Here is a 52,288-nt window from a genome sequence, read left to right on the forward strand (position 1 = left end):
AAATCTCATAGTACAGTATCAAAATTTAAATAAATGAATACTTGAGATTAAAAGTTATACATTTAAGTGTAAAAGAATAATTAAATAGTAAATATAATATTAAAAAGAAATGAAAATAATCAAGTGTTTTATAAATAGTTTATTCAATAAAATGAAATTGAGATTTATATATTCTAAAAGACAATAAAACTGAACTTAAAATATAATATAAGAAAAATTAAAGAAAATGATAAATAAAATTGAGGCATATATGAAAAGCACCTGAGACAAATATGCTCAATCCTCTTATCTAACTTAAAAATTAAATATTATTAATATATTCGAATTGAAACAAATTTAAATAATACTCATTGAGCAAAATATATTTGTCATCTTTATTCTTAATTCTTAATATACAAGTTATTAGTAAGTATCAATATCATTAAAATAATATATATATATATATATATATATATATATATATATTTATACTGGTAAGAAGTAAAAAGTCTGGACACGAAGATACAGTAGGATTGATTATAACTTTTCTATATTAGTTTTATTTGGTTTAATTTATTCTCTCGTTTTGATTGAAAGTATATCATTCTAAGAGATTGTTTAATTCTCAAATGTCTTGTATTTTTTGTTTCATTTGTTGTATACTTAATTTGTTGTCACTTATTTTAATATATTACTAGTTAAAGAGTTCTGCACTTGTGTGTATTAATTTTATAATTCAAAATCTATATTTTAGACAAATGTAAACTATTGAGATATTTATTAACCATCATTATTATTATTAATATCTAATATTATTCATGAGTAATAATGGTTACATTTATAAATGAAAAAAAAAACTGATAAATTAACTATTTTAAAAAGTTCAATATTACTTAATTTAATACATATAATCAATCATATTTATTAGAAAAAAAATGTAGTGAGATGTCCGAAGCAAAATATATTGGTATATACATATATTAACTTCATATACCATTATATAGTTATTAATTTTTTTAAAAATAGATATGAATAAAGTATAAAAATACACATAAAAGTTCTAAATTCCTTTTTCGTATAGAACTTTATAAGGAGTTGTCGAACTATAACAATAACTATTTTGTACATGAATCACTGGTGCATTTTGGTCTTTTTATGGTATCTTATATTTCTCAATTCTTTTGTAAAAGATGTATTTGCAGTGACATTTTTGTAATCTTTTAAACTTTTATGTCTTGGTTCTAAATATTATCGAGGCAGAAAACATTTTATGTCTCGGTTACAATACACCTGAGACATATATTTTTCCAAAATTTTTATGTGATTGAATGAGTTTTTGCCAATAATTAAGAATATGTACTTTGATTAGAAGTGAAAACTTTAACTAAAATTAATCAAGAATGTACTTTTGTTAATTAGCTTTTTGCTTGATTTATAGGTAAAAGAATGGACATGATCAAGGATATAAATATTTAATTGAGAATGTACTTTGGTTAATGGTGAGAACGACAACAAATTAATTGAGAATTTACATTGATTAATTTGCAAATCTACAATAATAATCAATTGAGCAATAATCTTTAGATAATCAATGATGAATTTATTATGAAAAGGCATTAGAATCAATATATTTTTCTTTATCATTATTTTTTTATATCTTATTGAAATAATTATTAAATTTATGTATGTTAGAGTAATTATTAAGTCTAAAATAGGGAGTGGTGTGTGGGGAACTACTTCCAGCTGTACTTATGAGTCTAGTGCACTATATGAGTTGTACCTAGGTATTTAGGTTAGTCTTTTGATCTATCATCTTCCATTGTATCGGTTTTTATCATTATAATTAGAAAGTTATGAGAGGGATCTATTAAGACCCTCCAATTGTGTATTATCCTTTTATTTTCACATGGTATCAGAGCAGGTGGTTTAAGTTTCTCTCGGTCCTGTTTGTGTTGCTCGCCAGCAGTCAGTGGCCGGCGGCGGCTGCCGGAGTCAAGTCTTTCAAAGACTTATGTCTGAAGTATCTTAATGTGCATCTCACTCTGGTTTTTGTTTGGTCTTGTCTACCGACACTTGTTGTCACCGTTCGTGGCTATCCACCGCCATCCGCCATTGTGTGTTACTGTTTACAGTCGTCCACTGCCGTTAAACACTATCCAAAGCTACCAACTGCCATTGTTCATTAAATCGTCGCCGTCTGCCACTATTTCACCGTCGTCCGCCACTATTCACTATCGACCGCCGACCACTGGATTTGGAGTGCCTCTCCGAGCGACAGCCCCCCGGTGTCGGAACCAAACACTCGTCCACGCGTCGCATCTTCTCCACTGCGAACAGGCGCGTGCAGTCCATGCGCCACCTTCTACTGCTCGGAACGTCGGTGAAGTCCAAAAGCCACCCTTGTGAAAGTCCCTCTAGGGTTTTTGGTTTTCCTTTACTGTTGTAGCATTTCCTCACTGTTTACCAAAGTTAACGGTTGAAGGTTGCTCACGGCGTGAAGGGGAGTCTGTTTATGGTCATTATGTCTTCACGAAGTTGCTTTTGCTGCTATGTATATGTTGTTTGTCTTGTCAGCCATGTCGTTCCATACATGTATTGTCTATTTGCCATTGTCCATGCTCGATGGTAATCTTCTAGTCTGTTGCAATTTGTAGCAATCAACCACTGTGTAACATCTCTATTGGAAATTACTTGATTAAAATAAATCAATAAAATAAATAAGAATAGATAAATTCAAATGTTGTACTTTATTATTCCCAAAACACGGGAAAATTTAAAACATTATTAGTCGTGCCATAATTTAAATAACGATTAGTAGTAATTTTATTACAAGTTCCAAAATCCGACAAGACAATGAAAATCATAAGAAAAAACCCTAGCTCAAAATCCCCAAGCTAGCCATCTCTCCACCTCAGGTGTTAGCAGCATCACCTATATCATCAACTGCTCCCGTGTAAAGAATTACAAGATCATCGCCAAACACAAACAGAAAGGGTGAGCTCAAAAGAATATAAGAAACATATTAATTAAATAATATAAATACACCCAATTATATTCTCATATCTGGACCATGGTCACATACTTAATACCCCCAGAGATTTTCAACCTCCAATTTAACAACAAAGTTAGCCATGGACTCAGGATTTCTGATGCTCACACGAACCTACCCGCTCGTAGTCCTACTCTACGGACCTGCCCGTCCGTAGTCCAACACATGTGATCCACTAGCTACGTACCTCCCCGCACGTAGCATCTCTCAATTGTGAGCACGGATCATACGAACCTACCTCGCTCGTATCCCCACAAGAGAGTAAATATGTATGAACCTCCCCGCTCATACCATCACATGTTAATCGCCATCCATGAATCTACCCGCTCATGGCTCAGCATCTCCTAAGGCCTGTCTCGCTTAGGCTAAGCTTTCTCGCCTGAGCGAGCATGCTAACCTGGTTTATCTGTGAAGTCTCGCTTAGGCGAGTCTCTCCTCGCCTGGGCGACATCATCCTTCGTCTAACACCAAAAACTCTCGCCTAGGCGGCGAGTTAAGCACAACACAAAGTTAAGCACGAGGTCTCGCTTAAGCGAGAACCTCTCGCCTGGGCGAAAAGCCTTGTTGCCCAAACATCAACATCCTCGCCTACGCGAGGTGCCCCAAACAAGGTCTCACACCCCTCGATTTCTCGCTTAGGCGAGAGGTACTCGCCTAAGCGAGATAACAGGTCGCCCAAAAACCTGGCACTCCGCCTAAGCGAGTAGCTCGAGCATAACCACAAACCATGGTAAGATAATATGTTTAAAAAAGAAAATACTTATAAATAGTTCAAAAAAATCAATGTAAGCAATCATTCACAAACAATTTCTTTTAAATATTCACAATCATCTAGACCAACTATAAATACTACATTTGAATATTTTCTTGCATCGAATTAAACCTAGAGATTTTGCACCTATCATATGGATCCTAGTAGATTTTGGTATGTGATATCAGGGCTCTACCCAACCCCTCTCATATAACAAGGGTAACTCACCATGAAATGCTAAAAAGGTTCTCTTTCAAACCAATTTTCATCATAAAAACCTCCATCAACTCTCACTACCTAAATATTTTCCTTTATGTGAGTTAAAGTACTAAGTAAAGTTTTGATAATCTCTTATTTGAATCCCAATTCAATACACCCTAACACAACATGATGAAGTACTTTCCTTCTTTAAAAATAATTCCAATTTCATCACAACAGTCATCTATATATCAAAACACTTCCAATTTCATACATTTAATATATTAACTCTTCTCAAAATTAATAAAACATCTTATTTGAAAACCTTTTTCTCATTGAGCGACATCATGAGTATTGGGAGAAATTCCTCCAAAAAATTTGCCAAGTGAGTGTCTCACTCGCCCTATGAATAAGACCATTGGGAGTAATTTTTAGAAATTTGCACGAGTGATAGAGGTCGTACCCCACCAAATTAAAACAGTTAAATGCAGTATGCGAAAGTTGAACCAAATCGTCTCCCAACGACCAATATTTTCGTCCAAAGCTTCAATTTTCATATGAACACAACACTATAACACAAATGGGGGTTGACAGATTCAGTATGTTAATCAACAGATTAAATTAAACGCGACAGTGATTAAAAACGTATCGATATCCTTGATTCAAACACAATTTCACTTATCATATGCCGCCAAATTAACACCTCTGCCTTCTCTCAATCCATTAGATAAGAACTCACTAAGCAAAAGTTACAATCCAGCTTCATTATGCAATTAAGCAATGTACACATCCTTAAATTCGTGACAGTCAAGCTACATACATTAAGCATGAACATAACTTAACCCAAACATATGCAATTACTCTGTAAATTAAGCACAAACAGATTCACCACACGCATTCCCCAAATTCAGAACAAAGAGACATGGCAGATTTCACAAAACAAGCACAACCTCAAAGCTTCATTGCATTTTTCATCAAGGAGTCAATACATGAATTTTGCTAGACATGGAAATGGAACAATTAAGCACTTCAAATCTGAAATCAACAAAACAGAACATCAAAAACCCTAACCTACGAATTGTTGAACGCAAATCAAGAGCAAAAGAGATATTTTAAAGCTTAAATGGAATGAAAAACGCTGTTGTGATATATAAATCCGAAAACCCCATCAATGGGTGATGTTACAAGTCAATAAAATCCACAAAATGAGATGCTCAATCTACCAAATGCATTCAAAACGTAAATCCCACATTGGGTGTTGTCAAATGTGCATACAAATGGCAAAAACTAGTGCAAAAACATAAAAAATGAGTGGAGCACCTCCATGGACACCCACCAAAGCTGGAGAGAGCGAAAATGGAGGTTGGAAAAGAGTGGAGAAGAAGGAGTGCGGTTGGTGCATGCCAAGAGACCTAATTTTCGTGGTCTTGTCAACTCTGCCACCATTATTTATAAAATTGCCACTCTGGCACTCATAATTATAAAAATGTCACTACTGGGCTTCAAATGTGGCCCAATCACTTAGATGACATGGAAATGACGTGAAAATGATGTGGAAATGATGTGGCAACTCTCTTCAACTGAATATTAATGTCCAAGCTCAAAAATTTCTTCACCCAAATACCTAAAAATAATTAAAAACGAAAATTTGGCCAAATAATGTGAAATTAACCCAAATTCAGAACAGTGGCCCAATAAAGCCCAACAGATGAAAACACACTAAAGATAAACAATTAAGCACTGAACAAATATCAAATGGGTACACAAAGGCTAGTGGAATGGAGGAAAATGATGACTCATCAACGAGTAAGGCACACATACTTCTTTAACTTTCAAATAAAATGCTATCGCTCAGCAAGAGATTCACTGACCTAACAAATGGAGCTTCCCCCTACAAAATTGAGTTCGTGTTGTTTAACAAGTAAATCACTCGCCCATCGTGTATGCATAATTCGTAGTTCATACATATTTGTGAATAAATTCAACCGACCCCAACAAGTGTTTTTCTTTCCTCATACAAGCCAAAACAAGTTATATCAGTTCAAAATATACCAATCAAAATCACTTGATCCAAATTTACAAATCCTTGAAACAAACCCCACCAAACCCCAAATACACGTGTATCGTTTTTACCTAAATCATCAAATTAACCTTTTCATTAATTTACATTATCAAACAAGCAAAATCACATCATTCATTAGATTCAATCACTCTCAATCGAAAATTCGACAACAATCTTCAACAATACAATATATTTTAAATATTTCATTCCCTTACCTGACTATGAGCTAAAATACTACTACTACTACTACTAATAATAATAATAATAATAATAATAATAATAATAATAATGGTAACAAGAAGAGAACCTGTCAGGGTGGGTATGCCTACACAATTCAACAGAGTCAACAACAGAGCATGCCTGGAAAATGAAACATGCAAATTGCAATACATGTATTCGATAGAGTAAAAAAGTGAATACAACAAGCAAAGTACTTATTCTCTCAAGATAGTTGAATCAGGATACCAAGTGTGAAATGAAAAGCCTAGTTTTTGAATCACAAATTGAACCATATTGTGAATATTAAGATTCATGATAAATAATAAAAATAGCACACGTATACATGCACGAATGTGTGTGTATAAAACCACAAATGCAACAAAGAAAAGCACAAACCCATAACCAATAACTTAAACATAACTATATAGCATCATTCTAACAAAAAGAAACACAAGAAATGAAGAAAAAAAAACATGCATATTAACATACCCTAAACAAAATAAAAAATAACAAACAAAGGAGGAGTTGTAAAATCTCCCATGACACCACTTAATCATCTACACCTGAGTTTTAAAACAAGGCAATATAAATTTTGAAAGCATCCAATTCACAGCACCAAGCTTCCAAATCTTCCAAATTGGTGGGAGTTTATCAACCACCATGTCAGTTATTCTCAGTAGAATAACTTATAGTGTCAGAAATCTCATCCATTGCTCGCATCACTTCAGCAGCTGGCTGTTTCCTACAAATGTAACTGATGAGTTCTCCAGACCTAGCAATCCACAAAAATAAAAATCAACCATGTGGTCATGGGACCATTTAGTAGCAAGTGCAACTGTTTGACACTTTGGTTGCTAACAAACAAAACAAATGTGCATTTATCATTACAACCAGATAGAAATGTGTGCAACAATTGACCGTTACAGCCAATTATCAACAATTTCACAAACGGCAATGCATAATGAGAGAATTTGTTTCAATAAACTCCCTCGGGTCTAATCTAGGAAAGGTTGTTTTTCTATTCATTTGTCATTTTTAAAAGTCAGGACAGCATTAATTACTCTTTTGACAACAATTACATCCTTCCTCTTCACCTAATTTTTATCTAATTTACATATATAATCAAAAAACAAACATTCCAATTCTTGGTTTATACAACAAAACCTTAAACCACATATACAAAAGAACGAAATGAGAATATCTGAATTTTATAGCAGTAGCAATAGTAATTGAGTGTAGACTATTTTACATTTTGTAGGTTATATAATGAAACAAATGCTCGTTTATCAAGTACATGTGCGACAATTGGCCAGTACAATGAATTATGAACAATTTAACACACTTTCGTGCATAATAAGAGAAAATACATATCAAACTTAGCACAATACAAACGTTGAAACACACGCATGCCTGCATTAGTATCAATTTAAACAGTAGCAAATATATTAATTGAGTGAGGAATATGATTCGATGAGATATATACCTTTGAATGGCTTCGTCGACGAAGGATTGAAAGCCTTTGTCGGTCTTCAAATGAGGGAAGCCATAGAGACCGGTAGAAGCAGAAAACGCACGAACAGGGACGGAGAGAGCACTCCGTTTTTTCGAATGGAAAATCAACGAAGTGCCTCTGCTCACCACTCTCCACATCGCACCGTTCATGCTGCTAGCTCACTGAACTCGTTCAAAACGCTGCGCACGCACCTGCTTAAATATGTTGACTGTAACCCACCCACTGAGCCCAAAACATCCGACCCGGACCTGGACCGAAAGTATGCAAAACAAAAAAACTAAAAGGATAAGAATAAGCAAAATGATTATTTGAGAAAGAAAATTTGACAAACTTTTTTTACAATTTTTTTACGAAGTGACGTGACTTTTATTAATTAAATTTTCTAGGGAAAAAAATATTGCACGTGTGAGAGACAAATGTGAAGGAAATTGAAATGGTGTGGTGCACATGACGATGGTTCATAAAATCATAAGAAGTTCTCACGCCTGATTCAAAATCTTGCTGCTTTACCAAAATCACATTCTCGGTGCAGATCAAAATTTTTCAATCCCACCTGCACAAAAGCCTTTGGTCTCCACCGATGGTTCACGAAATTGCAGTAGAACCAACCCTTCATCGATAGAGAACACGAAATCCCTTTCTCACGACTGATTCAAAACCCTCTGACAGTACTTTACCAAAACCACTTCATCGCTGCAAATTCAAAATCCTTTGTCTCACCTCCACGAAAGTCGTTGATCACACTCAATCCTTCCTCCCACGGTGCTTCACCAAATCGCAGTAGAACCAATCCCAATGTGGTTGATGGAAAACCCTTCGTCATTCGTTGGAAGTGGAAAGCATTAAAGTTGGAGGTTAGCTTTTTCGATTCAAAAGCATTTTGGGGTTTAGGGTTTCGATTGAGAAAAAAAAAAGCAATTTCTTATTCACAAAAAAAAATATATTTGCATGAAAAAACTACGTATAAAGGATACGAATATGTCCAATGCCACGCAACCTATGGCATCCAAAAGCCATGCCATATTATCTCTGATGCTTTCCCATTCGGTGGTTCTTACAAGAATATTGCACACATGACAAAATAGCAGAGGAGTTAGAATATTGCTTAATTTCCTTTTCTCTATATATTAATTCAAATTTATTTGATGGCAGGACCAAAAGAAAATTGTGAAACAACTTGATGATGAAATAAAGGTACTTGAGTATTCTATCGGTTGCTTCTAGGCCTTATGCAACAAGTATATTAAATGTGAATACTTGGTCAATCTGTCCTGATTTCTTAATTTATTTGGTCTTTTGCTTTTTTTCCAAATGTGTGGCACTTTGTTAAATAATAATAGAGGAATGTTAGCAACACTCTTTTAAACATTGTTGTAATATATTGTGCTACTATGTTTTTTTTCCTCTGAAGTGCGCATGGTGGAATGCTACTGCAGAGATTTCTCCAAAGTCATGGCTTCAAAGATGGTGCACACTTGATGCCAGTTTCAATTGAAGGTTTAGTTTTTCTCTTGTATGGGTTTTGATCGAGAATGAAGTGAGATTATTATTCGCCATATATGGTGACACTCTTCCTCTTATCTTTGAGAGGCTCTTGAAGGATCTATCTAGTGTCGCTTGTTAGCATATGAAGTACAACAATAGTTGATATCTCAAAGCAGTGAGATGACCATATTATCTTGGATAGTGAAACAATATAATGTGGCGTGTGTTGATATAAAACACATTTTACGAATTAAATTTTGTATGGTAATCATGTGGAAAATTATATGTAAATATGTGTTATTAGCAAAATTGGTTTATTTTACTAACCATGGTAGCATAAAAATGCTTATTGGCAATAATTTTGTTAGTCGAATTAATTATTCCATTTTCTTGCACCATTAACCATGGCAAGTGACACACTAATGCATGTGTTTTTTTCATAAATTTGGTTCTGCATTTGCTGCCATATTTGAAAGTTGTCTAAAATCATATGTCTGGGTTGTTGATGTTGTTACAAGTAGAATTTTGGTTCATTCATCATCACTTGAGAAGAATTTGAGTTGGTGTGCACATTTCTTCCTTATGTCGCAATGGTTAAGCGAAAGCTGCCAAACTAGGCTGAAAACAAGATAAGTTTGAATTTCTCACAAAATTTTTGTCAACATATTTTTGAATTCAAAATAATTTTTTATTTTATTAAATGTTTCTTTATAGATTCAGGTTTGTGATTTTGTTAAAATACAATATATTGTTCACGTGGACTGTGTACTAAGAGATATACATTGTTCAAAGGTAGAAGGTACACCTTTCAAATGGTGTTTGCAAATGGATAGGCCTCTGAATATCTCAAAATTGTTGTTGATGGAAATGCTAAGGAGATGGGTTCCAGAATTTAAAGGTTTTTGTGTAATGCAAAACCTAGTCCCACTTAGGTGTGTTGATGTTTGCATGTACTTAGGATTGAGTGTAGTAGGTGATGAAGTTCAATTTGATGACGAAATATATGGGGAACTTGGATCATTGTTTGATGGTGAGGCCGTAACAATTAAAACTATAACTAAGAAGATCAAATCCATGGTAAGTAGCGATGAGGTGGATGATGTGGATGGTGTTTGTCGGTTATATATATATATATATATATATATATATTGATGTGTTTTGTTGTTTTATTTTTCCCTACTACCTCTAGTAGAATAAGAGCATTACCTTTCAAATTGTTGGATAACATTGCATCACTAAGCAACTATAATTGGGGTGGTGTCGTTTACACTTTCCTTATTGATGCCATAAGTCTGTCATATAGGGTTTATGTGCAACAACAAAATAAGCATGCCATTAGCATAGTTGGAGGAGTTTTGATTTTGCAACTTTGGGCTGTGGAACATCTTTCCTTATGTGCTGTTGAATGGGTTTGTTGTTTCTCCAGAATTTTGGAATGGCCAACATTGACCATAAGGACAGGGAACATTGAGTTTGCATTTCAAAATAATTAGGTTTTTAATGTCCATCTTCAATTATAGTGGTTTACAATGTTGTTAAATATTTTGTCATTAGCTTTAATCATACTTGAGTAATGTATTCATTTGTAGATTGTTTGGGAATGGTCTATAACCAAAGAACACAAAAGAAATGTTATTTTGAGGATTGCGTTGAATCTCCGTGAAGGAGGAGTGATGGATGAAGAAGTTGATGACGTTCAATCCAACCCAAAATCTCCCATTTATGCAAAACAAAAATTGAAAATTAATAACAGACGCATTGATGACTTGGAGGCAAAACTTAAAAAATTGCGTGAAGATTTGAATAAATGCGAAAAACCTCAGCCTTCCCCTTGTAAAGTTAGTCTAGATGAAGTCGAAGACAACCATTGTGAACCGAATCCTGAGAAAATGCGTGACTTAGCAATTGTTCCATGCAATGAATCAGAAAAGGTTTCACTGGATGTGGATAGGAAGTTGGCACGAAGTCACTGTTGCATAATAAGTGGGAGATGAATTTATATCCTTGGTTGCATCTTCGTGCATTGAATGACCTAGCTGGGTGGATGGGACATCAATACTTATTACAATGCAACAGTACGCGTTTGGGTGATATGAAAACGTGATCAATAAGTAAGCATTAAGGTAAATTGGTAATTTTGTCCATAGTAATTTAAATTGATATAAATAGGGTTGCACTTCATTAAATTTTTAAGTGAAGAAAACATATCTGACTTGAGAAACCTTTCACCATAAAAGAGGTAAGAATTTCTTACTTCAATTCTCGCAATGGCGTTGTTCGTATAATTTTCCAAACAAAAATCATTTTTTTATTGTCTTCTTTTACATAAATTTCCATTAACATAATGACTTTTTTTCATTCAAATGCAGGTGCGCAAATGGAACCGTGGGAGGGATTGGATATTGATGACTCAAACATGGAAACAATTTTCAAAAAGTGCAACTCAAATATCAATCTTATTCCTGGTCCAGCTGGTAATGTGCAAGCAGTTTTATTAAACAGGGAATCAGATGAAGCCAAAAACACATAAGAATTTGTGAAGGAAATAGTTGATGCAACATACGAACGTGACTTCAACTCCAACCCATGGAAATGAGCGAAAATGTTTATCAAGTGTCATGGTATAAACATCATACAGTTTTGTTTTACATTATAATTTAGAAGAAATTATTTATTAAAATCCAATGCAGGTTTGGTCGGTGATGGTGACATGAAATTCCCAAGCAAACTAGATGCCAAACTACATACCCAAAAGTCGTTGGATGAGGATATGTTAGCTTTTATGGCATGCATTGTCAAGGACTGCAAGCACAACGGATTGGGTGATATGAAAATCACCATCAAGGTAAGTGGTAATGCGTTTGTACTCAAAACGCAAAAGTATATCAAATGAAAATATACAAGTACTTTAATTTTTATGTAGGATCAATCTGGAACCGCCAAGGCCAGTGTCCATAAGAAAGTTGTACAAGATGAAAATTTTGGTCCAAACATTGATATTGGCTCAGTGATGCTGTTACAAGATGTACTTTCCTAATTCTTATTGCTAACATTCCTCTATTATTATTTAACAAAGTACCATACATTTGGAAAAAAAAAAAAGCAAAAGACCAAATAAATTAAGAAATCGGGACAGATTGACCAAGTATTCACATTTAATCTACTTGTTGCGTAAGGCCTAGAAGCAACCGATAGAATACTCAAGTACCTTTATTTCATCATCAAGTTGTTTCACAATTTTCTTTCGGTCCTGCCATCAAATAAATTTGAATTAATATAGAGAGAAAATGAAATTAAGCAATATTCTAACTCCTCTGTTGTTTTGTCATGTGTGTAATAAGAACTACTGAATGGGAAAGCATCAGAGCTAATATGCCATGGCTTTTGGATGCCATAGGTTGTGTGGCATTGGACCTATTCGTATCCTTTATACGCATTTTTTTCATGCAAATATTTGTTGTTGTGAAGAAGAAATTGCTTCTTCTTTTTTTTTCTAATCGAAACCGTAAACCCCAAAATGCTTTTGAAACGAAAAAGCTAACCTCCAACTTCAATGCTTTCCACTTCCAACGAACGAAGGGTTTTCCGTCAACCACCGTGGGGTTGGTTCTGCTGTGATTTGGTGAAGCACTGTGGGAGGAAGGATTGCGTGCGATCAACGACTTTCGTGGAGGTGGGACGAAGGATTTTGAATCTGCAACGATGAAGTGGTTTTGGTAAAGTACTGTCGGAGGGTTTTGAATCAGCCGTGAGAAAGGGATTTCGTGTTCTCCATCGATGAAGGGTTTTCCGCCAACCACCGTGGGGTTGGTTCTATTGCAATTTCGTGAACCACTGTGGGGGACGAAAGGCTTTCGTGCAGGTGGGATTGAAGAATTTTGATCTGCATCGAGAATGTGATTTTGGTAAAGCAACAAGGTTTTGAATCAGGCGCGGGAGCTTCTTCTGATTTCGTGAACCACCGTCATGTGCACCACACCATTTCAAATGCTTCCTTTCACATTTGTCTCTCACACGTGCAATATTTTTTTTACTCAAAAAATTTAATTAATAAAAGTTTGTCAAATTTTCTTTATCAAACAATCATTTTCCTAAGAATAAATTGTAAATATTATTTTCTTAACATTGGATCCCATTCTAATAATTTGAAAATTCAGAGTAAAAAATATTGTAACTATATGGTTGATTCCTTTAACCTCTATCATCATAATTAGTGATATTTAATTTTTTTTTAAATTACTATATTAATAAAAAGTAATGATATTGAAATTTGAAATTATATATTTGAAAATAAAAACTTATGTTATTTTTCATTATAATTAAAATTGTATTGTATTTTATATTTTTAGAATTTCACGAGACAAACATATTTTCTTTAACATTTTCAAACCTTGACTTAGTATGGCAATGCAGAATCGGTTTGAGTCATTCATCTAGCCTGCATAAATTTAAATCTTTTAAAAAATTTATATTTTGTATAATTAAATGGAAAGATAAATATTTCTATGATTAGAGGTGTCAGAGTTAGGGATAACAATACGAATTGGCCCAATCCGTTTAGGTCCGTCTCGCATTTGGCCAGCAAAATGTGGATCGGACTGACCCGCTCTCTATTGAAAGTGCGGGCTGAAAACTCTGGCTCGCCCTTCAAAAATGCGGGCCCGTGGGTTGGTCCAATATTTTTTTTATAAATTCTTATGACAAAGTTTTCAATGTTCAACAAATTGGAAAATTTTAACAAGTTCACAAAATTAAGCAAAAACTTTGGAGAGTTGGATGATAAATTGATAATTCAACATTTTCATCATATTGATATTTGTAATTTGACATCACCATGTATTCTTCAAATTTTAGCACATTCAAAAATACATAATACTTATATTTTTCACTCATACAAGTATTTGGAATGTTCATTGAAACGTTCATGTAAAAGTCCAAAAGGAAAGTAACCAATATATATGAGTGCAAGTTTTCTTTTCTTATGCGGGTCGTGGACCAGCCCAAACGAGTTGCGAGTTATGTAGGTCAGACTTTTTCGGGCCAACAGACTCAATATCTTAGTCCGTCCCACGTTTTTTTAACGGGCTGGCCCGCTCGGCCAAGCCTACATTACCACCTCTAGTCAGAGTAAGCTCATCCAACTCACACAAGTTGAACCCAAAAAAGGTTAGCTCAACTTGACTAACTTTAGTGAGCCAAAAATTTTATAACTTAACTCGACCCACCACGAGTTGGTAGATTAGTGAGTTAACTCATTTACGAATGTTTTATTTTTTGTAATTTATTTTATATATTTATTGCATTACAATAAAAGTTGTTTTACTCGATTTATTTGTTTATAATAGGAAAACCAATTAAACTAATTCTTAAAATATTATTATAAAGATAGTGGTTAAAAATTAAAATATCAACCAGTGTCAGATTTTGACCAATATTTTTTGGGAGGCAAAATAATATACTCTACTCAAAATTTATATATTTAGGATTACAATTAATTTAAAATTTTATATAAATGATATTAGTCATCATCCTTAAAATTTTAATTTTAAACTATTTTTAACCCTAAAAAAATATTCAATAAAAATGTAAATTTTAATAAAAAATATTATAACATTTATTTATAAATTAAATTTGATCTCAATTTGAAAATGAACAAAATTACTCTATTTAAAAAAATGGGACTAAATTGAACAAAAAAAAATGAATATAGAAATCAAATTGAATATAAAGCATTAACAACAAGTGGCACACAACTGAATTGACACTTGGACATTTTTTTCAAAAAATTAAAAATAAAATAAAAATGCGAAGTGTGGCAGTTACCATCTATTACCATTAACCATTTAAACATAGTTAGAAAAAAGGACCAAATTGAACAAAATTAACGAAAATTATAACCTGTTTGAACAAAAAAAAAATATTAGGATTAAAATGATAAAATTAAACAAAAATTAAGACCAAATATGTAATTTAACCTTCCAAAAACTATGATTATTAGGAATCACTTAAAACTTTCTTCTATAAGGCCCCAAAGTTTATTATTAGGGGTGACAATGTGGGTCAGGCCAACCCATTTAAGCCCACCCCGCACTTGGCCCACCCCCGCATAAGGCTTGCTTTTAAAAAAAATAATTATGATAAAGCTCTTAATATTCAACAAATTGATAAACTTTAATAAGTTCACAAAATTAAACATAGACTTTAAGAAATTGAATGATAAATTAATAATTCAACATTAAATATATATTCATATTCGTATTTTGACATATACAACATATTCTTCAAATTTTAGCACATAAAAAAATACATAAATTTGTCTCTTTCACTCATAAGAATTTGGAACAACGTTCATGCAGAAGTCCAACAAGAAAGATCAACTATACACAAGTGCAAGTTTTTTTGTTTGCCTTTGTGGGTAGCAAGCCAACCCACACTGATTGCAGGTTATTCCGATCGGACTTTTGCAGGCCACAGGCTCAATATCTCAGTCTCTCCCATGAGTCAGCCCGTCGAACCAAGCCCACACCGTCATCCTTATTTATTATGACTTTATTAATCATAAAATGTATTATAATATCAATATTCATCAAAATTAGATTTTAAAACTTAAATACAAATTAACATTGATAAAAATATACCAATCCAAATAACTATTTTCTCTATAAAGCTGTCTTTGATTTAATATGTTGTAATGGTGTATTGCAATTTTAAATAATATTGAAATTTAATTTAAATATAAACATAAAAAGATGGCATAAAAGAATAGAATTAGATATTAAATTAAGCAGGAATCTAGACTGAGAATGCAAAAATATGTTTGCTACAATTTAAGAGTGAGATTTTTAAGATATATTTTCTTTTCATAGGGCAATATTTTATAGTAACTCATATTTGGTAATCAAAAACTATCACACTCACAGAACAAAATCTCAGTTGAAATTTGAACAAATAAATGTAAATCACTATTAATTTTTAAGCTTAAGTAAAACATCAAAGCTGAATTTTTCCCCTTCTACAAAAGTACTTTCAAGATCTTCAAAGCTTTGCTCAACTCTCAGGTCCGTGCTAACTGTTAAACGCTCCTGCAATTATTTTTTTCCAGAAAAGTTGGTATTAACAGGTATATAAAAAGGTCTGAAGTTCCTATCTAACAAACAGATATTAGAAAGAGAACAAGGAATACAATTTACAAATTGTATATTTTAAAATCATGGTGGTGTAGATTTGACATATGTAGCTTTCATAAACCAAAAACTGTTTTGAAGTTATACACGTATGCCATCAACTCCTCCTTAATTAAAGCACAAAGGGATCAAACCATTAAGAATATGTTTTGGAAAATTTCAAAGTAAGACCTTCTAAAAACATAAACAAGAAAAAGAATTAAATAAGTTTCTTCAGAATTTAAACTCATTTCAAACCAAACAATTTTTTTAAAAAAATTACACGAAAGAACTTTTACAAATTATTTATGTGTCTAAGGATTTCACAGATGAATCTTCCCACCAGCCATCATTCTAAATTATACTTAAACATCCTTGAAAGACAAAACTAAGAAAAGCTAGATTTCGCATATGACAAAAATACCTTCTCTACATATTCAGCTACAGTTGAGTTGATTATCTTCTTGATAACTTCCTTGAAAACTTTGGAAGGTCCAAGCACCTCTAATAAAATGTTTTTTGGTATCTGTTGAACAGAAAACATAATACAATCATACATTGAATTGAAATCCTTTATATCAAAGACTTCAGCATTTCAATTTGCATATATGTAGTTGAACTAAATCTGCATACATGATGATGTTTGATCCTTTATACAATGCTAGCGGATAATTAATAATCACAGGAACAAACTTTTCACACCCTTTGTGTAATCACAATGAGAGAATAAAATAATAACATCCATTAAGAATATAAAGGGAATACACTAATAACAAATAATCTCACAAATATAGTGGTTAAGATTTCGAAAAAGATAGATAACAGAAACTTACATCTGGTGTTTTCCCTGGTAGTCCTCAAGTTGATAATGCAGCAGTTGGCCATCAAACAAGCACAGGAAAATGTCAGTTTATTGAAATAGAAGTTACAAAAGTGATGTCTAACATGAATTTTACAAAAAAAAATTACAAAGAAAAAGTCAAAGACAAGAAAACCTAAAGAAAATAAAAGATTTTGATATTTGGAGAACTCAATTGAAATCCACGGGAATCTCCGTCAGTTCATCATATGTATCATTATAGGTTTTTATTTGTCTGTTACTATTACTCATTGCTGAATAGTTGTACTGCAGTTTTTGTTCTGTCATTAATCAATTTTTCATTGTGCTAAAAAGGATTCATGAACGTAATATCAGGGAGTAGTATTGTGGTTTGGTAATGAGCTCTCCCAAGAGAAAACAAGTTTACTGGTTTGAATCCTCAGTGACCAAATCATGATCGTGATTAAAATCAAGATCAGTTATCTCATTACTAGAAACTCAAACTCAGAAAGAGATTGAATCTTACATCCGATATATAAAATTACTATAATTATCATTTACAAGATTTACATCAAATTGTATTTGGCTTTTTATCTTCTTTTGTTTTTTTTTTTTCCTTCTTTTTAATAAAGGATCTAATCCTCTTAACTAACAAAATTATGCGTAAAAGTGAACACTTATAAGTATGTAAAAATTACATGATAACAATATGATTAGCATATACACAAATAAAACTACATATACTCTCATATCTGAGTACACAGAAATACTCCACCTCCTTTTACTCTTCGAAATCCTGGGATTGGTTGAGCAGCAGCAACCATTCTCTTAAAGACATCATCAAATATCCTTTGAGTTTTGTTTCCAGATACCTCTACGCTTATCTGGACAGAAAAGTTAAAACAGGGTTCAAGTTTTATAAGCAGATCATGACTGTTCCAAAATTTTATGAAAAGAAAACAATAGAAAAATTATATATGCTTGATCTTTGTCAAAACACTTAGCTTCAAATGAAAACATATTTATGTTTCAGAAAATTCAAGATATTGTCCACATTTATTGTGATGTATGTACCATTTATTGATTTGATCCATAATCCCACCCCATCATCATTTTCTGAGCTAACATTGTGCATCTCCTCCATGTTACACCTTTGCCTCTCCTTTTTTTCTATTCTCTATGGATCTTCAGTTTTTTTATTATTTCAATAAATATTTTGTGATACCTTAAGTTCTCTGGTATCATCCGTCTCAGCAACAGAGACAGAGAAGTCTTCAAACTGATTGGAAGAAATTTCGGCATCTACAAAAAGGAAATCAAATTCCATGAGAAATTATTTATTTATAAACCATGATTTACGATTCAAATAATCATGCAGCCTGAAAAGAAAAAAAACAGCACCTGATAATACACCAGCAGCAGGGAGGCATTTAATGTCTTGCCTGTGAAAAGCAGATGACGTTTCAAAATCAATTTGAGTCATTTAAATAAATTCAGTCAAAAATCATATGGACAACAACAGTTAGAAAATTAGCTGCATTGAGGCAATAGAGGAATGACTGGACAATAATACAATAAAAACAACTATCGAAGCCTTATCCCACAAGGTAAGATCAGCCACAAGGATTGCATGATACCATTGAACATGGTTAAAGACCAAATTTTCAGGGATATTATTCACAATGAGACCCTTTTCAAGTATTCGCCAAGACTGGACCATAATCGTTGAACAAATTCTACACCAAACTCTATCAAGTAAACAGAGCAACAGATACTATAATTAAGGAAAAATGTCATAACGCCCCCAAGCTTTGCAGTGTAATCATCATTTGAGGAATTTAAATGTCTGTTGTATAATAAAGTATAGACTCAAATAACCTATGCAATTTGAAATATAATTCAGAAAGCAGAAGTGCCTTTTTAAAATACTTCTTGCACCAACTTCAAGTTTCCATGAAAGACCAAAATATCCATAATTCAGGATAGGCACAATATACCGGTCTACTCTCTGCTTGCACCTGGTCACCTGAAAACAAAAATTTATGTTACCAAAGAACAAGCAACAAACTACCATTACTGACTTGGCTTCTTTCATCAGAGAAAAACAAGACGAGGGGAAAAAATTTAAACAAATAAAATGAAAATGAGAAATGGCTTAACCTGTGGAGTGAGATTTAAGATGAAAGTTTGAGATACTGCATGCATTCTTTCTTTCAATTGTAACCACAGTGCTCTGATCAGAATCCAATTTTTCTTTGTCCAGGAGGGAAGCCTCTTTTGATTTCTACCTATGACAACCTCCCCCAAAAGAGAGGGTGTGCCGGAAAGAATAATAAATATGCCCCACAGTTCTTGGAACCTGTAAGATATTGTTTCCTCTCTAAGGATAAAAAATGCACCCTGTAAGAATAAAATGTCAAGTAATCACACTGATACTGCTCCTACAAAAATCATCCATTAAAAAATCTGACAACTCAATATTCACGTAATGATCCCTTTTGAAACATTGGGAAACTTGAAACCTGATGGAATCATTATCTTCCACTTGAAATATCAAAATAAACGAAACGGATAAAAAATGTTCATAGTGCCCATACATTTTGTCAAACAAAGTCATGGTTTTTGTACTTTCAAATGATGAATAAGATTCAAACTTCAAAAAAAAAGGTGAATTTAGTCTTTTCTTCAATTTTGTGACAGTCAAAATTTACCACTAAATCTTAAGTAAGCATGAAAAATGACTAAAGTCTCTTATTTTCACTGGAGGACTAATTAATCAATTCAAAAGTACACGAACCAAATCCATGTTTAACAAAGCAAGCAAACATAAGATTACATAAGGAAGCATTAACTATTGCTAGATTACCTTTTGAACACATTTCTTCTTGTTGGGTAAAATTTTCTCATTATTCTCACTAATAAAGAGTGAAACCAAATGAAGATTTAGTGAAGCCCATAAAATGTTTAACCAGACAATAACAATTGTTGAAACAATGTGTTGTCTCTCTTCCTTAAAACATAATTTAAATCCCAATACAGAGTATGCAAAGATAAAATCCACGAACTGAACCCATGATAGTATCTTGTTTGTTCTTTGAAACCAAATTGAAATTTCACACCGACGTGTTGTAACAGTGAAACTCATTAACATAGTTTCGGTTTCATTGAATGTGAAAGAGAGAAGTTATCACCTGCGAAGGGCTCTACGGCGAGACTCTGCTGATGCAACTGTGGCACTGCCTTATCTCTGTTTCGCTTTGGGAAGTTCCAATTTTAAACAACTTTCTTTATGACTTAACTGCAAAAAGAAAGAAAACGTTGAATAATTTATTTTTTAGAACAGGGTGTGTTTTTATTTATTTTTTTTTTGGAAATTAATATCTGTTTAATTCTTATTAATACACTTTAAATATTTCTTTTAAAATATTCATATTACGTTATATAATTAATTTTAATTTATATTATATAATATATAAATATATACAGCGTAAGCAGATAATTTTAATTTATATTATCCAATACCAGCATAAATACATGCGTATAAAACTTTATATGATAATCAAAAATAAAAAAGTATAATTAAATAATTAAACATATAATAACTATTAAAACAAAAATATCAGTAAAATTTATATGGAAATAATAAAATAATTTAAGTGATTAAAATGTGTATAGAAACGGTTAAAAAGTTGTTACTACTAATAGTTAGATGAATTTTTTATAAATAATAAAATAGATAAAATTGGTTATATTTATAGGAGTAGTGTGTAAACAAGTATTGGTGACAACAATTTTGATTTAGTTATAAACTGGCCAAATAAATGTGTCCGCATTTGTGCTCACTGTCCACACTTTTTTCACTAAATATAATGTATTGTAAACTTATCTTATTGTATTTAAAAAGTATTGATATTAATACTACTTTAAAAAAAAAACTGAGTGAATATTTAATAATTAATAAAAATATCATTCAGAACTGTTACTCCACATTAATACCTTATTTAATCATTAGTTATTTTAAATATATATATATATATATATATCCACACTTGTTTCACTAAATCTAATTTATTGTAATCTTATTGTAATTAAAAAGTATTGATATTGATTCTACTTTTAAAAAATAAAAACAGAGTAAATATTTAATAATTAAACATATTGATAAAAATATCATTCAGCACTGTTACCCCACATTAATACCTTGTTTAAGCATTAGTTATTTTATATATATATATATATATATATATATATATATATATATATTAAAATATTTAATTATTAAGTATTAACAACTTTCACATTGTGAGACTAATCATTGTTTTGTACAGTAAGTTTGTTATAATTTTCTAATTCTAAACACTGGTGAAATAAAAAAGATATTGCCCTTAATTTATAAAAAAATAAATCATTTGAAAGTTTATTAACATGTTTGAAGGAGAAAATGTTTCAATTCATTGTTTCACTTTCCTTTCCTCTCCTACACCTTACACTCATTTCATCTTTTCTTCCCACTCATGAGAGAACCATGTTTAAGTCTTCCACCCTAACCTAAGTGGGATGTTCTATCTTAAAACCACATGCTTGGCTTATACACACATCCTTTATTTGATGACTACAACCTGTACTCGAATGTTAACCATATATATATATATATATATATATATATATATATATATATATATATATATATATATATATAAAATAAGAGTCTATAGGAAGTGTTCAGCTAAAACTCATTTTGCAAATTACAGCATCCATCAGTTGATTGAATTTCTCAAGTATTGAGTAAAATACCCTTATGATTTGTTTGAGAGGCAAGATTTAATTGCACCCAATTTGATTCGCATATGGGATTAAATGTATGGATGAATAAAGAAGCTACAAGGAATCAACAACAAAACAATAATATCCCACTAGGAGTACCCTACATTAAGTCATTGTCCCTAATTCCAAAGGAAGATTTCAACTTGTTGGCAAGATGTGGCAGAGTCTCGATACTTTCCTGGATTGCTTTGTCAGCACAGGAAAGCAAATCATGCTTAGCCTCGGTACGCTGGAGCTTAGCTGCCTCATACTTATCTTGACACACCATCAGAGATCTATTCAACCTTTCCTGCACCATGTTCAAAACACTGTCAGACCAAAGAGGAAGGTATTATATGTCAAAATGCTTTCAGGATATAGAACATGGTGCGGATATCAGATAATGAATTCATACAAACAATTTGGAGCAACGACTAGCAGAGCAGATAACCTAATCGGGTGTGAGGATAACACACCAGAATCCATTCTACCGCGCAAAAATCACAGTAATACCATGAAAAAGTAGAAGCAAATATTTTTTGCACTACCTTTACCATGAAAGAACAATCGATTATTTGTCAAGATATTCAATAACACTGTAAGCAGCTTGAATTCATAAATAGTTAACCATAAGCCTCCATGTTGATGCAATCTACAACTTTGAAATGAGGATTAGGATAAGGATAAGGATAAGAACAGAATCCTTAATCTTCAATAAAAAAAAAATGTGTGCATGCCATTGACAGGTAGTCTTGGTTTTCCTATGCATATTGCCCAAGATCTTGAGGCTATCATTCTACATTTTCAACAATTTCATAAGACATTCCTTAACAATTTTATACATATTAAGGAAGTTTAAATAATAAATTACAGATAATAAAACACACACACACAGAGTAAGATAACAAAATCATGGGGTAGCTCACCTGAAACCTTCCCATCTCAGCATCAAATGTCTGTTGAGCATTATTAAGAGGTATGTTGCAATTTTCGACACAATTGCTTATCTCTTCCTGCCTTTTGCTTCTATCAAAGCACTCGTGGGCGCATTTAAAATAAGCTTTCTGCAACAATTCAACCAAACAATGAACTACATGGAATTGAAAGTATGCTTTATCACAGAAACCAAATACCACCATTTACCAATTGTCTGCAAAACTATATCAATCCAGTAGAACGAAAAATATAGGACTCAGGGTACAAAAAGTCAACTCCTTTGATACCAAGAAATTTAAAATCTATGGCAACTAATATTTTGCATTTATGACTTATTATACCAAAAGAATATCATGGCATAATGATTTGAGCTAAAACTAGAAATGAAGATATAATGTGAAACAAAAACCAGCTAGTTATACAATTTGTTATCAAGACATAAAACCATTTTCAAATCTTCTGATGAAATATTCAGTACTGCAATCAAATAGCAAAAACAAATACTAAATTACTTGTTACAGAAAGGGACCAGAAAGAACCTGAAGAGTAAAATTGACATAGTCTTGCACAGGGGCGAGATTAGTTTGAGCAGCCACATTTACTTCTTCAAGTTTTTGCCTCATTCTCTGGGAAGCAAGTTGCTCTTCTTGTGCTGCAAAGGGATCCATCTGATATTCACTGTCAACAATGAGGTCAGCATCCTTAGTTTGGTGATGACAAACTACAAAATTTGGTTTGATTTGCATTTTAAAAGGGATGTCTACCATAGGTAACAGAAATTCCTAAAGCTAGGCTTCGAAATACGTAATGCAGAGTCGTGTCATACACCACAGTTTTGTGCAAAGTAAAGACATACACCGATCAATTTCTCTATAAGCTCTTCTACAATAAGAAAATTAAATTAAAAACAAAAAAAAAAAAAAAAACTTCGTATTTTCTCTGAAAGTCCATTTCGTTTTTTGTCCTATTTTCTCGTAATGATATTATCCAACTGTGTATACTCCTAAGAAAAGAAAAGAAAAAACATTTAAGACCTAAAAATATAGTTACACGAATCTCAAATGTCCCCGAAATCTTTCTTCTCTGCGCATTTAATTTTTTTCCAATCACCTAGTCAGTAACAACATGCAATTATAGAGAAGAAACCCGAGAGAGAGGATGAAAAAATTAGGAGCAAAGAAGAAATCAACGAATCCAGTATCAGAGACCATGGATATAATTGAAGCTCTTGCAATCATAAGAAAATTAAAAAGAAAATGAAATTGAGAAAAAAAGAAATCGTTTTAGCGTAATGAAGAAGAGAAGGAAGAAGCAGGGAGCGATGATAGTCACCTGAAAACGTGGATGGCGTTGGTTGTTGCAAATTCTTGAAATCAAATCGTTTTGAGCAAACTCTGAATCTATCTATGGTGACTATTGAAACTGTTTTACAAGGGTTTAGTGCTATTTAGGGTTTAGGGCTCTTTTAGGGTTTATCCTCACGATTAAATACCATTAAAATATAACAAAAAATAATAGTAAAATTATTAAATAACAGTAAATTATGAAATTAATAATAAAATATAAAGTAGTATTTAATTAAAATTATTTATATTGACAAAAACAATTTGACCGTGTTATAAATATATTATCTTATATATTTTTAAAATTTATATGTCTATAATTATATATGAAAAGTAAATTTTTTATAATTTTTTATTTTTATTTTATTTTTTATAATATAATTATTTATTAATTTTTAAGATTATCAATTACTTTTATATGTTATTTATAAAACTCTGTAAATAGTTTATATTTTTTTTTCATTCATCAATAATTATTTTTCCACTTTTTTTTTATCTATTTAACTTTGTTTTTAATAAATAAAAATGTATTTTATATATTGATTTAATAATATTATAATATGATTTTTTATTAAGATAATATCATAACACAACAGCAACACCTGTATTTATATTAATATTAGTAAAATAATTATACTTATTTTATTTCTAGTTACTTTTTAATCTATTCTCCATCCTTTAAAACACGTCCATTAAAAAAATAAGTACAATGGAATGCAAACTTTTGTATTTCTTTTTTTCCGAAATACAAAATGGGATTTTTGTATAAATTTTTAAAATTTGTTAAAATTATTCTCTGTCTCACTTGTTTAAAATTTATAAAAGAAAAACTTTATTTTAGTATTAATTGCACCGAATTTTATAACATTAACAATTTTTATTTATACATTACATAAATAATTATTTTCTTATAAACATTTGTTTCTAACGTTTATCTTTTCAATAATAATTTTTTAAAACTAAAATAATCATTTTACCAATTACATATATTTTTAAAATTTAACCATTATTTTCGATTTAACTGTTTTTCAATTTAATATTTTTTAAACTTAAATAATTATCTATAATAGAACTATATATAAGAAAACATTGAATTATGTTTTAATATAAATTATAATTTATTTTCAAAAATATAGTGTGATGATTTTGATTAGGGATGTTAATGAACGGGTAGGGTACGGATACTAGTTCTCTCCTACTCGATCCACAGGATAAATATTCGCTTCATACCTGTACTCATATTAATGCGGGTATTCTTTAGACTAGTACATACACATTTTTTAATATTCATGGATATCTACATGTATCCACGAATATGGATATTTACAAAAAAAAAATTAATAAAATATTTTAACCATAAATTCAAATAAAAATACAATACAAAGCATGCATAAATTTCAAATAGAATGCAAATAACCTATTTAAATAATGTTAAAATGATAGTTTATAAATAAGTGGAGACTTTTTAAAACCAGTCGATAAAAGAAAATTCATTCAAAATCAATGTGTTAATGTTTTAACATTTGTTTTAATTTAAATTAGAGTATAGCGGGTATACGGGTACGCACTGTCCCGTTAACATGAGGGTATAAAGAATACTCGTACTTGTTTCCTGTGGGTATCCATTCACAATATTCATTTTCTACCCGTTGCAGATTTTATCTGCAGATATTCGTAAGTACGGATTTTTTTGACATCCCTAATTTTGATTTGTGTTTATGTATATATGTTAATACGTTGTGTGCTTGAATGGTTCAACAATAATTTTAAATTAATATAGAATTTTATATATAAAATTTCGATGAAAAAAAAATGTTGCATTGAATTATAAATATATTTAGTATTCTAAAATGTATTTGGACGAAACATTTTAAAAGAAAATGGTCCACTACTAATTTCTTTTCAAAATTATATTGAGATGATTTTAAATGTGTGTGGGTGCGTGTTAGTGTCTATGTGATTAAATGGTCCACTAATAGTTTTAGGGTAATATAGTTATGGATACATAATTTAGGTGAAAAAAAATGTAGTGTATATTATTGTATGTGTGTGAATGGTCCAACAAGAACAAAAAAAATAAAAATACTATGATACTTTGACAAATTTTTTATTAACAAAGTTTGTTTTTCAACACATACCAAACCTTTTTATGTCCTTTAAAAATTATCTCAAACCTTTCTTTCATTCGTTGAGATACTATCACGTGTACATTGTCACAAGTTTGTCAACAAAATTTGTTAAAAAATAAATTTATGAAAAAAATTGCTTATAATGTTGAATTATAAATATATTTAGTATTGTAAAGTGTACTTGGATGAGACATTTAAAGGTGTGATTTAAATTTTTTTAGAGAGTTTGAAATGTTTTATATAAAATAGTTATTCTGATAAATAATTTATAAATAAATTGAAATTTTATAATTTTATTAGAGTAATTTGATTATTTGAAATATAAAATTCTTTATATTTTAATCTTTATAATTTGGGTTAACCAGGATCTAGGTCAACTAGATTTTTCTGTATAGATAGACTCAACTCTACCTCATTCAGGATCAACACAACTTAGTTTAAGATGTCTTGATTGATGTCTTTACCGAACACAAATCCAACTTGACTTAGCCGAATTTAATTCAATTTATCATAGTACCATGTAGGCCCAACTCAACCTAACTTGACTTAACATGGTCTAGTCCAACTCAACTCAATGTGATTTCTTTTCGACTTGACTTTTAAGTTGACTTGGCTTAACATGAGATTGAGGTGACTCAAATTGACTTGTGCTTGGCTTAACCTAGTCATAATTGGGTAACGTCTCACCAAGCCTTAATTAGGCTAGGTCTTTCCTAACCTTGGTCGAATTGGGTATGATTTAATCTTGATCGAATTAAGATCCACTTTATTTTGTGTGGGCTCAACTCAACTTAGATTTGGACTTACTCATTTTGATACGGGCTTGGGCCAACTTGATTTAACATATACCTTAACTAACTTGCTTAACATGAGTCTCATCTAACCTAATTCAAGTACCAAATATGCTTAACTTTAGCCTAGTTAACTTGAATCAACAAATATGCTTAACTTTAGCCTAGTTAACTTGAATCAACATACACCTGACCAATTTACCTCACTTAACTAAAGTTGGACTCATACCAACTTAAATTAACCTTAGTTTAACTTTGAACTAATTTAACTTTGGCTAACTTTACATACCCAATTATATCTTACATGGATATAACTGGATTTAACATTTCATAACTTAAAAAATAATCCCATTTAATATTATTTGTTTTTTCTTAAATATAAAATAAAAAATATAGAAAAATTGTAAAAAAAAAAATAATAAGATTAATTACAACTACAATATATTATCACTATCAATATTTCTTTTAATTTCTAACAATTATTTGATAATTTAATAGTTTTTGATGGTGATTATAATAATTTTTAATTTGGTTACTAACATATGTTTTATAGATATCATAATTAAAATAATGTTGTGGTAAAATGTATTAAAAATCCCAAAATTCAACAAATGTAGAAAAGTAATAATTGAAAACAAATTATAAAAAAGGATTGTTCTTATTATTTAATTTTTATTAATGTCTTTCCAGCATTAATAAATGTTTGACTTTTATTTTTCACACGTGTTTTTAAACTAATTTACTAAACAATATTAATAGATTGATTTTTATATATCTATTTATTTGAATGAAAATAACACACGCTTATTAAAATAGTACAGTTATTTAAAAAAAATTATATTTACTCATTTATGCGTGTTCAAAAGTCTTAAAAAAGAATAAAGTAATCAACTAAAGATACTAATTAAATTACAGCTTTTTAAATAAGTTTATTTATTTGCTTAGCATAGCAATATCACAGGTCTGGCTTTAAATCACCTGATTATTTTTAAACTAAAATAAAACACGTCTAAACTTAAAGCACCAACTTACTTAAGTGTAATACACTATTAACCAGGCTTATTTGCAAGGTTTCAGAGGAGAACCGCAGAGACAATCGTTTCCGACAAAAGCACTTGCCGGAAACGTGTTTTTCGGAATCTGACCACAGAGATGGTTGTAACTCACGTTCAACTTCTGAAGCCCAACGACGCTGTTCGGAATCTTACCAAACACGGCGTTATGCGACAAATCCAGATACCTAAACCTCTCCCCAAACCTCAATTTCCCCAAATCAAACTTCAAGTTGTTCATCGCAGCCCAAAACCCAATCAAATACTGTGTGCTGTTCACCAAACTAATCGCGTTCCCCGATATCTCGTTTCCCGAGAGATCGATGAAATCGTAGAAGAAAGTCTCCGAAGGCTTGAAATCCTCGATTCTCATCTTGATGCCGCAGTTCGCGAGCTTCAGGGAGAATATTATCGGCGAAGTAAGCACCCACTTCGGAATCTTCCCCAGGTGAAAACTGTTGTTCGACAAGTCCAACGATTCGATCCCCTTCACGTTCATCACTGGAAACGGGTCCACGAGTAAATTGTTCGAGAGGTCGAGGTTGAAGATCTTGGTCAAATTCGCAAAGCTCGCCGGCACGGTTCCCGAGAACCTGTTCCACGACAAGTCCAGCGTGTCCAGCGCCCTGAATTTTCCGAGAAAATCGGGGATTTTCCCGGAAAGCGAGTTGTGCCCTAGCTCTAAGTAAGCCAAATTGGACGCCAGAGATGCAATCGAGGCTGGAATGTTCCCGGAAAATTTGTTCCGAGAGAGTCTGAGACTCCGAAGATTCGAGGAAAAAGCAGGTATGGTTCCTTCGAACTGGTTCCCTTCGAGGGAGATGTAGTTTAGGTTAACGAGTTTGTTGATGGCTTTGGGGAGCGTTCCCGAGAGCGAGTTGTTGTCGAGTTTGAGCTGAGTTAGCTGAGTCAACTCGGTGATCGAACTCGGTAGGGTTCCGGTGAAGCGGTTCCCCACTAAGCTGAGCGCGTATAGTTTGGAGAGTTTGCCAATGTTCTCGGGTATCCGACCCGAAAGGTCGTTGTTTTCCAAATAGACGAATTGGATGTTGGGAAGTTGGAAGAGGAAAGTGGGGAAAGGACCCGAAATGTTTTTGAGGTCGAAGAGGTAGAGTCCATCAAGAAGTCGGAGCTTTGAGAGGGAGGGTGAGATGGTACCCGATAAGATGGACCTGGGGTTTTCTTCGGGTTGACCCGATAGAGTCAATCTCTGGACCCGGGTGCTGTTGAAGTGACACTCTACTCCGTTCCACTTGCAGCAGTCTGTACCCGGTATCCAGTTGTTGAGGAGGCCGGACGGGTCGGATCGGATGCCGGATTTGAAACCCAACAGACCCGCTTCCTCGTCGGGGAGACACGTGGCGGCGGTGGCCTTGTGGGGTGTGAATGTGAAGAGGAAGATGAATAGGGTGGTGGTGGTGGTGGCTAAGGGAGAGTTGAAGAGATTCATTTTGGGGTATGAGGGTTTGTGAAAGTGTGGTTGTGTTGTGTCTTTAATGGGAAGGGTTGTAGTGTGAAGCCACCAAGTTTGGCTAGACAATACGGGTTCTAGATTATATGAATATGGTTTTTACGTGTACAACTAGATCACTAAACTTTGTGGTTGATTATGATAGATAAGTAGGAAGTAAATGTTCTTATTCTAATCCAAGTAATCCAAGTTTGTCTGGTGGTTATAGTTAGAAATAACAACTGTATTTTTGAAATATTGTTTGTTTTAGAATGTCTGAGTTTTATTACGGTTTTATCTTTAAAAAATGTTTTGAAAAATAGAGGGAGATAAAAGTATTTAAACTTAACTTGATCTTGACTTTGAAATGATGTAAGATTTATTAGGTCAACTTTTAAGTGATGTGAGATTTATTGGATGATCAGTAAAAAGGTAAACATTCATTTTCATTTTGAACATTATCTAAATCTCCTAAAAATACCATTCTATAAATAGTTATAGTATAGATAATGGTATAAACTTTACTTGTATTTTGATTGTGGAGAGTATTTTATAGCATTTGTTTGTGGGTGGGTGATATTTATCTGGAAGCAGCCACCATATTTGACTCACCGTTCTGAGCATGTGCAATAGTTGTTTCCATAAATTTGGCACAAAAGTATATGTACAGATATGTATTAATATCATGTTTGTGTGTCATAACAAAAACTTAAACTTGTAATAGACTCCAAAGTTTATCACCGATAGGGTGTATTTGGATTTCATTTAGAAAAATTAAGTTTGTTTGATTGAAATTGAAAATCTAATTCAACATAACAATTTTATGGTTTTGTTTGGAAAATAATCCACATTTAAAGCTCAATAAAATAGAACAAAAAACTATTTCAAATATCATTTGTGATTTTAATGTAAAGTAAATTTGGAGTTAACTCCACTCTGAGTTTGTCTGGATAATATACTTAGAGTAGATTATTGTATTAGAGATTTGTGTATATTTTAGAATTGAAGATTTTGTTATTGAAAAATATCTTAGATAGTTAAGAAAAAGAAAATGAATTTATAAATTTCACTTAACTTATGATGTTGATGTGAGTTTATGTCTTATTTATGTTGAATTTTCTAACTGAAAGGACATGTATTTAAAGGATAGGTTATCGGAAATCTAAATATAAATTTAAGTTTGAGTAAAAAATATAAGAAACTTATGTTTTAAGATTTTGAAATTTTGGATTGAGATATGTGAGTGAATGCTGGTCTAACGAGTAAATCTTATTCATCAATATGTTATTACTTAATTTGTTTATTGATGTTTGAATAACTTCTATTGCATCACTCAGATAAATGTATGCAAATTACATTTTTTGTTTTTAGTGATTTATGTAATATATACGTATATATATATATATATATATATATATATATATATATATATATATATATATATATATATATATATATATATATATATATATATATATATATATATATATATATATATATGTATGTAAAAGTAATCTTAATTTTGGATAAATATTTTAGTCAAAAAAAAAATTCTCTGATATTTTAGTCAAAGTTTATTGAATCCTAAGCTGTGTTTTTAGATAGATAGATACAGCTATAAACACTTTTTTGAAGCAAATGAGAAGTGCGTGGAGGTTTCGCTTTCTACGGATCTCAATTTATTTTTCAGTCACATGTTTCTTAGTGTGTTTCACTTTTCCTTTACCTCTTTGATTATCATACATACTAATATATTAATTATTTTATTCATATATTACTTGAATATTTAATAGGGTTAAATGTATTTTTGTTCTCTCAAGATTCAGTGAATTTTGAAATTAGTCTCTTCTTAAAATTTTATATCAATTTAGTTTTTCATCTTTAGAAATGCGTAAATTTAGTCATTCTTACCAAATTTTGTTAAGTTTAAACATATTTTATGATAATATTTGAGTTAACATTGAAGCAAAAATGTAATGGTATAAATAATTCAAATACTATCATGAAATGTGCTTAAAACGTCATATAAACTTAACAAAATTTGGTTAAAATAACTAAATTCACATATTTTTAAAGATAAATAACTAAATTGGTCAAAAATTTTGAAAATAGACTAACTTCAAATTTTACTTAAATTTAAGGGAGAAAAACATATTTAATCCTATTTAACATTAATAATCATATATATGAAGTCTTGTTGTTGTTTACTTGATTTTCTCTATTTTTTTTAATGTTTCTCGAACTAAATACTTTTAATTTTGATTATATTTCTCTTCCATTAAAAACAAAATCAATACTTTATTTCTTATAAATTTCACTCACTTTGTTAGTTAAGTCATTTTCTATCTTGTTTTATGTCTTTCACATCCTTTTCTATCTATTAATGGTAGAGCTAATAAGCACTGACCAAGTTTGTTGTGTAGATATAAAGGGTATTGGTAGCTTGAGTATAGAACTTGTGTTAGAAACTTTAATGTGACTACTTTCTTATCAATTTAATCAACAAAACTTTTAACATAAAATCCAAATAATTGAGTGATAGGTTATCCTTAAATGCATATATATAAAATAGAAAAAGTATAATTTCTAATAAAAAATATTTAAAATAATATTTCTTAAATTTATCTTGCAATATTATTTGCTAAAGTGTTAATACATGGTCATCATCACATGTATAAGGCACAAATTTATAAGGCTAACTTAGTTCACTTAAAGTTCAATTTTATAAGGGAATGATGTTGTTTTTTAGGGCCCGTGAAGTTGGATTTTGAAGACGAAACAAAAAGTTTTTTAAGTAGCTATTTGTACCTCTAGCAACTTGTTATTCTTACCCCCTATTCATCTCTTTTTTATTTATCTTAAAACTATATCTTTAACTCAATGACTCAAATACCAATCATATTTATTTTATACATCACCTTTATGGATGACGTATACGACATTAAACAAACCTTTAAACGATCTAAAGTTTTAACATATAGTAAACTTAAGGCTTAATTGCATATTTTATTATTCAATTTTTTTTATAACATTATTAATGACAAATGTTAATCAATAATTATGATAAGGTTATTTTTTTTATTCATTTATCTAAATTTTTAGTTAGAACTGAAATTTTATATAAAAAGAAAAATATTTTCACAAGAAAAACATAAGAAAAGGCTATGAAAAATGAAAAATAATGAGGAAAACGTTGAAAATTTTATCATTTGTAATTAGGAATGAAACATTAGGTTCTTCTGAATTGATTTTATTCAATATGCGTGTTTTGAAATCCATTTAAGTTAAATTTGATTAAACTTATTATTTAAAATATCCGAGATAGCCCGCGTATGATTTAATTAACTTTCCATAATTTAATATTATAATTGAATTAAAAAAAATTGATTACTAATGAATTAATTTGGGTCTAGTCGATTTGGTATATCTAAAATGTTTTATTTTTCCTTAAAAGTATCGTATTTATATTTTATTTAAACATATTAGTGAACTATTATATTTGGCACAAACTTTATGTTGGTATGTCTTATAAAAATAAAAATAAAATCTAATATTCAAATTCAACACACTCACACACACATATTCTTAAAAAATAAATCAAAAGAAAAAAAATTACGTGGTTAAAATGGTTACGTACTTCCAATTCGCATTAATTATGATACATAAATCTTTATTAATGTACGTGTTATATAAGAACTCAATTATTATAACGTTTGAGATGTTGCTTTTGAGCCACACACGTGTTTATATATATATATATATATATATATATATATATATATATATATATATATATATATATATATATAATATTTTTATATAACTAGTTTTTATTATATTTCTGTAATAATATAAAAAAGTAAAAAAATTTAAATTGTTAATAAAATAATAATAATAGTCATATCAATAATAATAATATAAAATATTTATTATAATAATAATATAAATATTTCTTATAATAATAATCAATTAAATTATCACATGTCTCACTAATTTTTATCTCAAATCTCTTCATTTTTTACCATGCTTTCCTTAATCCAAACAACCACACTTTCACCTCTTTTTCCTTAAATCTATCTTGAAATCTAAACACACTTTAATTATAATAGTTATGAGAAGTGATAAGTGTTACTTTCATTTTTGTTTAATTAGTAATTTAGCTTTTATATTTAAGTTTTTGATTCATTTTTGGTTCTTATATTGTTTTTAACTTAATACAATTTTTATTGTTTTTTAAAGACCCAATGCGACCAATTTCATTAAATTGGTGATAACAATGTTTATAAGTGGTATGTGTCAAAATCTAAATTTGTCACTTGTCAAAAGTTGGGTTATTATCTATTATAAAACTCCTATGATTTTGACATATCACATGACATACCTAGATTTTGACACATAATACTTTACAACAATGTTAACATCAATTTAATAAAATGAGTTACATCCATTATTCCTTTATAGAACTAAACTCAATTGAATGTTTTTAAAATATAGAAAATCAATTAATTAAAAAAATAGAGAACCAAAATAAATCAAAAGTGCAAATATAAGGACAAAATTCATAATTTAACATTTTTTTTTCGAGAATAAAAAAATAAGTCATTAAACCACTAGTTGTTAATCTTTTTATAATTTTTAATTAATTAATTAATTCGTATAGATTATGTATTATAATATTTAATATTTATATTTACACAATTGAAAAATACGACTTTAACTGAAATTCTAGACATGTCGACAATTTAAAGGTTATTATTGATATACTCGATGTTAAAAATAGAGGTTTTATAGAACAATTATGATCATCATCATCATAAGTTTTACTTACATCATTAATTTTGTACTCAATCATTATCGTACAATATATGTATGGAACAAATCTCAGATTCATTCATGAGAAGCATAGATATTTCAAGCAAAAGATTGATGCAAAAGGAGATGAAAGTGGATTCATCACTGGCTTGTGGTGGTTGAAAAAATCACACTAGTTTCTTAGCATTCATTGCACTCCAAGTTTCAACAATACTTTCTATTTCAATCACAGCCTGAAAAACCTTGCTCAGCTCTCCTTGGCAAAACATCAAACACATAGACTTCAACATTTTTTAGGTCAAAAAATTAAAAATCTATTTCAATCACAGCCTGAAACCTTGCTCAGCTCTTATTGGCAAAACATCAAACACATAGACTTCAACATTTTTCAGGTCAAAAAATTAAAAAACGCCGTTGCCGGGGATCGAACCCGGGTCACCCGCGTGACAGGCGGGAATACTCACCACTATACTACAACGACTTCGTTGATTTCGAACCGTGAATGTCTTGATTTCATAGTTTAGCTTCATTAAGTTTTCAAACATATTTTTGGAGAAATATATATAGTATTGTAAGTGAGTACTAAATTTTCTAATTTTAGGTCAAAATTATTTAAAATTTTAGTTATTCGTGAAAATTATTTTATATTTAAAAGTGATCTTGTTAATCTTTACATATAATTTTAATATATTTATTCTGCATGCAATTTTTATGTTCTAATTAAAAGAGACTTATAAAGTGGATATGTATATAATAAATCAATTACAGGAATCAAACAAGAAATTATTCGTTATTTTCACAAGTTAAATTAAATGAAGAGAATATGTATAAATTACATAAATATATAGCATAATTTTAGTTTCTAGTTTATTAGTTGGAAGGTATATGATGAATGAAGAATATTAGATATTGGGAAGTTTCTTCCACAAGAGGGAATGACTTTTGTGTTCTAAACCAAACAATTATTCTCTCAACACCACCAACAAGGTCAAACATTACTTATTAGGGTTTTATTTTGACTATGTCTAGAAAAAGACTCTATTGAAAGATTGCAAGAACCAAAAATAAAATATTTATTAATGAAATTAAAATTATGACATAACAATTGTGAATATGGACACAAGTGCCATTATTGCTATGTACCACACTCACTTTCATCCTTCAATCACGGTTGACAAAAATACCTAATTAATTCTAATTGACCAAAAAAAAATAAATTATAATGAAAATGGTTTTTAAATTCAGTCATATAAGATCTGTAAAATGGATAATCATATTTTTCATGGTTGAATTTGGATAGAAAGAGAGACTTTCACAATATTATTCTTTACTTTGTAAATTTTACCACTAGAATTTTCTATATTATATGAGATTTTTTTTAATTTGTTAAAAAAATTTGTAAGAAAGTATTTTTTTTAAGAATTTTAATTAGTAGGTAATTTCTATATGAATAATTATTTTCTATAAAATTATAAAATTCATAAGTATTTTTTACGATTTTTTTTCCAAAGGTGTTTTATACAAAATATTTTGCAAAAAAAATTGGTAAGAATTTCTTATAAAAAAAAATTCATATCAAAATGTATAAGTATTTCCTATGAAATTTTTTTAAAATACATAATATATGAGTTTTTTAGTAGTGTCTCCTTTGAATTTAAAAAAAAAAAAATCTAGACTATATAAAAATATTAATAATCTAGACTATGTAAAAAGCCTAATGTATTTGCACACTTGTCTTCTCTTCAAATTCTTGTGTTTCCTAAAATAATGAACTTGAAAAAATGAACTTGAAGGAATAGTGCTAAATTTATTCCAAAACTTGTGTAAGCTATTTTTTCTCAAATACTTTGGTGTGCCAACTAAAAGGTTTAATGGAAAAATTACCTTCTACGAAGAATACCATATAAAATTGTTCTATCGCCGTTGCTGGAGATCAAACCCGGGTCACCCAGGTGACAGGCGAGAATACTGACCACTATACTACAATGACTTGGTTGATTTTGAGTTGTAAACGTTTTAGCGGGTTAATTATTGATTTTGAGTTGTGAACGTTTTAATGTATTAATTATCACTTCATTAAGTTTTCAAACTTCCTTTTATATATATATATATATATATATATATATATATATATATATATATATATATATATTAAATGTAATATTATAAGTGAGTATTAAATTTGTAATTTAAGGTCAAAATTATTTAAAATTTTAATTATTCATAAAAATTCTTGTATGCTTAAAAGTAATATTTTTAATTCTTACACATACACTTTTTATTCTCTAACCAAAAGAGGCTTATAAAGTGAATATGAATATAAGAAATTAATTAGAGGGATAAAACAAGCAATTAATCTTTATTTTCACTAGTTAAATGAAGAAAATATGTGTAAATTACATAAATATATACCATAATTCTAGTTTCTAGTTTATTAGTTGGAAGGTATATAATGAATGAAGAATATTGGATTGGTAAGTTTCGTCCACAAGAGGAAATGAATGACTTTTGTGTTCTAAACCAAACAATTATTCTCTCAACACCAACAACAAGGTCAAACATTACTTAAACATGGTAATAGGGTTTTTATTTTGACAATGTCTATAAAAAACTTTATTGGAAGATTGCAATAACCAAGATAAAATATTCATGAATGAAATTAAAATTATGACATAAAAAATGTGAATATGGACACAAGTGTCTTTATTGTTATGTACCACATTCACTTTCATCCTTCAATCATGGTTGACAAAAGTACCTAATTAATCAAAAAAAACTCTAATTGAGTAAAAAGAATACTAATGAAAATGGTTTTTTTTTTTTTTTAAATTCAGCCATAGAAGATTTGTAAAATGGGTAATTATATTTTTCATGGTTCAATTTGGATTGAAAGAGAGAGGCTTTCACAATTATTCTTTGCTTTGTGAATCTCCTTTGAATTTTGGAACAAAAAAAAATATAGACTATGTAAAATATGTAAAAATAAAAAATATTATAATTCAAAACATGCGAAATAATTTGAATGATAAAATTTATCAAATAATAGCAATTGAGTGATAAAATATATAATTATTTTTTTATGTTGATCCTCTTGTGTGGTTAATGTAAGAGCAACTTTAATTATATTAATTCTATGTTTGAATTATTGTTAACTAACATAAATATGTATGTACCACCTCTCAAACAAATTTCCAAATCTCGTAATAGAGTTTCATAATGAAAAAGATAAATGAACATCTCCAACGCCCATCTTACATTTTTATTATAATAACAAAGAAAGAATGAACAAAAATTAAAACTAATATATAAATTCTTATACAAAATATTCTTAGAATTTTAATAAAATGTTACAATCTAAAAAAATATTAATTTTCTTGTCTTTATCAATAAGACTCTTATTAATTAACACATTTAAACTCAATTTTATTAAAAATCTTATATGGGATAGAAAATATAAATAAAAGAATACAAATTTTTTTATCGTTTTTAAGTTAATTTTATAAAATTAAATTAAATTTAAAACTCACATTTTAAGTTAATATACGAATTTATTCTAATAAAATTTATCAAACCTATCATACTATGTATTATCAAATTGCTCTCAAATATCAACTTCTCAACATAACAAGTTATATACACATAGCTTCTGAGTCAATTTTATTATATTAGGTTAAACTTAAAATTCTACCTTTTTCTTTAAAAAAAATGTTTTAAGTAATTAATACTTTAAAAAATCTTATGCATAGCTATATGTTGAAATATAACTGAAAGTAATGAATGACTGGTCCCATATTTCATTCTAGAACAGTACATGTTAGATGTATTTTCCTTCTACTTTGGTTCAGCTCATTCTTAGTCAAAGTCTAAGTCTTTTTCTGTCAAATTATTAGTTATTATTCAGTTCTTAGAAAATAAGAATGTTAGCGAGTGAAGAACGCGTAGAAAAAGTGGCAAACTTTAACGTTATAAATCTACAAACATCTATGCCCATAAACATCATTTTAATTCTTCCAAACTTTATCTTTCGATATCTAACAATCATTACTTTGTTACATCAGAATTGCAGCAAACTGTTTCATCAAGATGGGTTATGACAGATACTGGTTTAGTAGTTTCATGTTGAGTTTATTTCTGTCATGTGCTGTGAATGTTTTGCTTGCTCAAAATTTGCCATACAAAGCTGTGAATCTAGGAAACTGGTTGGTTGCAGAGGGGTGGATGCAAGAACCCTCTCTCTTTGATGGAATTGTCAACAAAGATCTTTTGGTATTATTTTTTCTCCTAATTTGAAGTTTTTGTTTGGTTTATAAGAGGAGGTTTTGTTGGAGAAATACAATACCAATGAGATCTGAACCTAATTATATAAGGTATTGACACACCTCTCAACCAAAAACTCTAATACGATGGGTTTATGGGTCTTTATTCTTATATAGTGCTCTATTTTCTCATTTCTAGTCAATGTGAAACTTAGACTCACACTTGAATTCCTAACAATCTCCCCCTCAAGGGTGAGTCCTTTAACCACATTGGTACACTCCCCCTCAAGTGGAAGTATTCCCAATTGTAAATACTCATTTTCTGTCCTTTTCTGTATAGCCCTTCTTTTTAACGGGACACACACTTACTTAAAACTCTTGCCAAAAAGATTTTCGATACAAGAACCATACCACACTCGTCTGAGTCTGTTTTAACCATCAACTCTGATACAACTTGTTTTTACTGAATTTTCTCTGTTAAAATACATTTCTGAGAGTGTTTGATATTTCAGGATGGAACTCAGCTGCAATTGAAATCCACAAAATTTAACAAGTATCTCACTTCTGAAGATGGAGGAGGAGCTGATGTTGTAGCAAACCGTGATTCAGCTTCTGGTTGGGAAACATTCAAGGTAGATTCAACTTCAGCTTCATTAGGATTCATCACAATCTTTTGATCTGCATTAGGAATAATCACATTCACTTGTTCTATGCAGCTGTGGAGGGTGAGTGACTCATCCTTCAACTTGAGAGTCTTCAACAAGAAATTTGTGGGGCTGCAAAATCATGGGGGTGGAGACAAAATTGTAGCTGTTTCAGACTCACCTACCACACCAGAAACATTTCAGATTGCAAGGGATCATAATGACCCCTTCAGAATCAGAATCAAAGCTTCAAATGGCAAGTTTTTGCAGGTACATGTTACTCATTGCAAAATCATATATACACTCATCCTTCATGTCACAAATCTCTGTCATTTTTAAAAACTGTGCATTTTTGTGGATGTTAAGGTTCGATCCGAGACATCAGTGACTGCAGATTATGAAGGCACAAATTGGGATGAAAAAGACGCATCGGTGTTTCGTATGAATATTGTACCAGGCACCACTTTAAAAGGAGAGTACCAACTCACTAATGGTTATGGTACTGACAGAGCTCCTCAAGTCATGAGGGTGAGAAATTTTAAAATTTTCGATCGTTAGGAATCCAAGTGTGAGTTTAAGACTCACATTAAGTAAAAATGAAAAAGTTGAACACCATATAAGAACTATGGACGAAAACCCATAAATCCATTGTTTTAAAGTTTTGAATTAAGTGTAGTGTCAATACCTTATGTAATTGAGGTTCATGTCTTATTGGTGTGTATCTACCCAATGAAACTTTCTCTATAAATCTAACATCAATGACAAATCATCATGAACATATCTTCATTCATAGTGAACTCAAGCTGTGTAATTTGGTGTTGTAGGAGCACTGGAGCACATACATAACTGAAGATGATTTCAGATTCATGTCAGAAAATGGCATAAATGCAGTGAGAATACCTGTTGGATGGTGGATAGCTAAAGATCCAAACCCTCCTAAGCCTTTTGTTGGTGGATCATTAGCAGCATTGGACAATGCTTTCATTTGGGCACAGTAAGTCTGCTACTTTAATGTTGTAACAGATATAATATATGAAGCATTTAATTCAGCTTCAATCCACACCAGTTTTTCATCACTTACCAAAAATCTCTACTATTCATGAGTTGCAGAAACCATGGAGTGAAAGTGATCATAGACTTGCATGCAGCTGAAGGTTCACAGAATGGTAATGACCACAGTGCCTCAAGAGATGGATACACAGAATGGGGAGAATCATACATACCAAACACAGTTCATGTCATAGACTTCTTAGCAGAAAGGTTCCTTTTATACTTCTTAGCATTGGCGACTTTAATCCTAATTCAATTTAACAAAACTGATTTATAAGATGAGATTTACAATTATACATGTATTATAAATACTATAAAATTGTCTTATCTGGTTAGGATAGGCTCAAACTTATGGTTTTGATACTAGGTTAGAAGTGGATTTTAAGTCTAATTCAACCTTACGAAACCGACTTTTAAAGTTAAATTTGCATCCACTTATATATTACGAAATCTTTTTATCTCTAATCGAGGTGAGACTTTCGACATATAATATAAGTTTAATTAGTCAGATGGTGCCTACTTTTGTTCGGATGTGTCAGTTTGGTACCCACTTTTTAAAAAGGTGTCAATTGAGTCCAAACTTTTGAAAAGATATCTCAATTAGAGTCCTTTCAGAAAAAGAAAATTATTAACGCTGTTAACAAAATTGATATTTAAACTGACTTACAAAATTAAGTATTACTATTTATATTAGAATCTAGTGATAAAAGTCATGAATAAAGTTAACAGCAATAATTTTTGTCAAAAAAGACTTAATTGATACATTTTTTCAAAAGTTGAGACTCGATTGATATATCTGAACAAAAGTGAGTGTGAGCCAACTAATTAAATCTATAATATACATATGATGATGTATGATTATTTAAGACTTAAGGATTGATATATGTGCAAATGAAATTGGTGACAGATATGGTAACAGACCAAACTTAGGAGGGATAGAGTTGATGAATGAACCAGTTGGTGTGAATTTAGAGAGCCTGAAGAAGTATTACAAGGAAGCTTATTATGCTGTGAGGAAGCACAACCCAAGTGTTCATGTCATAATGTCAAACCCTTTGGATGCAGATTCCAAAGTGCTTCTCTCATTTGTGAAAGGGTTTGACAGAGTAGTCATTGATGTGCATTACTACAATCTTTTCTCTGACAAATTCAGCAACATGAATGTTCAACAAAATATTGATTACATAAGAAATGAACGAGCTTCGGATCTCAGTGGGGTCTCTTCCTCAAATGCTCTCAGTTTTGTAGGTAAGAAAATGAAAAAGAATCATATTATTTCTGTTATGTTTTAAAATAGGAAAATGATTTTTTAACTATTTTTTCTTATAATATAATGTAATGTCTTTTAAGTGATTTTGAAATATTAGAAATAAAAAAGTAAAAAAAATAGAGAACCATTTAAAAAATATCACTTAAAATTGTAAGAAAAAGTTGTTAAAATTTAGTAGTCAAAATATCGTTATCTTTTAAAATATGGTTCATTTTAGTTTAGTAAAACGATAAAGAATTTTTAAGAGTAAAAATAAACAGAAGAAAAATAAATGAGTAATTTTCGTGCAAATATAATTATGATTTATTTATTTATGTTCATTGACAGGGGAGTGGACAGGTGCATGGAGTATACAAGGTGCAACTAAGGAAGATTACCAAAAATATGCCCAAGCCCAATTGGACGTGTATTCTAATGCAACTTTTGGATGGGCCTATTGGGCCTACAAGTGCAAGTTCAACCAATGGAGTCTCAAATGGATGATCCAAAACAATTACATAAAGTTCTAGATTTTGGGGAAATAATAATAATAATAATTATTATTATAATATATATATATATATATATATATATATATATATATATATGTGTGTTGTGCATCGAAAGAAGTGATCTAAATTAAGAAATTTTAGAGCACATCAATCACTTACAATGTACTTTGTTTCACGAATAATAGCTATATATGTATATTTTAATCATTAAACTAAAGTTTCTAGAAACTATATCAAGTAGATTTTAAAATGTTAGTTATATTTTAAATAATTCCAATATAATCCAATGTCTTATATTCTTGAAAAAATATTATAAATTACCATATATTATCAGTAATTTTTTGATCATAAAATATACTTAATTTAGTGTTTTGGATATCTTCATTCCAATTTTATCAACTTAGAAAAACTATACTTATTATTAAAATGGATATATTATAATTGAGCTAATACAATGTTATTACAGGTATTACTGAATTTTTATCAAATTAATAATTTTAATATATTTTAAAATATTAAAATAATATATTTTAAAATTACAATAAAAAAAACACTCAAAAACTCAATAGAAAATTAAAATTCGTAATTGTAGTCGCTATTGGAGAGTTGAATATTGATAATCAAGTGTCATATTCATTGATAAGAATTGTTGTTCTATTTAACAACGATTGCTATTAATTCGTAATCTCTTTCCATTTTGATATGGGAAAGGTTGTAATCAACAGTTCAACATTAAATTCGAAAACAAATGTTTGATTTGTTTCCACATTACTTCTATTATTGAGAAATCGAATCTTTTTATTGGTTCTTGAATTTCTCCAAATCACAATCTCCTTTCATGTCACACTTATTATTTTTCATTTGTAATTAATTACCATATAACACGTGAACCACTAACAAGAGAATGGGACATGGATGTATTTTTGACGTTGTTTTCTGTTCAGTATTAAAAATACATTGTATTAATATTTTAAATACTTTTTTAATATATTTTAAAATGTCGAAATTAGTGGTAATCAATATATTATAAATGAAAAAAAAAATCAACAGAAAATCCAAATTTTACAAATAATTATTATTATATGTATTCTAACGTTATTGTTCATTTTTAATTAAATCCCATACTAATCACATTATAAACATTGGTTTCACGTAACAAATATTTCTCTATTCTTATTATTTATCCATGGAATGGAATTATACTACTATTTATCAAATTAATTACTTGTCTCTCTTATCTTTGGTTTGTTTTGTAAAAGGAAAACTTTTCTTTTATAATAACAATTTTGTTTAAGTTAGAAAAAATTAAGAGGACAATATTACTAGTTTACAATTTTTTAATATTTAAACAATCTTACTCAAATTATGAACAATTATTATGGACGAGACTTAATTATATATTTAACACAATTATATAATCAAGAATAACAAAAATTAGAGATTAAATTGAAAACTTTTTACATTTACTGGTCAATATATACTCACCAATAACTAATTTTTAAAAATTAATTTGAATTTACTTAATTTTCATACATAATTTCTTAAAACTTTGTTTGGGAAAATCACATATCAATAAATTATATTTGCAGGATGATATGTAGTAGCACCTCATTAGTTTTTTTTTTTTTTCTGTTGCAGAAGTTTAATTATTTTATTTTAACTTAACGAAGAATGTTACAATAAATACATATTCTAAGTGAATAAACATACCAAACCTCAATAAATTTTATGTTTTATTATAATATTTCCCTCTTTCTTGATCAATTTTCATTTCTTCTCTAACTCAACTTCCACCGTTTTTCTTCGATATTATTTTCCTCTTCTTGATTAATCCTTGCATCTTCAATCATATTACTCAAAATTTAATTTTCTTTTTTCATCAATTCTCCCTTAACTAATAAATCGTTATAAAATTATCTTCACATTAACATCTATTATTTATTATTAGTTAAACTAATTTGATTTATTAACATACATTTTATTTTCTATTTTATAAATTCACATCGTTAACAATTTCACAAATAAACTTTAAATTTAATTTAATCTTACGAAATTAACTCATAAATTAATATTTATATTTATTTATATACTATAAATTTATTTTATCTTTGATTAATTTGAATCTTCTATACACATTAGCTGAAATCACTATTATACATATTGTAGAAACTTACCAAACACATACACTTAGAAATTACCAACACCTCTATAATGTCCCAATAAAAAATAATAATAATCATAATACACCTCTTAATATTAAAAAGGTATTATTATTATTATCTTAACTTTTTTTTTTCTTTGTTTACCATGAAAGCAATACAAGGAGATGAAGAAGGTGATTTTGGGAAGCCATTAAAGGCGATCATATCTCTTTTATATATAAAATATGTGTTCATTATATTTTAAAATGAATACTGTATATACAATGAGTTTATTTTATGAACATATTTGTGGCTAACACAAATCCAGAAAAGGGGAATATTATGTGGTAAATAGCTTCGTCACCAAAGGTATGGGTAGGATTGGAAGACAAAAATAAAACAAAAATTCAATTTCAATTTGAAGGTGAAAATGACATTCATCGGCATATTTGTCTTCGCATGCATGCAATGCAACTTGGCACAATGTGGGAACAATTTACATAATGCATATTATAATAAAACAGTGTAGGAACTGTTATATTTTCCCAACTCTAAAACTTTCTAATCACAAAATTGTTGGAAAAAACATTAATTAATGTCTTAATGTTATAAATTAATGAGTTAAATATTTTGTTCTCATAAACTTAACTATAATTTTTTTTTCACATTTTTTGATCCAAATTTAAAATAAATAAATATAATTTTCACAATTCAATATATTAATTTTTTATTAAATTACTTTTTTATGTTAATATTTGAGCTGAAATATGAATAAATACGTTAAATTTGTAAATTTGAATGTTGGATTTGGTTAATCAACTCTTTTTATTCGTTTAAAATCATAGACCTTGTTTCTATTGTATTCAATAGTTTCACATTACCTAGAAGTTGATGTTTAATATGATTTGAGGAAAATGATTTATTGACTACTAAATTTTGACAACTTTTTCTTACAATTTTACGTGACATTTTCTAAGTGATTTTTCATTTTTAATATTCTCAAACCACTTAAAATATGTCACTTCACGTTGTAAGAAAAAGTTATCAAAATTTAATATTCAAAATATCATTGTCAATAATTTAAATATATCTTCCTCCTTTTATCTACTATATGTCTTGTAATAACAAAAACATAACAATAAACAAAATTTACGACAGAATGATATTTGGACGTATGGTGATTGATCCTTGAAAAAAAAACAAATATATATATATATATATATATATATATATATATATATATAGTTATTAGTTAATTTCAATAATTGCCCTCCGGTGGGGTATATTTTGTTAGAAGGGGAAAAGAAAAAAAAAAGAGTGTCCATACTTTTAGGGGACAGTTATTAATTGGACATTTCACATCCCATTATACCAACAAGTGTGAACTTGAACGTTTCATACACTCATTTGTTGTTGCCATATTTGCTTTTCATTGCATCATTGAATTGGATATACGTTTCATTCTTTCTTTTGTTTTTCATTTTCCAGCTGATATTTTCTTAGTTTCTGTTGCGTCTAATCAAGACTCAAACTCTAATAATTTTTACAATTTTGCTTTTATTGCGATAAATAAATAAAAAATTAACGACTTATGACTTTCGTTTAAAACTTTTCACTTTCTCTTTTTCTTTATCAATATAAAATTTACTTTTTCATACCATTACATTCATGTTAAATTCTGTTAAGAGTTGTTTCCATAAACACGTTTTACGAAAACGAAGGAAATATCCGATTGTCGTTTTCTTAAACTTAGCTTAATCGCGAACGAATACAAGTAATTAGTTAACTCAACATTTAAAAAAAAAATAAATATATTTTTGTCTTTTAACTTTCAATAAATTTTAAAATTAGTTTATTTCGAAATTTTGAACCAATTTATTCTTTTATAATTCAAATTACGTATATTTAGTTTTTTTAATCAAATTTTGTTTACTTTACTTGATTATCTCGAAATTGTATTTGAGTTATTTATACTGTTTGATACATTTTTATTTTAAGGCTTAAATACCTTTTTGGTCCTCATTTTCGTAGTGTTTGTTGCGGATGGTTCTCATTTTGACATAATGTTTAAAATGATCGTCATTTTTACTTAATGTTTAAAATGATTATATTTTTATAATTCGTGTTTATTTTATTTAATATTTTTTGTAACACCGTTTAAATCATTAATGAAATATCGTATAAGTAAAGTTGCACGATCTATATTAGGAATCCTGTCCAGGTGTGCCAGGTGTGCTAATTAGTTAATTACGAAAAAAGAAAACTTAACCTGTGAGATCTACAAATTAGAAAATGATGAGAGAAAAAAAAATAAATAATAAATAAAGAAGATAAGATACGCAGGCACGCATCTTGATGAGTCCAAGTTGTAGTAATGAAAGGATGTGTGTGACAGTCACATGGGTGCAGTCACCACTGTGTGAAAGCTACCTTAAAATAATGTCGACCAGGTGGGACCATTTTGTTCGTTAAGAAACCATTAATCCCTCATTATCAAATTAACCAAATCTCATTCAGGTAAGAGGTGTCTCCACATTGCATTTTTTTAATCACACCTACGCCACTTAAAGTGAATACAATATCAACTTTATCTTAAACAAACATATAATTCATTAACAACTGCTTACGCCACTTAAAGAAAAATTACTATTTTAAAAAAAAAATATTTTATGTAAAACATTTTGTTATTTAGATTTTGGGTTAAATATGTTTTTAGTCCCTTAACTTTTTCAACAAATTTTAGAATTTTAGATAAATTTAATTTTTTTATTTTTTGAAATATGTGGATTTAGTCATTTTAATTAAATTTTGTTAGGTTTATTTATTATTTCGTACGTATTTCAGGATTGTATTTAAGTTATTTATATTGATTAAAATGACTAAATTTACATATTTCGAAAGATAAAAGACTAAAATAATTCAAAATTCAAAATTTACTAAAGATAAAAAATCCAAAAATATATTTAATCATTAATTCTTTTATTTTTTTTTATATTTAATCAACGTAAGGTACGAGTTAGTTGAATATTGCAAATGTATGAGTTAACTAATAGCATAACTTCTATTTTGTTTTTTTCTCTCTAAGAAGAGTTTATTCTTGATCGACATTGAAACACTTGTACATTTCTCATAACTACAAACAAGATCTCCACTCTGTACCAAAACCTTAATCTCTGATTTTTTTTTTCACAGGAAGACACTTCACGTTCTTAGAGAAAAAAAAAAAAATAATGAGAGAGAGAGTCCCGTGTGAACGTGAATTTGTAACATAGAGTGTTCACAATGTCGGTAGGAGCCATAAACTTAAAAAAAGAAAAAAAAAAAACAAAGGCTCAGTCTCACATGCGAAGTTAACAAACAGAGTCTACATTAGTCAATTCTTCTGCCACTCCCACTTAATTACACTTGTATTTTCGAGTTGAAATTTTTTATTGATTTTTTTTCTATCATGTGTTGAGTAATAAAAATATATTATATTAATATTTTTAATATTTTTTTAATATATTTATTTTAAATTAGTGACAATTAATGTATTTTAAAAAATAAAAGAACAACATAAAAAATGAAAAGAATCCAAATTCCATATTTTCATCATTTAGTTAAAACAAGTTATAACATTAATCATTTATTATTGCTAATAAAACAGAAAAAAAAGGGAAAAAATAAAACTAAAATTCCCTAGATTTGTGTTGTGTTATGTTAAGTTAACCAGACCCCACAAGAACAGTGGTAGAAAGATAGACACGGACACGGGGTTGTGGTGTTTGTGTTGTGTTTTTTTCTTCTCTTGTTCTATATATTCAGATCCAAGTTCCTTTTTTTTTCTCAAGTCTCAATTCTCTGAACTCTGAAACAAAAAATGGCGAACTTTTGGGTTCTTCTTCTCGTTGTCCTCTGCAGCTTCCACAGTTGCCTGAGCGCCTCCAGCCCCACGAACTTCATAAAGTCGTCGTGCAGCGCCACCCAGTACCCCGCCCTCTGCGTGGAGTCGCTGTCGGTGTACGCCGCCGCCATCCAGCAGGACCCTCACCAGCTGGTGCAGACGGCGCTCTCCCTGGCCCTCAACCGGACCGAGTCGACGAAAAGCTTCGTGGCGAAGTGCAACAAGTTCAGGGGTCTGAAGCCGCGGGAGTACGCCGCCCTCAAAGACTGCGCCGAGGAGATCAGCGACAGCGTGGACCGGCTGTCGCGGTCGCTGAAGGAGCTGAAGCTCTGCAAGGTGAGCGGCGAGGACTTCGCCTGGCACATCAGCAACGTGGAGACGTGGGTCAGCTCTGCGCTCACCGACGAGAGCACGTGCGGCGACGGCTTCGCCGGAAAGGCGCTCGGCGGAAAGATCAAAGACGCCATCAGGGGCAGAATGGTGAATGTCGCTCAGGTCACCAGCAATGCCCTCTCTCTCATCAACCAGTATGCTGCCAAACACTAGAACAACTTTTTTTTTTGTCTTTTTTTTTATCCTCTTTTTGTTCTGAAAAAAAAAAAACATGAAAAACCTTTCTGTGTGGTGTGCTTGGTCGGTTGTTTTTTTTTTTGTGTTTCATCGATGTGTATGTAAAATCAAGTATGTAAAATCAAGTGAGCCAGATATATGAATTTTGTTATAACGGTGATGCTTCATCTTCTCAAAATAGATTGCACGAACAACATTGTAAGATCAAAACTAAGTTTGATTGAACATTATTAATGTGTTTTCCTGGTTTTCTCACTTCAAACTCGATCTTGATTTCGATGTAAAATGGAATAATTATCAGTGTTTAAACAATTTAAATTGTAATTTTGTTGAACTAATAATAGTAATAATAATAATTTAATTGGAGGAAATTGCGGACAGCGGGAAATTAATGTTGGTAAGTAACACACACACGCTTTCTCAGCGCGTAAAACTCAGTTGATTATGGATGAACGGCGTTCGGAGTCAGTGTTCCGCGTACATTAGCTGTGAATTTGTGAGAAATTATTATAAATAAATAAAATTCAGAATAGAGAAATAAGATTATTTGAAGTATAGCTAGAAGAATAGTGAGAAGATTCTAGATTTATGACTTGGGATTTTAATTTATATTTGGAGGGAAACATTATAGTTGATGAGAATATACGATATTAATAAGCGGTGGAAATACTTATATAAGAAATAAAAAATAATATTTAATTAAATATCTTTAAAATAATAAATTTGAAAACTTTTTAATTCTTATTATTGTTTTATAGTAAATATAGTAAATGTGAGTTTAAATTGGTAAGGTGATCATAATAAGATTTAAGACGAAAGTGGTAGCATGGTGGTGAAGCGTAAATTATGGATGAAAAAAATGAAATGGAAGTATAAAAATGTGAGCAATGAATACGGCAGAAGAAGAGGAAGAAAAAAAAAATCACTTGTTCAAACGGACCCTATAACGTTCCATCACACTAAATAGTCTTACCTACTAACCTACTTTCTCTTCATCTTCTTTACAGTACAATTTGCATCATGGCTATAAAATTTTAAGTTTTTTTTTTTTTTCTATAGAAAAACCATGGTGGAGGACAGGTATGAATTTCAAGTATTTTAAGATTTTTAGGTCAAGTGTGGTAATAAGACATTACTTCAAATGTGTTATAATGTTTAATTTTTGTTTCACTTGTGTTATGTTATCAAAATTGTTAAGATCGATTATTGTATTGAAAAGATTGAATGTTTTAGAATTTGAAACTTCTTTATAATTTTATCTCTTAAAATGTTTTAAAATTTTGAAAAAGAAAAAAAATATTTAAATTATTTTTAATTTCAACTTTCTATGTAATATATAATTATTGGAACTACCAAATAAGTCTTAAATTATGTTTTAAATTCATCTTTTAAGTATTTTTTTTCCATCCTCAAATTATGTTTGAAAAATTATGTTAGTGAAAATCTTGTAAATGTTTCTTCAGCTCTTATTAGCAATACTTTGATAGGTGTCTTAGAATCTTCTAATTATAGTTTTCGGGTTTAAATTCACTAATTCACTTTATACAAAAAAATTAATATAATATATGATATATCTCAGAGGTATATATATATATATATATATATATATATATGTATATATATATATATATATATATATGTATATATATATATATATATATATATATATATATATATGTATATATATATATATAATCTTCGATGGATAATTGTAATTTTATTAAATTTTATTTTAAATATTTATAAAATATTTTTTTAAATATTTGTGAGTATTTTTTAAACAGGTACTCGTACGAATAATAAGACGAATAATAAATAGATTTTTTTTTGCATGTCCAGTTGCAGGTAGACATTATTCGTGGTTGATTCGACCAATTGTCATCCCTAAGTGTACTAATGTCCCAGAGATTCCGGGTCAAGTCAAAGTCAAACTTGTGACGTTTGGGTTGTTACATTATTAAATAGAATGAGTTGCACTTTGATACTTTGATTAATAATTATAGTTTTTAGTCTAGTGATGAATGATCGATCTAACAATAAATATCAGAATCAATGTTACTAGTTTATTCCTATAGGACAATTACTTATGAAATTGCACATATCAATTATTTTGTGGTGGTGGAAAACAAATGAGTCGGTTTACAATCGAATCATAACACTTTAACTATCATACTCTTATATATAAAGAGTTGCATCGTGACTACTTATCGACCAAAGCGTTCCATTGAACAATATATACATTATTAGTATTAATATTTTCTTTCCTTTTTTGTTTTTTTTTTTAAACTTTTGTCTTCATGTTTCCAAACAATTTTCTTTAGTTATTTTAGGTCTAAATAAGTTTCTTTGTTAACCCTACAAGTCTTTATTTAGACGAAGATGATTAATGATATGTTGGGCCAAACTTTATTATAAAATAATTTCTTACAATATATTTACTCTATCTATTTTAAAAAAATTAAATCATATAACTACTTTTCAATTTTCTTTATGTAAATTTGTTCTTTTGTTCTTAATTTCGAATTATTTATATTTTTACTGATGTATTTATTAAAACTTAAATCTATTTTAGTTACCTTATTTAAAGTTTACGTAAAAGTACACATGCTGTACTAATTAATTGTTTAAAACAAGAATGGGACAAATCTAACTAACCCAAATAGACTATAAACCGCAATCAAATTATATATATGTAACCTCTTTTGTTATTTATTGTTAATGTTTTTGAGTTTGATTTTGCTTAAATCATCAAGATGCAGGTTCAATATTTTATTTAATTTTAAAACTATTTAAAACATCACTAATGGAGTTTGTTACAGACAAACAAAAAAGAAAAACTAAACAAATTATATAACCTAGTTTTTTCCTTTGCATTATACTATCAATATCTCTTGCAGCAACAGTGGTGGCTTTCATTTGGTCTTTCAAAATTCTTTATTAAACATGTTGAGTTAGTTAGTTATTGCCAACTTCTTTTAAGATTTTTTTTTTAAATTAATATTCAACTCACATTGTTTCAAAGAAAAGAAAACTTATTAAATTATGAGTTAAATATGTTTTTGGTTCCTTAACTTGAAGTGAAAATTGTAATTAGTCTCTCTTCAAAATTTTGGTTCAATTTAGTTTTCCAACTTTAAAAATGCGTAGATTTAGTCTTTTCAATCAATTTTTTTAGTTTATTTAACTTTTCAAATGCGTTTTATGGTAATTTCTTAGCTAACATTGAACTAAAAACGTATCAAATGGTATAAACAACTCAAATGTTATCATGAAATGCGTTCAAAACATCAAATAAACTTAAGAAAATTGGATTAAAAGAACTAAATTCATGCAATTTTAAAGTTGGGAGACTAAATTTGATCAAAGTTTCAAAATGAACTAATTCTAATTTTTACTTAAAATTGGAAGACTAAAAATATATTTAACCC

The 52,288-nt window shown here is 29.7% G+C and overlaps 5 protein-coding genes and 1 non-coding gene across 8 annotated transcripts; 2 read left to right on the forward strand and 4 right to left on the reverse strand.

The window, feature by feature from the left end:
• Positions 1-16,095: 16,095 nt before the first annotated feature.
• On the reverse strand, positions 16,096-20,547 carry LOC114177567 (uncharacterized). Of its 3 annotated transcripts, none has more exons than XM_028062981.2 (9): positions 20,431-20,547; positions 19,400-19,639; positions 19,156-19,265; positions 18,641-18,681; positions 18,465-18,541; positions 18,015-18,123; positions 17,253-17,266; positions 16,844-16,945; positions 16,096-16,338 (listed from the first exon to the last, which is right to left on the reverse strand). In XM_028062981.2, exons 2-9 carry the CDS (start codon positions 19,442-19,444, stop codon positions 16,222-16,224), a joined length of 615 nt encoding a protein of 204 aa, XP_027918782.2. In that variant the 5' UTR covers positions 19,445-19,639; positions 20,431-20,547; the 3' UTR covers positions 16,096-16,221. The 3 variants fall into 3 exon arrangements, with proteins under 3 accessions (XP_027918782.2, XP_027918789.2, XP_027918764.2); XM_028062988.2 differs by having other exon boundaries at positions 19,400-19,619; positions 20,431-20,532; XM_028062963.2 differs by lacking the exon at positions 20,431-20,547 and adding an exon at positions 20,106-20,395.
• Positions 20,548-21,975: 1,428 nt separating this feature from the next.
• Positions 21,976-24,447, reverse strand: LOC114179232 (uncharacterized). The gene is made up of 4 exons (XM_028065498.2): positions 24,311-24,447; positions 23,518-23,656; positions 22,969-23,106; positions 21,976-22,352 (listed from the first exon to the last, which is right to left on the reverse strand). Exons 2-4 carry the CDS (start codon positions 23,644-23,646, stop codon positions 22,164-22,166), a joined length of 456 nt encoding a protein of 151 aa, XP_027921299.1. The 5' UTR covers positions 23,647-23,656; positions 24,311-24,447; the 3' UTR covers positions 21,976-22,163.
• Positions 24,448-28,150: 3,703 nt separating this feature from the next.
• LOC114185297 (uncharacterized) lies at positions 28,151-29,916 on the reverse strand. Its single transcript, XM_028072956.2, has one exon. It carries the CDS (start codon positions 29,741-29,743, stop codon positions 28,301-28,303), a length of 1,443 nt encoding a protein of 480 aa, XP_027928757.2. The 5' UTR covers positions 29,744-29,916; the 3' UTR covers positions 28,151-28,300.
• A 5,048-nt stretch (positions 29,917-34,964) lies between these two features.
• TRNAD-GUC (transfer RNA aspartic acid (anticodon GUC)) lies at positions 34,965-35,036 on the reverse strand. The gene has a single exon. It is a non-coding gene; the product is annotated as a tRNA-Asp (tRNA).
• Positions 35,037-38,473: 3,437 nt separating this feature from the next.
• LOC114179639 (putative glucan 1,3-beta-glucosidase A) lies at positions 38,474-42,603 on the forward strand. The gene is made up of 8 exons (XM_028066056.2): positions 38,474-38,821; positions 39,324-39,443; positions 39,528-39,725; positions 39,822-39,983; positions 40,280-40,449; positions 40,566-40,715; positions 41,413-41,753; positions 42,103-42,603. Exons 1-8 carry the CDS (start codon positions 38,639-38,641, stop codon positions 42,282-42,284), a joined length of 1,506 nt encoding a protein of 501 aa, XP_027921857.2. The 5' UTR covers positions 38,474-38,638; the 3' UTR covers positions 42,285-42,603.
• Positions 42,604-48,214: 5,611 nt separating this feature from the next.
• On the forward strand, positions 48,215-49,038 carry LOC114164417 (21 kDa protein-like). The gene has a single exon (XM_028049120.2). The coding sequence runs from the start codon at positions 48,267-48,269 to the stop codon at positions 48,834-48,836; it is 570 nt and encodes a 189-aa protein (XP_027904921.2). The 5' UTR covers positions 48,215-48,266; the 3' UTR covers positions 48,837-49,038.
• The last annotated feature ends 3,250 nt before the right edge of the window (positions 49,039-52,288 follow it).

Source organism: Vigna unguiculata, chromosome 1 (genome assembly GCF_037176805.1).
Source record: "Vigna unguiculata cultivar grain cowpea cultivar isolate G323 ecotype 2 chromosome 1, ASM3717680v1, whole genome shotgun sequence".
NCBI classification, from domain to species: domain Eukaryota; kingdom Viridiplantae; phylum Streptophyta; class Magnoliopsida; order Fabales; family Fabaceae; genus Vigna; species Vigna unguiculata.

Coding starts and splice junctions, on each gene's coding strand:
- LOC114177567 (XM_028062963.2), bottom strand. CDS start 20,390: ATGTTAATGAGTTTCACTGTTACAACACGTCGGTGTGAAATTTCAATT. Junction 18,682..19,155: donor GCAAGAAGTATTTTAAAAAG/GCACTTCTGCTT, acceptor TGCTTTTCACAG/GCAAGACATTAAATGCCTCC. Junction 18,542..18,640: donor TGCTGCTGGTGTATTATCAG/GTGCTGTTTTTT, acceptor TCCTTTTTGTAG/ATGCCGAAATTTCTTCCAAT.
- LOC114179232 (XM_028065498.2), bottom strand. CDS start 23,646: ATGGATCCCTTTGCAGCACAAGAAGAGCAACTTGCTTCCCAGAGAATG. Junction 23,107..23,517: donor ATGTCAATTTTACTCTTCAG/GTTCTTTCTGGT, acceptor GAATTGTTGCAG/AAAGCTTATTTTAAATGCGC. Junction 22,353..22,968: donor CTGAGATGGGAAGGTTTCAG/GTGAGCTACCCC, acceptor AACATGGTGCAG/GAAAGGTTGAATAGATCTCT.
- LOC114185297 (XM_028072956.2), bottom strand. CDS start 29,743: ATGAATCTCTTCAACTCTCCCTTAGCCACCACCACCACCACCCTATTC.
- LOC114179639 (XM_028066056.2), top strand. CDS start 38,639: ATGGGTTATGACAGATACTGGTTTAGTAGTTTCATGTTGAGTTTATTT. Junction 39,726..39,821: donor CAAATGGCAAGTTTTTGCAG/GTACATGTTACT, acceptor GTGGATGTTAAG/GTTCGATCCGAGACATCAGT. Junction 40,716..41,412: donor ATAGACTTCTTAGCAGAAAG/GTTCCTTTTATA, acceptor AATTGGTGACAG/ATATGGTAACAGACCAAACT.
- LOC114164417 (XM_028049120.2), top strand. CDS start 48,267: ATGGCGAACTTTTGGGTTCTTCTTCTCGTTGTCCTCTGCAGCTTCCAC.